Below are 72089 nucleotides of genomic sequence, written 5' to 3' on the forward strand. Positions count from 1 at the left end.
ACTGATCCGTTTTGTATATGTATAAATAATGTGTTAGCTAATGAATAAAATCAATCAGTGTTTTCTCTCGTTCAATGTGGAGTTACCCTGGCCTGACATGGTATCAGAGAACAGGTCCCAAAATAGCTGTAACTCCTCTGCCAGGTTTCTGCTGCCTCATGAAACCCCTGGCCTGAGAGACTGCCTTTGCCTGAATTCGCTGCCCCTCTCTGCGCTGCCTCTGACCTGACTGCGCATCCGTTTTCTCTGAGAGACTGTGCATTTTTTGCCAGAATTCGCTGCTCCATATTCCAACGCATCTGCGCATCCGTTTTTTCTTGAGTACGCTGCTCTCCCATATACACTCTGTGTCCCCTCATGGTCCGGTTGGATGTTTTCTGAGTCGCCACGGCCTCCGTCGAAACTTTCATCACTGTGGAAGAGGCGCGGGGTCATTACCAGTCTATAGGTACTGTTTTCTGCCGTGTCTATACCTGCACACATTCACATTCACGCACTCTCTCACATTGACATTTATATCACTAGTCTGCTCTCTGTTGAAGATCGATTCAAGACATGCATGGGCCATTTTGACGTCTTGGATCTGCGGATTAAACACTACCTATAGTATCAAAGCCTTTGTGCGTAGGTATCAAAGCCTTTATGCGTGGTATATTTTGGATCTGCGGATTAAAGTCTGTTTGGTATATTTTGGATCTGCGGATTAAACACTGCCTATAGTATCAAAGCTAGTATCAAAGCTGGTATAGTATCACTGCCTTTGTGCGTAGGTATCAAAGCCTTTATGCGTGGTATATTTTGGATCGCTTTTCAAAAGCCGGTTGTGAGAATCAAAAACCTTGAAGCATAAATACGTTGTCCATACATTTTGAATATGCTGTCCAGTAGTGCTCTTTATCTATTTTCAAGCCATTTTTTTTGTTTCACCGTGGAACTGCTTTCGTAATATAAAGAGAACCTGGATCTCGTTCAATCTCGAGAATCTGTGGAGGTTGAAGGAACGGCAGAAGCTTAAGCTTGTAATGGTGACTGCATTTTTTTTCATATTGAAGACTGAAGACTGCGTTCTATTGTAAAAAAATTGCTACTACATTTTTATTGTAATGAAGACTGCGTTCTTGTATTGAAGACTGAGTTTTTATGGTATTGAAAGACTGCGTTCTATTAATGAACTGCTCCTATTCAAGCCATTTTTTCCATTGAAGGCTGACATCAAAGATTGTGTATGGTGGTTCGATGAGCGTGGATTATTTCTGCATTAAAAAAAAAAAATGAGATCATGTTAGTTATTGTTAATGCTATTGTGTTTTCAAGGAAGCAGTTTTCGAAAGTCATATCAGTCAGAACATTTGCACAGTTTGTTTTATGTTGTATTTGTAGCAGAAGTCTTGTTGTGGCATAAGATTTATTTTCCAGCAGAAGTCTTGCTGTGGCATAAGAATTTTTTTTCCAGCAGAAGTCTTTTATCAACAGAAGTTTTTTTTTAGCAGAGATATTTTTACAGAATGCATTCAATCATTTCTATGGTCGGAATAGTTCTCACTGGCAAGGAGAACTATTCTGAATGGTCTCGGATGGTAAAACACACCCTCATCTACAATGAGCTGTGGAAAGGTGTGTGTGTCGGAGAAGAAGACAGAGACCCTGTGTAGCCCACATCAGACAAAGAACTCGCCATTTGGGAAAACAAGAACAACAAAGCCTATGCATTGATCGCAGCATCTGTAAATGAGGAAGTAAGTCGCCATATTTCATCCTATTCCACTGCCTTTGAAGCTTTACAAAAGCTGAAAGAACTCTATGATACACATTCTTCACTTGAAGTTGTTCAGCTCATGATTAAACTCTTCACTCTTGAACTGAAAAATAATGATCCTCTTGCTCTTGCATCTGAAATAAAGTCTATAATGCATGATATTAAATCCACTAAGGTTGAGTTGGATATCTCTCTTATTGCCTTTCTCAAATCACTCTATCCTACCTACTCCAATTATCTTGAGTCTTTACAAGCAAATGGAAACCTTAAAGATATAACCTTTGACTCTCTTGTGAAAAAGTTTGTTGAAAGAGAGAAAGCCTTTGGAAAGAAAACAGTCCCTGAATCTTCTGAAGAGACTGTTTGCCTTGCTCACAAAGAAAAGCATCCTGCTCAAGATTCTGCAAGAGGAAGAGGTGGACGAAGAGGAAGAGGAAGATACTTCAGAGGTAGGGGGGGCAGACATTCTCAAGCAGAAAAGGCAGATCTGCATTGCATTCGCTGCAAACGAAATGGATCACATGATGCTTCTACATGCAAGCTACCATGGGACAAGGTTGAGGAGAGAAGAAACCAGCAGAAAGGTAAAACTGATGACTCAGACAAAGGTAAAGCACCTGAATCCGCTCACTATATTGAGGCACAATGTAACATTGGAGTAAATGAAGACTTGTTTAATGCTTCACTTGCTTCTTCGAAAAATGACTGGTTGCTTGATTCAGGAGCAACCTGTCATATGACTCATAGGAAAGAATTTTTTGAAGATTTCACTGACAATGTTGATGGAGCAGTATACTTTGCAGATCAGTCAAAAATCAAGCCATCAGGGCTTGGCACAATCAGGCTTAAACTGCCTGGTCTTCCAGATTTTCTTCTGGATCATGTTCTATATCTCCCTCAGCGCAAGAGAAACTTGTTGTCCCTGGTCCACATCCGCCAGCAAGGTCACTCCATTCATATGTTTGATGGAAAGCTTGAGGTAAGAAAGGCATCTGACCATTCACTTGTCATGAGAGGTATAGAAGAAGAAAGACTTCTTAAACTGCAAGGAACCTCTGCTCATGCACAACAGTTTTCATATATTTCTCATCATGATGAAGGTACACTTCCATCAAGTTTATTATGGCATGCTAGATTTGGACATTTAAACTATGATAGTCTCCGCTTGTTGAAGAAAAATGGTGTTGCTGGTTTGCCTACAATTCCTAGAAAACATAAACAATGTGATGCTTGCATTCTAGGAAAGCATAGCAAACAGTCTTTTCATGATTCACATTCAAGAGCACATAGGAAGCTTGAACTTATTCATTCAGATTTATGTGGTCCAATGCCTGTTCCTTCTGCAAATGGAAATAAATATATCATGACATTTATTGATGATTACACCAGAATGTGTTGGGTTTACTTATTGAAGAACAAATCTGATGCTTTTCAATCATTCAAGAATTTTCATAAATGGATTGAAAATGATGCACAATCTCATATTGGGTCTATTCGCACTCATAATGGAAAAGAATATACATCAAATGAATTTGAACACTATTTTCGCCAACATGGGATTAAACATCAAACAACTGTGCCTTATAATCCTCAACAGAATGGTGTAGCTGAAAGAATGAACAGAACAATTTTGAATATGGTACGATCCATGTTTTTTTTCAAAAATGTAAAGACAATGTTTTGGGCTGATGCTGTTCTATGTGCTGCATATATAAAGAATAGATGTCCATCTAGTGCTATAAGAAACAAGACTCCTTATGAATTATGGTATGGACATGTTCCTTCGGTAAAACATCTCAGGATATTTGGTTCCACCTGTTATGCTTTAATACCGAAGGTACATAGAAACAAACTTGGTGCTAGAAGTCATAAGTGTATCTTCCTCGGGTATTCAAACACATCTAAAGCATACCGCCTTTATGATGAAGTAAATAAAAAGTTTGTTTTATCTAGAGATGTCATTTTTCTTGAATCATCCAAATCTGACAGTGTTGTTGAGCGACAACTTGATCGCTTGGATAGATTCACAAAACCGAAATCATTCCAAGAGTTTGATAATCAGATTCCACATCTTGAAGGGGGGATTCCTATACTAGATCAACATGTGGAATCTCCTTCTGAAGAACAATCTCCCCTGCATGACACTCCAACAACGGATGATGCTTTAAGTGATGTAATTGATAGAATTGGGAGACTCAATCTTGATTCAGACCCAACTCAATCAACAGAACAGCCTGGACCATCTCAGAAAGGTCCCCCAAAGTGGCTGACAAAGACACTTGAAAGTGTTCATCCTGATGAAATTGGAAAAACAGGAACCAGAAATACAAACCGACAAGATGGAGGTGATGTAGATAACTCTAATTCACCTGTTGATATGGATGTTACTTATGATTGTGAATTGAATTTGTCTACAGATTTTGAACCAACTTCCTTCAAAGAAGCTGCTTCTCATAATGAATGGAAAGAAGCGATGCAGAAGGAGTATGATGCCCTCATAAAGAATGGCACTTGGAAGCTGGTTGATCCTCCATTTGGAACCAAACCAATTGGCTGCAAGTGGGTCTACAAGAACAAGTACAAAGCTAATGGCTCACTTGACAAGCACAAAGCTAGGCTTGTGGCAAAAGGTTTTGCACAGAAGGAAGGGGTCGATTATGAGGAAACTTTTGCTCCCACAGCAAAATGGGCCACCATCCGGACACTCTTTGCACTAGCTGCTCAGAACGGTTGGAAAGTCCATCAAATGGATGTAAAAATTGCATTCTTGAATGGAGATCTAAAAGAGAATGTTTTTATGTCCCAGCCTGAAGGATTTGCTGTGAAAGGACATGAACACAAAGTATGCAAACTTGTGAAGTCCTTGTATGGCCTCAAACAAGCACCACGAGCCTGGTATGAAAAACTAACTGAGCATCTTCTGAAACTCAACTTCAAACATTTTGATCTTGATGATGCAACTTTATTTGTCAAGAAAGTTGGCAAAACAGTTGTATATCTTGTGGTATATGTAGATGATCTTTTAATGATAGGGAACAATGAAAGCTATATTGCATCCATAAAGAAAGAATTAGGAAAAATTTTTGAAATGACTGATTTGGGCTATGTTCATTACTATCTTGGCATTGAAGTAACCCAACATCCAAAGTCCATATTTCTTTTTCAAAAGAAATACATTGGAGATTTGTTAAACAGATTTGGCATGACAGAGTGCAATCCCTTTTCTACTCCAATGGAACAAAACTTGAAGCTCACATCTATTGAAGGAAAAGAATTTGAGGATGCAACAAAGTATAGACAGCTTGTAGGAAGTCTCATCTACCTCACTACTACCAGACCAGACATTTCATTTGTTGTTGGAATCCTCTCCAGGTTTATGCAAAAGCCTTGTGAGGGACATTGGTCTGCTGCAAAAAGAGTTCTAAGGTACTTGAAGGGAACTCAAGACCTTGGAATCAAGTATACACAGGTGGACGACTTCAACTTGATTGGATACTCTGATTCAGACTTCGATGGAGACAAAGAAACTGGGGTATCTACTTCAGGATATGCTATGAGTCTTGGATCAGGAGCTGTCTCCTAGAGATCACGCAAACAATCAGTACCAGCAGATTCCACAACAGAAGCAGAATATGTGGCAGCAGCTGAAGCAACGAAAGAAATTGTGTGGCTCAGGAAAATTCTTGAAGATTTGCAGGTAAAACAAATACAATCAACTCCACTCATGATTGATAACACATCTGCAATAAAGTTGGCCAAGAACCCAAAGTTCCATGATCGTACTAAGCACATCAATACTAAATATCATCTGATCCGACATCATGTTGAGGCCAAAACAATCCATCTTCGTCATTGTTCCACAAACGAGCAAATTGCAGACATCTTCACCAAAGCGCTTGGAAGAGAAAAGCTTGACAGATTCAGAATGATGCTTGGACTCACCAACATCCCTTCAGATTAAGGGGGGGAATGTTGACACCTAATCCGAAACGGATGAGGTGAAGCTGGACAGTCATCTAGAAGATGAACTGATCCGTTTTGTATATGTATAAATAATGTGTTAGCTAATGAATAAAATCAATCAGTGTTTTCTCTCGTTCAATGTGGAGTTACCCTGGCCTGACAGAAACCAGTGTAAAGCCCACCAACCTCAACTTGTGTCACAAATTTCAAATCAATTTTGACAATTTTTGCAACTTTAATGTCTGTTTTGATTATTTTAACATGAAGAAGGATAATTAGGAAGAATTGTCCAAAACCTTAAAAGTGGTCCGGCAATTTCTTTTTTTAAATCTTGCACTAGTAGTGTTTGAATCATTTTTTATGTGAAAATAAATTCAGCACCAACAAAAACCTGGAAGGCACACAAAATCTTGAAATTTCATGGCTATAACTTGGATTTACAAAAATCCTTACCAGATTTTATCAAAATCTTATTAGAATTTCTATGATTTTCCAAAAAAAAAAAAAAAAATTGTTTAAACCACTCCTTTTAAAGCCGAATAAAGAGAAAAAAATAACTTTTTAGCTATATTTGACGGGCCAATCACACTTGTGCAGCCCACTCAAATTCCATCGCTGCCGCAGGCCTCAACTCACCTTAACATTGAATACTCAGTAGACAGGTGGATCGGGCCTTTCGACGCATCCTGGCACAGATAGTGGTCTGTTCGATGATGGTAATGGAAACAAGTTCGAAAACGCTGTCATTTGTGCAATCCGGCACATCGCGGGTTTGTTTGTCTGTTCGATGATGGTAATGGAGACAATTTGGAAAACGCTGTCAGGACAGGTGCCTTCGCTTTTGACTTCGAGTTTAACTCGTAAATTAAACAGAAATTATGCATGAACCTGGATATTAGTATCAATTTATTTAAGTATAGAGTGGTTAAATAAGTGGGCAGAGCTGGAATTTAATGAACAAATTGCTGGTTTCTATCAAAATTTGCATATTAAATACTCTTAAACAGGTTTGGGTGTGAAAATAATAGAAATTCCAAAATGATTTTGAAAAAGTCTAATCTAATTTTGAAAATTTCAAATACAGCTAAATGATTTTGAAAAAGTCTAATCTAATTTTGAAAATTTCGAATACAGCTAATTTGATTATTTTAGATGCACTAACATTTTGAAAAATGCTGAATTCATTTACGATTTAATAAAAAATTCACAGTCAACACAAAATTGCAACGTTTTTAAACGACCCATAAAATAGTGACCTCTTTAGACAACGCTTAAAGGACCCATAAAATAGTGACCTCTTTAGACAACGCTTATTAAATAGGATTAAAAATTTAGATCATCATAACAAAAATATAATATTATATTTTGCTAATAATTCTCCCCATTCTCAACTTTTTTTTAACACTAAAATTTCAAATGACAATGAAAATTTTAATAAATATTAATATATTTTTTCAAATAACTATTAATAAAAAAATGAAAATTCAAATAACTTGTCGCATGAGGGGGTTGATTTTGCCCCTATCCAAAGCATAATCTCTGGTGTATAATGACGAAATCTGAGGGGTAGTATGCAAGCGGATTAGTGAGCAAGGAAATTGTTAAAAATATCAAATAAAAAAATAAAAATTTAAATAGATGGTTAAAACTATCAAATTCAAAAAAATAAAAATTCAAATAACTATTAATAAAGGAATGAAAATTCAAATGACGATTCGTAAAGAACCATTAGGCAGTTCTGTTTCTAAATTCAGACCTAACTATCAGGCGGTTTTGTTTTTAAATTCAGACCCTATTCACTGTCAGATGGAATTTCACTTTCACACAATTTTATGATAATTAAATTTTTGAATTACAGTTTAAACATTTTGATTTTTATAATTAAACATTTTGATAACATTCATTTTGTATGATTAAATAAAAAAAGCAACTTCATCAGCTAGATGTTTATCAGGTATCCAAAATTGAAACTATTGAATCTTGATACTCATCAGGTGATCAACTCATTAAAAACCTAAAACTAAAACATTCAAAACTCTTAAAAACTCATCAACTAGCTGCTTATCCGGTGATCAACTCATTAAAAACCCAAAATTCAAAAATTCAAAATTCATCATATTTAAGTGAAGAAGTTGTTAAAAGTTCTTCTGTGATCAGAAATATTTTAACCCTGACCCCTACTTCAGTCAAGGAGAAATAATAATCTTTCTAAATGCCATTTTACTTATGTCCCATGCTATGCTCTTCATTTTGGATTGAGCGAAGCGAGATGCCATTTTACTTCTTTCCCACGCTATGCTCTTCATTTTGGATTGAACGAAGAGATGAGGATCGAGCTCAGAGATCCTGAAACCAATATGTTTCAAAATTCAAACCCACTTACCAATTGATATTGTTGATTTATAGTTTCAGTCTTCAAGTTGTGTTTTTCACTGCAAAATAAAAGTAAAATCAGTGCACAGTTTCATTCAATAAGAAACATCCAATGCAAAATAACTAATGGAAAGAGATATTGCAAAATAACTAATGGAAAGAGATATTGCAGTAGTTTGCACTTGCAATTGATTTCTTGTATTGTATTTTTGTTAGGAGTCAAACACTTAATAGTTATATTACAACAGAGAGGGTTGCAGAAAAGACAAACAATGTTCTATTGTTATACTACTGTTTGCTATATATATATATATATATAGTTTGCAGCCATATGCATAATGCAAACAGGTTGTAACATTGCATTCTATTAGTTGCAAGCCAAGATCACGATCATGAGAACCAGACTCTCGAATGCCTTCAAAATATGCGAGAAATATCAGATAGAGTCAGGATCACAATGATGAGAACTAGACTCTGGAATGCCTTCAAAATATGTGAGAAATATCAGATAGATTGTAGTTGTACTACAGATGAATACAAGCTGAGAAATGCTCCATATTGTGACATTAAGGTATAGATGGTGGACATTGTACATTTCATCCTCTCTCCATAAAGAGCCACTTGGGACTATGCTAGTGATAACTCACCAGAGCATTGGATCTGTACTCATTGTATTATCAAAAGACGCGACAAGAAACAATAAACATAAGCCTTTGACACTCCCAAATGTAATAACAGGTTCCAAGCATGTGCAACATTGCCTCTAGGTTCTCTAATATAAGCCTAATTAAGAGAATAGTAGAGTGTTATTGCCCCCTTGCTTTTGTTGATAAAACTCTTCTGTAAGTATTGATATAAATGATGATAATATCATTTTTTCCATATACAACTTCCTTGGGAAACCCTCCAATAGTTTCTTCACATTCTGTGAATGGTGCTCTGTTGTTGGTAGACATGTGCCAACCCTCAAGGGACCCAAGTGGATTATACCTTGTGATCTTTGTGGTCATTATGGCTTTGGCATGGCATGCCAAATCACTTGAACTAACCATTGGGGCTACAAAACAATGTTATCTATCTACCTACTTAGCTATCTAGATATATATACACATATTTGTTTTCTTTAAACCTCATGAGTATTTTTTTCTTAGGAGAACACCTTGTGGAAAACCCTTCAAGTACTTTTCCACGATCCATGGATGGTAAATTTGGTAAAGCAGTGGCCCTAATTAGGGTACTTAACTGCTAGGGGATCAAGAGAGTTGAATCTGTAACCTCCCTAACTTTGGGTGAGAGGTCTCACATTTGGCTCATGACAGATTTGCATACATGGCTTACATATCAGTGAGCTAATTAAAAAAATAAAAAGTTGTTTCTTGAATTAAAAGGACATATATTAGACCTTTCAAAAGAAGGCTCTGAAAGTTGTTGACTATCACAGAACCTGTGAGCTATATCAACAACAGAAAACAAACTTTTCATGGCTTTAAAAACAAAAAATACATCATTGTAGAAGTCAGAGTATCTATATGTAGAGAATTTTATAGCTAATGTTCATGAATGAAATCATTTGTATGCCCATGTTGAGAAACTGAAATGGTTCAAACACCCTACTCCAGCCCCAATGCCTTTTTGAAAGGCCATCAACTACCTTGTTCCTATCCCTGTATATGTGAGACAAAGAAGTGTGTGGGAAGGTTGTCATTTAGTGTTGTATATCATCATGGAGTGGCTATAAAGTGAAATTTCTGAGTGTTGATTCCTTTTTTCTTGAAAGGGATGCCCCATTTGCATTACCTTTTTGCTTGAAAGGGATGCCCCATTTTGATCTTTACAACATTTTGAATCCTAGGGGAAATAGAGAAGGCACTTCTATTTGCACAGAATGTTTGCTCGAGATGTTGTTTCATGGAATGAAATAAGAGTGGGATGCATGTTGAATGGTCATGGAAAGGAGGACCTGAAACTATTTGGTCAGATGCAGCTTGTGGGTATAAAGTTTGGATGTTGTGGAGTGTGAATAGGTGTTCCATTTGGGGATTTCTGTAGTATGTAGTTTCTTCATTTTCTATCCTCTTTACACTTCTTTTTAATCAATCTCTTCACTCCTAGAAGATGTTTGTCATATTTTCCTTAAAACTAGTTTATGTTAAGGCTTTTGGGAATAGTTAGGATTTATAAAAATTGCCATAATGTGACTTTTTGACATGTATTATTGAAGTATATTGTGGCATGTTTCCTTCTGGGTTTCGGGTTTGAGATAATTCTGAAGTTGGGTTCCAGAAATATTCCCAAACTTGAAGTAGGTGGTTATTTTGTAGGCTCTTGCTACTGTTGATTGATTATTAGTTGCATATTGTTATGTTGGGATGTGCATTGTGATGCATGCATACAATTTTCTTTTTTTAAGTAGGACTTGCCACACTTAATTTCATGGTTCATAGTATCTATATTTGATTTATTAAAGCCATTCCTTCAAGTTATCTGCATTTGGATCATTGTTGACATTTCTTTAAGATTTTTTAACTAAATACTAACGTACGAAGGAATGGAAAAATAATAGAATTTAGCTCTGTCTCTTTGGGAGGGGTGGGGAGGTTTATTCTAATTGTTGGGACTAGATTCTTTTGTTGCTTATATCTTGTCGAAACTTGTCTGCAATATATTGTTTTCATATACATCAAAGAGGATATATTTTGTTTTACATTTCATTTACTTTCCATCATCTATGTTTTATTGTTCTTGTTTGTAGCATCTATATATCATTGTTGAACTGATAAATTACAAACTTTCTTAGGTATTTACTTGGGGTTTTGTAAATTTCAACGCCAATAATTTTTTCTACATCTTGCATGCAATAATAGCTTTTTGACACATACCATGTATCTGGATGATAATCAGGAAATGCAACAACAACCCGACCCTATGAAAACAAAACCAAAGCATAATTTAAAAGGGTATCCTACTGAAGCTGAAGGTATGTTTTATGGGGAAAAAATAACATCAACCTTGGTAATGGTAAAATTAATAAATTTCTTCTGCTATATGATAATTAACAAGTTGTCCTGGATTTTGGTGAGAGTGGCAAAGGAACCATATCCACTAGGTGATCATATGCAGAGTCTATATTTATGAATATAGGTATATTTAGTGAAGCTTTTGCTGCGTTTAAGATGTTCCAGCTAGAATTGACAAATTTTTTATTGAAAAGCACAATAATTGAAAGCATGATTCCTTCAAAGTACAGGCTATGAAGGTGTCTCACCATATGGAGCTTGTGCAATCAGGGAACACTGAAATGGATTGCACTGACATTTATTTGAAGGGATTCTTAACTGGGGAAGATTTGGATGGATTAATGGAAATATATATTGTTGGTTCAAATTTAGTAGGAGATCAAGCAGAACATTGTAACAAGGATGATGTACCAATAGAGACTAGTATGAAGTAAGAAAGCACTCATGCTTAAATTATAATTGAGTTTGTTGGAGATTTTGTAGCTTCCTATTACATCATCATCAATTATTATTGTTCTATATTTTAATGTAAATGTAAGTCTTTGGTATTTTTTCCCACTAATTCATGGATAACAAGAGATTTCTTTAGAGACACTAAAATTTCTATCACCAAAATGCAGATGTGGCAAGGAGGCACCTGAGTGCCTTGTGCATCCCTACATACAGAGGATATATTGAAACTTCAAAAGGGTTTGGTCCTTTCAAAAGGAGACCAAAGAACGTACTGCACTGGTAGAGTCTACATTTCTTTCTCCTTCTATTTCATTTATTTTGAACAATATCATGTTTTACATGTTTTCTTACTGAATTTTGCTATCTCAACTTTTTTGGAGTAGAAAAACCAGAAGAAGGAGTAAAAAAATAAAATTACATTTGTGGAATACCATATGCCAAGCAATAAATTGTTTCTTCTACATTGTACAATACTAAAAAGATCTCAAAATATTCTCAATGGAAGCAACTTTTTGAGGCGGGGAATACATAAGTTTTAGATATGGCACTAGAAGATTAATTAGAAGGAGAAATTTTATTCTTGAAAAACAACCTGCTTTAAAATAAAAGGGAAAATCACTCTCGTTCTAGTTGGATGATCCAGGTCCGGGTGTGACAAAGGACCCTTCCAAGACCTTTTACTTTGGTGAGGTGTTAAGTTGCATTTTTAAAAGAACATAAATGAATACATGTGCATGCTTTAAAGAAGAGGAACATGACATTCATCAACACATGAAAACATAAGTCGTTGATAACGGAGTTCGTCCAAGAGGGACTACATCTTCAGGCCCCGGTGTCAAGATGGTGTAGGCCATTGAATTAAGTGTTGTTAATAGTGATGAGGTACATAAGTGGTGATGTCGCTATCATACAAGGAAAATTTCCTCACGTAGGAGTGGCTCCAAGGGACGTTCCGTTGTAGGAACTCTCATTCAAAAAGGACTCCTATCAATATGACCTAAACTAATGCATGGTGATAATTAGCATCCCTCCAACATGGCATAAAAGGGATCTCAATGCAAACATACATGGCGACGACATGAGTATCCCATCAACATGACGACAAAGGGATCTCAAATAAAACATGACGAATCATGACAACAAGTACATCACATAGATGATTACACGTCACATCAAGTAGGAATCATGAACAAGTAGAAAACAAGATCCCACATCAAACATGAAGCAGGGATCCATGCAGCACAATGTATCTCATAGCAAGAAAGAACTACATGAACATAATGTATATACCTCACATCCTGGGGCCATCTAAAGAAAATGATGCCAAACTGCTGAAGTTGTTCGTACCATTGATCTCACAACATCAAATTGCATGGAAATGATTGCTCACACATGAATGTTGACACCTGCACTCCACTTTGAAAAGTGGTTGAAAAATGAAATTAGAAAATCGAAAATCTGAATGCACCATCAGATTTGTGTCATCGAATAGTGCAAAATCGACTGTCAAATTTCTGAATTTTGAGAAAGTGAAAATCTGGGGCTTAAGGAATCTTTTAGATTCCCCCTAGATTCCTCAAAGATTCCTCCTCTGGGTCCTCTGAAAATTTGCTGCTCAGATCAAGAAATTGATTGTGTCATCAAGTTCGTGTCGCTAAGAGGTGTAATATGGACATAAAATTTGTCAAATTTGGACATTGCAAAAATTTCACCCTCCTAGAAATTTCGCTCAATCATGGTTCCACCTGCAATAAATTAATTAAAAAAATTACAGTCTCGGTTTTCGTGCCTACTCCTAGTTCCTCCATGCTTGGGCACACTAGCAAAATGAAGGTTTATATAAATTTTGGTGGGCGAAATTATCAAAAATTTCATTTTGCATATTGGTATAAAGTCAGAGTAGCAAGGAGGAGGTCGGGTGGTCAAACCTCGACCCCTCCATATTAATACATTGATTGTTTTTCTAAACAACAAAATTATTTTTTTGGGGGTCGGTTCCACATTGGGCGGCACATCCCATAACCTTTGCAGCGGTTTGAATTTACATTAGGGCACATTAATGGTATAAGGGGTGTTGTTTTAATATGGTGGTGCATTTGTTGTATGTTGGTTTATGTGTGAGGGTGCCTGGGAGGCAGACCGGCCGCACCGGCTGGGTAGGTACGAGCCCCACCACCCTCGATTTATCACATGGTAAAGTGTGGTGGGGCATGGGCTGGGTCCACTGGAGGTGGCCCACCCACCGCCCTTATATATGTTTATATATAACATGCGGTTGAGGGTTGGGGACCGACAGGGGTCATGGCCCGTCCCAATTTTAATTCAATTTGTTATGTGTTGGTTTTTGGGGGTGGTGTGGTGGGGTTCGTGCCCTGCCACCCCAAAGAGATATATATATATATATATATATATATATATATATATATATATATATATATATATATATATATATATATATATATATCTATATATATATTTTATTTTTTCTTAAAATAGGGATAGTTTTTTTTTTTGTCTTACACAAGGGTTATTAGACAAATTAAAGAGGTAACAATTTCACTTGCTTTTGGGAGCTAGGTTTCATGCCCTCGGGTCGGTCAAATTATAGGACACTTAAACCTGCCCACAGTGCAACTTTGACCAAAAAGTTGACTAGCTCGTTCTCCCTCATACGAGCTCGGATTGATGAACCGTTTACATTATTGCGATCAGGACAACGAGATCTACGATCTGATTCTAGTTTGAAAGTATTCTGATCACTTTGATTTTCAAGCTTCCAAAAACCCTCTTTATCCTTTGTGTGTCTTTGGAGCCACCTTGATCTTTGGACCCTTCAAATCCATTATTTTCTATATCAATGAATATCTTAATTTAATATCTCTTTTCCTATCTGTTTTGATAGTAATATTACATGAATATTTTTGCTGAGAGTTTTATTCTTAGGGTGATAATGAATTTGTTTGAATAGCAACAGACATTGTGGAAGCAAAGATGTGATGCATTGCTGGTGAACAAATACCTCAATCAAGAAAGAGAAGCTAAGAAGCAGGGTAGGAAAGAGAGGAGGCATAAGGAGGCATAGGTTATCTTGGTTGTAGCCATGGAAGTAGCTGCAACTTCTCCTAGGATTAGTTCATCCAAGAAGGATGGAATTGGAGATGCAATTGAAGAGCATAATCTACATCAAGTTAGCTTTCCTAGAAAGTGTTCACACTTGGATGATTGGAATAATGTGAAACCTTCTTTTTCTGGCATATTTTCTACATCACAACCAATGAAAGTATCACTGCAGAAACATATGAAAGGAAACATTACTGTTGGACGCCCAAACACTTTTTATTAGACAATTTTGCGAGCTAAAGAGACAATTTCCCAACCCCTTGTTGCAAAAGTTCCATCGAAAAGCTATTTTGATTGTTACCAAGTGTCATCTAGCTCACCAAGAGAAGAATCTCTTTTGTGCGATATTTTTTGATTGCAAGAATCTACTCGCTCAAACAAGATTTTTGTTTGCAATTGTTGCAGGGTAATATAGTTATTCCTTTCTCTATTTTATTTATATCTCTCTATTTACTGTAGTATTGTTATAGTGGATTATACTGGGTATCTTAAAATTTTCATGTCAACATTATATTGCAGGTAGCAGTTCACCAAGATTGCTATGGTATTTTAAGGAATTCTTTTGGAGGATGATATTTTCATCCATGTGAAGCTTTAAACTGGAAATACCAACTCCAAGGCATGAGGCATCCAACTATAGCTAGCCATGGTATGCCTGGTTGTGGTATGAACTGTGCTCTATGTGGTGGTTTGAGTGGTGCTTTTAAGAGGACTATTGATGGCCAGTGGGTTCATGTATTTTGTGTTGAGGTAAAAATATTTGATTGAATGGTGTTCACTTCAGAAGAATGCAAGAAGTTAATTATGCAAAATCTTATTGTTGATTTTATCTTGTGTTAATGATTTGGTGAGGAGAAATATATTTTCTCCCTTACGATATCTTCATTTCCTTTGTGAACCTGTAGTGGCTGTTGGAGAATATGTTTAGGAGGGGTCAAATGGAGCTTGTTGAAGGGCTGGTATGTTTAAATTGATATGTTTCTTCACTACCAATAATGCATATAAGTTTGAGCATGTTGAACTGTTTTGTTTTACTTGTTCTATGCATGATTGTTGCATCTGGATTCTGTCTAGTGGGATGTTGTTAGAGACCTCTATTAGCATCTCACTGAATGGTTTGGTCATTAACATATTGATGAAGGTGGATCTGTGCAATGTTAAAATTAATGATTGGTATGTTATGAAATTTAGGAAATACTTTTTAGAGAACGATATATGTTTCCATGCAATATTTGTCATTGGCAAGGTGCCTGTTTGAAGGTTAGGATTCAGTGTATATGAAAGTTTGAAACTTATAATAACACTTTTTGGGTTAGTAGATTGTTTTATCCTTGGTAATTCTCACAGAATCTATATTTTTTTCTACACTAAGTGATAGAAATATTTTGTGGTTTCACAGTGCAATTTTGGCCACTGCCAAAGTACTTTTCATCCCTTATGTTTAAGAGACTTTGGGTTTTACTTGAGTGTGAGTACTCATGGTGGAAGGGTTCAACATAAAGCATATTGTGAAAAACATAGCACAGAGAAAAAGCTAAAGGTACATGTAACATCATATATATTCCAGTGAATTTCCATAGTGTTAATTCGATATAATAATTTTCTTGCTTAACTTGTCTCTATTGAATGAAAGATGCAAAAGTTTAAGCACAACAATGAGGAGGAACTGAGGAGTTGAATAAAATAAAACAAATGCGGGCGAGCATATGTAGCAATCTTCTTCAAGATTTTTTGCATTCTAAAATTGTTCGTATAAATCCAGGGCATTTTCTTGCATACAATGTCGGAAGCTTTATGTAGTCACATGTTAGCTCCTTCATTTAAAGAATGCAATCCAAAATTCTAGTTTTCACATGGATTCATTTATAACCTTCTTGTTTATCCTCGTCATCATTCATTTTCAAATGGATTCATTCATGAGCTTCTTAATTATCCTTGTTATTGCTTGCATTGTGCTTATGCCTAGACCCACTCTCATGGTTCTCTCATTCCACGCCATTAGTACAAGTGACTTGCATTCTAGGCCCCCCTCCAGGTTGACTTGTTGTGTGTGGGTTCTATTTTGTCAATCTTTTGATGATTTTGAACATTATAGGGTGTTGTCTGTTACTAGCATTAATTCACTACTCCATCACATCATCAGACATTTGATATTGTTCCATCTATTTCTCTCGAGTCTCAACATCACAACACACACAACTGAAGTTTTCTTCAGTCAGATTATCTAGTGCACAATCTGAGGTCATTGTGACCATACCTTATAGCCATGTAGCAGACAACATGCGACATTAGAAAGATGATGAAATTGAATGAGGCTGAATATTTAATAAATAAAATGTTGTTTGAACCAAATGCTTTGGTATGGAAGACCTTATTGTCTTCCTGTAGAATCCATGGAAATATGGATTTAGGGAAACAAGAAACAAAACATATTCTCAAGTTGGAACCACAAGATTCTCCAACATTTGTGCTTTTGTCCAATATATATGTTGCAGCTAGCAGGTGGGATTGTCTCACAAATGTGAGGAAAAAGATGAAAGAGAAAGGATTGAAAAAAGTAACCAAGAGTCAGCTAGATTGAGGTCAAAGGTAGGGTGCATAGTTTCACTGTCAAAGATAGAAGGAATCCACAAATAAAAGTTATCTATGAGAAGTTGGAGGAATTAACCAAGTTGATGAAGGAGGCAAGGTATGTGCCCAATACAAACTTTGTTTTTCACGATGTAGAGGATGAGTAGAAAGAACAATTTTTATCCTATTAGAGTGAGAATTGGCGATTGAATTTGGGCTTAGTAGTATTCTTAGGAGAATTCCTATTCGAATCATCAAGAATATTTGCATTTGTGGTGATTGTCATACTACTTCCAAACTCATTTCTAAAATTACAGGGCGAGAACTTATTGTGAGGGATGCCAGTTGGTATCATCATTTCAAGGATGGAATGTATTGTTGTGGGGATTTTTGGCAATACTAAAACAAGAGAAAATTATATGTATGTGATTCCCTCTTACAAGGAAAATTGATTGATTCCTAATCTCTAGCCTCTTGCATCGATAATGTATACTCCAAGCATTGGAAGATGATCAACACTAAATTAAAAAAAGGTTGATCCTTGACCTTGCTAGATTTAGGATCAAATCCCAACCACTCTTTCTGAGAAGACACAGGTAATGTAAAATTGGATTTGCTTAGTAGTGTCAGCCTTACTATTGGCAAGCACTATTGTGATCCAGTTTCATGCCCCATTGTTCTCTTTTATTTCTAGTATCTTGTTACATGGAGCCGGAGGACACAATTACCATTACAGAAGATATTTTTTCCCAAATTTTGTTTCTTTGCTTCTGTTTGTTGAACACAAGAGCAAAGAGCAACAAGATTTGTTGTATCAATCTTAGGGAAGGTATTTAGCTTTTGCAAGATTTGATACCTGCTTGAAGAAAGATCACAAAATGGTGCTAGATGTTGATGGGATGCAGGGAATGGATTGGGTGTTAGGTGAAGCCTTTCACACCCTTGTAAGATCACTGGGCTAGTCCAATAATTTTTCCACCAGAAAGAGCTCCTGAAAGCTGGCCACTTTTACTATGTACAAAACATGCATTGATATATAGACCATTTCAATGGCTGGAATGAGTGATGAATGCCAGTTTAAAGGTAACTTGCAATCTCCACCTCATTATTTGAATATTATATATTCTTTGGAAAATATATCAAAGTATTATTACCTCTAATCAAGGTGTTGGAGAATTGACATTCAGCCACGAAAACTTCACTTGTAAAATATTTTCATTATTTCTCTTATGTAAGTTATCCATATGATATCAAATTTCAGGATATGTACTGTAATATACCCAAATTTCCACTTTGCAGATGGCTCAAATTTAACACATTCATTGATTCAACAGTTTATGGAGGGTACTAATTTTTGCTCAGATGTTTTTGCAAAAGGAGCAAGAGTAGTTGTTAGAAAGGAAAAAACAGGGTTTCATTTTGGCCAAGATGAATCCCCTACTTGGTTGAATCATAAATGAAAGCTTATGAATCTTGGGGAGACTGTTTCTTGATTGGGTAGGTCCTTCGGTAAATAGTTTTTCAACTGTTTTGTTGTAGATGGATAATAGCCAAGTTTAAAAAAAAAAAGTTCAAGCTTGGAGTAATATTGACCTACTCCCTTCCAAGAAGATTGCAATTGTTGATAAATTTCTAGCAGCGGGTCACATTGGTTTTTGTATCTTTTTTTCTTCTCGAGTAGCCTATAAAATGTTGGAACATGTACTCCAAAAATTTTTTTGGGCAAGCAAGGTGGGGTAAAAAGGATTGACATGGTGTCTTTGAGTTTTTTGTAATTTCATTTTCCATATATTTCACTTGCTTATTGGTTTCCACATTCCCACTTCTATCGACATTCCTTTGCACCTCTCGGTGCAATTTCTAGTTTTAAAATCACTACATATATATGCAATTTCAAGGACTACCATAATTCTCACATAATTCTTTAAGGGTTCCTAGTTCAATCGTAGAGAACTTGCTTTATAAACAGGAGGTTGGTGGTTCGATTCCACTGTGTCCTATATTGTCTCTAAAGAGACAAAAGTGATGATATATTATCTTTGAATGTAATTTTTACAATGTCTTTGATCCTAGCTATTGTCTCGAGAGAGACAAAAATGAAATTGTCTCTGGAGAGGAAAAAATGAAATTCTCTAGAGAGACAAAAATGCTTGTGTTATATATTGTCTTTATAGAGACAATATTTTAAGGCAATTTAATTTTAAGACAATTTAATTTGAGACACCCGCTTAAAGACCATATTTAAGACAATACACAAGTTTTCTTTTGTCTCAAGTTAAGACAATTTACCCAAAAATTGTCTTAAATATTGTCTTAAACCCCCCCTTTGCATTGTATTGGTGCTAATATGGATGTAGTCGAATGGTAATTGGCGTGTAACAAGTTAATTGTAACTAGTTAATGACAAAACTATAACTATCAGGTTAATAACATCTGGGTGATGATTTCGCACTTGAAGAAAATTGTATATGTATGAACTTTTATAAATTTGTTTAATTAAATTAGAAGATCCAAACACATCCTGTGAAAACTGGTTAGGGTGTGAGGTGAGAAAATTTCATGGATGACATGGAGATGTCAGATGTGAGAACCCTAAAATAAGACATATAAATTTCTTAGCGAACTAACATATTATCTTTTTAAATTAAAATAAAAATGATTTAATTATTTATAAATTTAAACATTAGAATTTCTATTGGTCAATGTTGAACTAATACTGGTGAACATGCAAATCTATTACTGAGTCCTAATGATCATAATATAAGGTGACCATAACTAGCTATGGTCATCACATTTTACTATGGTTGACCATAGTCAATCTTACATAACGATAGTCAACCCATGCTCAACATAGAAAGCCATGGTTAGTATGGTCAAACATGTTCAACCTCAGTCAACAATGATTAACATTAATGTAACATTATTAAATTGATGTAATATTAATATGTTGTTTTATTAATGCTTAATCATGGTTAAACTCATTCAACCTTGGTGAACCTAGTCAACCATGATCCTCTTCAACCATTGTCAACTATGATCAACAAATCCACCCCACACATTTGTTGTCAACTAGCACAACCACATTATTAACATTGTTTTCCACTTTTTTTATATTAATTGGCAAATAAAAATGACATCTATATGTGTATATCAACAACATTACTAATATTTACAATATAAATCTATTTAGTTAACAAAAATATCAAAAACATTATCAAATAGCAAATAATTTAGTCATGGTTTTTTTAAATATTTATATTTTAATGAAAAAGCCAGTAATGGCTTTTTTTATATATATTTATATTTTAATAAAAAAGCAATTCTATGAAAGTAAACATGCCACATCTTTATCGTTATTTTAATAAAAGATGATGATTTATATGCATTACACACCACAATTATAGATTCATAGTTATTTTATGGAAGCCCCTAATGATACCCTGATTTATTGGGTTTGATGTGACCAAATATCATCACACTAACGAAATAGTGAATCGAAATTGATTTGTATTGATTTATTTTATCAATATAGTCCAAATTTAATAACTATGCAGAAATATCTTTAGAAAAAGGAAAAATTTATAAATGGTTTAGATTTCGAATATTTTTATTATATACAAATTTAATAGATAAAATTTAATATTTTTAAATTATTTTCTATATATATAAATAATTTAATTTACATAACTATACTATACTAATTAATAGTGAAATAAATACTAACCTTCTACATAAAAGTTAAATTTAAAAATAATTTTCAATAAACGTCAACCTGTATGCCACTAATCTGAACCTTGAATACTCAATAGCCAGGTGGATCGGGCATTTCGACGCATCCTTTACAAGGGAGGGACAACGGAGGGACGGTAGCACCACAGCCACTACCATTAGGGGACTAAATAATTTTATTATTATATTAATATTAATAAATTAACATTGGAAATGTATATTAATATTAAATACATTAATTGTAAAATTTTGAAAGTCTATACACATAATTAAGATATCTTTGGTGAGGTGTATATTGTTTTTATCAAATTTCACTATATATACTTAAATATTGAGCAGTTGTTTCTGGTTTATTTTCGGATTTAGAATCTTGAAGTGATTCATTTAAATCATAACTCTTCAAAATCAAAGTGCCTTAGGGTTTTTGTAATCCATTTATGCAGTAAAAAAACCAGTTTAAACAACACAAATCAAGATTTGACCATAAATTTTTTCTTAGGATTTTAATAAAAAATCTACCAAAAACATCAAAAAAATCCCACTTAAAAACTACTCCATTAAATATTTAAATAATCTTCAATTTTTTGGAAAATGAATTAAAAGCATTTAAAATTTTATTTAAAAACTGCAATCACAAAATGATTTACTAATTAAATATGATTAAATATTTATAATGAATATAAAATGATTCAATAATTAAATATGATTAAATGTTCATAATGAATATCAATTTTTTTTAATAAAGAAAAATAACTTTACTATTTTGGCCTCAATTTTATGAAATAATTTTAAGTACGATTAAATGTTAATAATGGATATCAATTTTTTTTAATAACCAAAAAAAACTTTACTATTTTGGTTGCAATTCTATGAAATAGTTTTTTTGTTAGATTCTTTTTGTTATTTAAAATTTATTTTCAATTACATAAATAAATAAATTAATTAAATATCTTATAAAAAACCCTTAAGACACTCATATTATATAAATTTGAGTTCACATATCAAATTTGTTATTTTAATAAAATCTTCTAAACTTAAAACAAGTAAACAAACACAAAAATAAATTTTACAAACCATGAAATTTAATGGTAATTTCATTTTAAAATTCCTATATACAAATTTCAATTTGGCAAAAAAACCGTCTTTATTTCTATATTCACTTGTAATTAGTTATTATATCAAAATTCTAGTATTCACCTGTAATTCGTGCTTTCCTAAACTTGTAACCTTTCCTATATCTATCTTCTTATTATATATATTTCATTTCTATCTTATTGTTACATATATATGTGTAATATATGTATTTTATATTTTGGTAATAGAGGCATTATAAAATGAAATATCAAGTCAGTAACGGTTATTTAAAATAATGGAAAATCAATTTATAAAGTTAGAAGGACAACCATCTCTATAAAGGTAAAAGGACAACCATTTTTATATGGAAGATTAAATTCATGTTTAATATTTTTTTTATAAAATATTTTTTTATTAAAATTATAAAAGAAAAATATTTACAGTTTTACTGATATTGTTGAAAAGCAAGATATGTATCTTCGTTCATCACATGAAAATAATAATAAATACCTATGTGGAGTAGTTATGGAGGGTGGAAAATAGGTGTGAGGAGACTTGGATTTGTAAGTATAATATCCTGATTGTGTTTGATGTGACCATAAAAAAACCACCACGCTAATTAAATTTAAATTTGATCAGAAATTAGAAATTGGACTAAATGGGACATATGGATGTATTTTCTAATTTATTTTATTAATATTGGCTAAAGCTATGCTAGCAATTATATAATTGACTATATATAAAAATGCATGGTTTTGAAATAAATTATCAGAATTTTCATTTTTTTTTAAATATAAAAAGAATTGATGATATAGATTTAATAATTAGAAAATGTTTGTAGTAGTGTATATATAATCATATAAATAAAGTTAAAGTTTTCTAAATCATTTTTCTATTTCAAAACTTATATTATATGTTTGCTAAGGTGACTTTGCTATTGTGACTATGTTGCTGTTACAAATTCTTGGCATTACCTAAATTAAATGGCACATAAGGTATTTTCATGACTATATATATTAAATCATTTTTCCATTTCAATACTCATACTATATGTTTCTTAACATCAATCTGCTATTGTTACTATGTTACTGTTACAAATTCTTAACATTATATAAATTAAGTGGCACATAAGTGTTTTCATAACTATATATATTTATCAGCTAGCTGTTGTTACTATGTTATGTTACAAATTCTTAATATTACATGAATTAAATGATATATAACTATTTTGAAAATTATCTACATTTATCAGTCATATAACTTATGCTACTGTGTTAGTTATAGTTAAGTGGATCACATCCTTCCACAACAAGGTTGAATTTGAAACGAGTGTGAACAAATTTCAAATCAATTTTGACGATTTTTGCAACTCTAATGTCTGTTTTGATTATTTTAACACTACGAACATTAACTCGGAGTAGGAATTGCCCTGGTCAAAAGTGGCCGAAATCTGGGCAATTTTTTTTTTAAATCTTATAGTAGCAGTGTTTGAATCATGTTTTTGATAGTGAAAATAGATTCAGCACCATCAAAAACCTGTGGGGCAGCCAAAATTTTGAAGTTTAACTGCTATAACTTGGATTTATACCAAATTTTATCAAAATCTTACCATAATTTCTATGATTTTCAAGGAAACAAAGCCTCTTGACGCGCCAATCACACTCGTGCAACGCACTCAAATTCCATCCCTGCCGCAGGACTCAACTCACCTTAAACATTGAATACTCAGCAGACAGGTGGATCGGGCCTTTCGACGCCTCCTGGCACAGATAGCGGTCTGTTCGATGATGGTAATGAAACAATTTCGAAAACGCTGTCATTTGTGCAATCCGGCACATCGCTGGTCTGTTTCTCTGTTCGATGATGGTAATAATGTAAACAATTTCGAAAACGCTGTCATTTGTGCAATCAGGATTTTTAGCTGATAGATTTATAGCAATCAAGATTTCCAACTGACACTCTCATGGCAACGACGGCAATCCAGTTGTAGAATTTTTGATTATAGATTGTACGGTTTGCGGTACCATGCTGCTGTATCTGTCCACACGCTCGAGAATATTGTTCAATCATTGGGCGGCTGCCAAATCGATTAGACGGCTGAGAATGTTACTAAATCAAACCCCGCAGGACGAGATCGTCTCGAACCCGAGGAACGTTATAATGAGTTCGTATAAAAATGTCAGTTGATTTATATGAATATACTATTACTATTTTTCACAGTTGGGTTGATGAGAACAAAATCGCATTTATTTTTTCATATTAAAATAATATATTCAAACGCGTTTATTAAAAAAATAAAAAAATAAATAAAATACTATTTCAAGACTTATAAATCGAAGTCCTAAAATAACATGAAATTTAATTGGCAAAAAATCATTTCACTTATGATTTTACACCACACAGCAACCAAGCTAATTTACCAAATATCAACAAAGACAATATTATATGAGGTACACATGGGCGAAGGACAGGTGCCTTCGCTGTTGAATTTGAATTTAACGCGAAAATTAAACAGAAATTATACATGAACATGGACATTAATATTAAACAATAATAATAAAATCACGAGGTAAAAATAGTTTGTTTATTATGGTTAAAACAGTACATATATACGATGGACATATCATTCTCATTAATCCAATGGAATCCACAATATGACTACAGGGAGTTGTAAATACTCCGCATACAAACATCTAAAGCTTTATGCTAATATATAACAGAGACTTTGAATTTATATTTGCTCTGCATCTTCCACAATATTTCTCAGATTCACACAATGGGTATCTAGAAGACTAAAATGCATCTCTGATCATTAACATGTTCTACATATCGTTGTATTGACGCAATCTTTCTTCTGTCTTTTCTATACAAGACCATATACAAAATTTGTACAAAACTTTTACAAAAAAGATACAAAGATTTTCAAGGTACTTATCTATGTTGATGTTCTTCTTTTTTGTGTTGATCTTCAGTACTCTATCCCAACAGCTTGATGTTATCTACTTTTGTCACATTTGATCCTGTTTTTATCAGGGTATGCATACCTTCTTATGTGGCTAGTAATCCTTTCTTTGGCATTTCATCCGCGATCTTGTTGTGTGCCCTGCTAATGTGCTGAATGGAAGGTTGATGAAAAGTGTTCCATAGGCTTTCTATACGTCTCAGCCAGCCTTGTAGTGAAATTTGTTGGATGTTATTCTTCCCCATAACATGATCAATCATACATCTGTAATCCCCATAAATTTTCATTTGTGGGATATCCAGAAATTTGATAAACCATAGTAATCCACATAAAGCTATTACTTCTGCTTTCATACTTGTTCCCTCACCTACATTCCAGTAAATCCAGAACTCTTGTTCTTCTGATAGCCTTATCCAAATTCCACACCCACATCTCCCTCCTTGTGCTGCCCCATAAGAAAACCTCGCCGGGTAATTGGTGATCTGTACCCTCCCCTTTTCTGCCTTCCTTTTTTGCTTGGTGCCGTCTTTCTGATCTGATATAACCCACTGCTCTATGAATTCACATGTTACATTTTCTCCCCATCTATTGGATCCAAAAATCAATTGATTTTGACCTTTCCAGATCTCCCAAAAGACGACCAAAGTAAGCAATCACCTACTTTTGCTTTCTGTACTCCACCATTTTAAAAATTCCTCAATTGTATTAAACTGTATGAATGGAATCTGCAACTTGGTGGTGAAGTGTTTCCAAATGCTTATAGATCTAGGACAATGTAAGAATAAGTGCCCATTATCCTCATCATTTTTCCTACACAGATAGCAAATCCCAGGACCATGATGATTCTTCTTTTGTAAGTTTGCCCATGTAAGATTCTTGTTCTGCCAAGTTAACCAAAGGAAAATGATAATTTTTATAGGAATATTAATTTGCCAGAACTTGTAAAACCAACAATATTCCACATTCTGTAGCTCCTTCAAGCATAATTTGAGATAGCAGTCTGCCACCTCGATCTCTCTTGATTTCTTCTTTTTACCAGCCCATGTGATGCAGTCCCCTTTGCTGTCATAACATATCCCTGCATCTTTTAGTGATTTTACAAACTGTAGCCAATCCAATTTGTATTGTCTTGTAAGGTTCAGTTGGCTGGAGTCAAGCCAAATTGGAATGTTACCATTCCAGTCACTAATCAACTGGCTCAGTATGAAAATGCCTTTTCTGTTTAGATGGTTTATTAGTTCCACTGTACCAAGAGGAAACTCACCTGATCCTACAATGTTGTCTTTTCCCAACATAATACTGTTACCAGATCCAAAAATCCACGAGATGTTCTGGAGGAGGATGTTCTTGACCTTGTTAAAACTGTTCCATATCTGTGAACCACTTTTTTTCCCTATTGCTCCTTGTCTCATCCAGAAGGAAAAATCCTTATTCTTCATGTACTTAAATCAGATCACCTTTCCCCATATGCCTCTACTATTGATGCCCCGCCATAAAGATTTTAAAATTAATGCCCATCCAAAAATTTTAAAATTTTAAACACCCCATCCACCCAATATTTTTGGTCTAGTAATCTTCTCCAGCTTAACCAAGTGATATTTATAGCTCCTTCTAGCCCCTGACCAAATATAGTTTGCCATTATGCAGTTCAGTAGATTTATAATCATCTGTGGAATGTGGAACAAGTGTGCCCAATAAATCCCCAGCTGTGTAAGAACTGACTGTGTGAGGATGATACGACCTCCCATTGATAAACATCTATATTCCCATCCCTTAATCTTGGAGTAGAATCTTTCCACCAACCACATCCAATCAACATTTTTATAGTTTCCTGGTTTTAGGCGATACCCCAGATATTTCATTCCATTATCTAAATTTACTGCATTTACCCCAAAGCACCTCTGGATATAGTTGATATCATCATGGTTACATGATCCATATAAGATGATGGATTTTTGTTCATTTTGAACAAGACCCGTGGCTTTTCCAAACTTTTTTAGAATTAATGAAAGTGAATACCATTTAAGTCTGTTTAACATACCCATCAGCAAGATATCATCAACAAAGAAGCTATGAGAGATAGAGACATGACTGTTGATTTTAAGCGCTTCAAATTCACCAGTGGTCACAACCTTTTTAATTTTCAAACTTAGTCCATCCATCGCCAGTATAAAAAGTAGGGGGGATAAGGCACATCCTTGCCTAAGTCCCCTTCCCGCAGCAAAAAACTTGGATGGGTATCCGTTAATTATCACAACATAACGTACTGTAGTTACACATCCCATGATCCATTCAGCCATATTTGTGTTTATTCCTACTTTGTACAAGACCAGTCTCAGATAACCCCAATCTAAGCAGTCATAAGTTTTTTTTAGATCTACCTTCATTACTGTTGCATTCATCTTTTTTGACTTAATACTGTGCATACATTCTTGTGCAACAACCACTGCATCATGGATTATTCTGTTATTTAGAAAACCATATTGTCCTGGAGAGATGAATTTTGATAAGGATGCTTTTAATCTGTTGGCAATTATCTTAGAGATAATCTTGTATGTTAGATTGCACAGTGATATTGGACGAAAATCAGCAAAGGTTTCCACCTCTAATTTCTTTGGAATAAGGGAAATATAGGTTGAGTTTAGATGAGGATGTATGAATCCTTTCGTCCTCGAATCCTCAATAATCTGTAGAAGGTCGTCCTGAAAGATGTCTATGAAGTGAACAAAAAATTCTACAGTCCATCCATCTGGACTCGGGCTTTTGTCTCCTCTCAGTGATTTAATAACCTGGTTCAGTTCTTCCACCTTAACCTCCTTATACAATTCCACATTTTCCTCCTCATTAAACATTATAGGGTATTCGTCAACTGCCCACATCTGTGATTCTGCATCCTCCACTTCCAGTGTATTATATGCTTTTTTGAAATATGAAACCGCCAAGGCTGTAATTTTCGACTGCTTGTTCTAACAGTTTCCTTCACCATCACTCATCTGCCAAATTGTATTTTGTTTTTTTCTGCAATTGGAAAAGCGATGAAAGGACTTGGTATTTTTATCTCCTTCTCTAATCTAGATGGCTCTGCTTTTCAATCTCCATGTCGTCTCTCTAACTTGAAGGATATTCTTTTTTTCCAATTCGAGAGCATGGATCCTCTCCCTTACTTTGACAGGAAGGGAATGGGTGGCCATTTGACTATGTAGTGTCTTTAATTCCTCCTCAATATCTGACAACTCCCTTCTCAGGCTTTCCTTCTTCTTCTATTCCCATGTTTTTACCTCTACTTTAAGAATTCGAAGCCTATTCATAAAGCTTTCAGTATACGAGAGGCCTTCCTATGTATTTCTTCTTTCCTGCCAGAATGATCGAATAAGAGAATCGAAATCTATATCTTCAAGCCAAACTCTATTAAACTTGAAAGGCATTCCAACTCTTGTATCAGTGTTGCACCAGAAAAGAGTGATTGGGCGATGATCTGATACATAGTTTTCAATAATGAGAGATCTTACATCCCCCATCTTCTCCACCATATTTTCTTGTACGAGGAATCTATCTAGTCTCTTTGCTATATAACTGTTTCCACTTCTTCCATTATCCCAAGTGGGAGCATTTTTAGGCGGGCAAACATCTATTAAGTTGTGGGAGAAAATAATGTCCCTTAGCTTCTGTGCCATCTTGTCTACCACCCTAGATTGTCCCCACAACTCCTCAATGCCTAGGGTACAGTTAAGATCCCCAGCCAAAATCAGAGAGGGTGAATGAAGGATCCTAGTTGCCTCCATTGTTTCCCAAAAACCTTCCCACTCTTTGTCTGGAGCATAACATTAAGAATGTGTGATCTTTTCGAGATACCTCTGACGTTACCAGCGAGAAAAATATCCATCGAGCATGAAAATGCCTTCAATTTTTCCCACCTTGGGTCCCAGAAAATAGCAAGACCCCCAGATCTACCTGTGGCATCAGTTGCCACAATATACCACATCGGAAACATCCTCCTAAAATAATCGACAATTTGAGATGCAGAGTGCATTGATTCTTGGATGAGAATAATGTTGGACTTAGATGAAATAAATAGGTCTCTTAGTGCGAGGAATTTTGGAAGGGCCCCCAAACCCCTTATATTCAGTGAAAGAATGGAGTTCATTTGAGCCTATTAGAGGGCATACATGCTCTAAGTGCCTTGGGAGAGATGGGAGAGGAAATGGGTATATCAATGAGAGATGGCGAATTTGTCAGGGTAGTATAAGTTTGGTACAAGCGACCTCTAAAGTGTCTATTGCCTCTGTGTTTGTATGCCTCACAGTAATGTTCCCTATAGAGGATGGACTTATTATAGGAGAACCAGATCCCTTTGGCTTATGAATAGTGAGTGACTTTAGATCAAGGGTTTTCCTTTGTAGGAGGAAGTCGAGATCACTGTCCACAGAGTTATTTGGTGATGAGACCGGAGATAATTGAGCGGGTGATTTAGCTTTGGGAGAATTTGGTTGAGTAGCTGGAGAATGGAGCCTTTGGGCTTGAGTATACATGGCATATGAGGTAGATGGGATATCTGCCATAGTGTGCTATGACAATACCAATGGAGGAGGCAAGACTGGAGAGGAAAAAAGCTGGTGATGTTCTCAATATGGAGAGTCAACAGCGATATGGGAGCCGGACTGTTCTGATGTCGGGGATGAGGAGTGAACATGAATAGGAATAGGAGCAGAGATCTTTTTTATAAAATGAGGAGATGGCTCAGAAAAAACCTGATTAGTGTGAATAGAGTTACCTGAGCCTGAAGTGTTTCCATTGTGTTTGGTGACATATCCATGACGTGGAGAGAGGCACTCTGACTTGTTCTCCTTTTGTATCCTTTGATGAATCCCTTTATGTTCCCACAAAGGATGCCACCCTCCTCTTGCTTTGGGACAATTAGCAATTAAATGTCCAGTTTGGTGGCAATTGAGGCACCAGAATGGAATTCCCTAGAAATCCAAGCGTTGTGTGAGATTTATGTTTTCCCACCTTAATTCTATGTGATCTGGAAAGGCCTCGCCAAAATATTTTTCTATAAGGACCCAAGCTATCCTTTTATCCCTAGCTCCCAGGCATCGAGGATCTATGTAAATGAATTTTCCAATGGTGTTGTCGATATCAATAAATACTTCCTTCGCCCAAAATTCTAAGGGTAATCTGGGAAATTTAACCCATATAAGCTTGTTTTTGGGCATTTGTTTCAAAGGATTAAAGCCAACATACCATGCATACATTGCTAGAAAACCTCAGTCCTTGACCCATGGCATTGCAACAATTTTTCTGAGATCCTCTTCACTTAGAAAATGAAAATTGTACCAGCCCCCCATAAGCCTCACTACTGTGGGGACATAACCCAGCAAGATTTTCCATTTTTTTTCCAACCACTACCGCATCTTGGCTTCTTCAATCTCTGTAAAATACCACCTTCCTACTAATGCCCGCTTCTGGATACTAATGCCCGCTTCTGGAGACTCGTAAATCGATCAAGGAGCACGTCGTGGCCAAAAGAAAGGATAGGTGTGGGATCTGTAATCTTAATAGGACGTTGTTTTTTACCACCTCGCCTTTTGCCACCTTTTTTATCCCCCAAATTATTATGAGGCTGGTAACCAACATCTACCCATATGTCACGTCCATCACCCAAATGTCACGTCCATCACCCAAGGTTGTTAGCCGAGGGGAGCGTGCCACATTCCACTTCATGTTCAAGTTGGTGTGGCATTGTGACTCAGTCGCCAATATGGCTTGGATGAAGGCTTCATGTGAAGACGTGTTAGACTCGAAGGGGTCCATCGAATTAAATGGAAATATATGCCCTCCCTTCAGGACTTTATGACGTCCCACCTACCAAGATAACCTATTTCAATCAAGACAGTTCCCACATCCCAACTCACCTAGATACCATCTCCCGAGAGAATGTCAACGCTAGACAGGCAACGATAGAAAATAAATATCGCCTGACCACTTGCAGACTTGGAAGCTCCCATGCCTCAACCCGCTAGGAACTCACCACCCAAGGGAATGTCAACGCTGCCGGATCGAATGCCTGATTTGGAAAGATATCACCTTGGTAATGCAGACTGTCCTAAAACAGTAAAGTTACATGTATGAGGGACACGGTTAGATGTCAGGAAGAGAGTGCTAGGTGTATGGACATGGAAACCCGTCACCTCCAACGGGTGCCAGCAATTGGAATCAGTTTGATTTTAAAATAATAGGATTTGAAAACCCCCCGGAATTTCGCAGAGTCGGATTCTGGTAATAGCCCTTCTCGGAAAAACCAGTAAGCACTAAAACCACCTTCGAGCCTGTTCAAGACTCAGGACCCTCACAATAGCAGATGCAATACCACCCCTGGAAAAACCACCATCTGTAACATATTCTAATGGCTACGCTTTTACAGGGGCATGATACAGAGAAGATATTACTCCATTTATACCATAATGTTTCCAAGGTGCGAGACTGTAGGCATGAGGAATCTATTTGTACAAAAGAGGGGCAAGATGGAACTAATGGATAATTGCATGCTATCATTCGAACATCCAGAAGAGTTGAAGTAATATAACTAGTAATTCAAAAAACCATTGACCGAGAGAGATAGTAGGGATATGCCTTATATAACCATTCGAACCAGAGACAGGCAAACAATAACTGGAAAGGGGGGAACCTCTGAATGGATTCTACAGGATTTTACTTCACTTAAACGAATACCACCCTAAGGAACCACATTCAAAATGGAGCTACACTTTGTCCTATATTTCTCTACGGAACAAGTTTTAATCCTAATTAACAGGAAAAAACCCCCAATTCAAATATTTCAACCCAGACCCTTTACTACCACAAAAAATAATTCTTTAATTGCTTGGAGACATACCTTATTCCTTACTATGCAGCGTTTATGTTGTTCTCTGCCTGTTCCAGGTACATGCTAGCAACAGTCTCATGTGGTTTTCAAGGCAAAGCAGTATTTCGTTCCACCACGACCTTTAAAATTTTTTTCCCACCACTGTGTTATCTTAACTTTGAAAACAAATACCAGCTTTTGAATTCACCATCATGTGAGAAGATGTAGTGGGTAGGTTACTATCAATCCTCACCGAGGACATTGATAAGATTAGTGGCATGATTTGAGAAGGGTGTATGAATCATCCATAAGACTACATTAAAAGGACATTGATAAGATTAGTGGCATGATTTGAGAAGGGTGTATGAATCATCCATAAGACTACATTAAAAGTTTCAAATTCTCTCAGCAAAGAGAGGGTCGAATGTTGCAGTAGTTAGGGTTGGCCTTCAATTACATTCGATCCATGTAGGCAGCCCGACCTGGAGTTAATAGGCCATCAATCATAAAATTTCTATTCTACCATCTATGAAATGCTCACCGAGAGATATTTTGATTTCAGTTACGTGGGTCATCTGGGTTCTCCCTGTTCATGGATCTGCCCTGGTTGCAATACTGTAAACGGAGTAGGGGAAGATGGATCTGTAGGAGAGCTGCAGGATAGAGACCTCTATAGTTAAGTATACAATGGTTAAATAAGTGGGTAGAGCTGGAATTTAATGAACAAATTGTTGGTTTCTATCAAAATTTGCATATTAAATATGCTTAACAGGTTTGGGTGGGAAAACAATAGAAATTCTGGAATGATTTTGAAAAAATCTAGCTCAAATTTTTGAAAATTTGGAATACAGCTAATTTAAATATTTTGGATAACCAAAAATAGAAATTCTCAATGAAGACAAAATTGTAACCTTTTTAAACAACCCATAAAATAGTAACCTCTTTAAACAATGCTTATTAAATATGATTAAAATTTTAAATCATCATAACAAAAAAAATATTATATTTTACTAATATTTCTCCCCATCTCAACTCAATTTTTTTTTTTAACAATAAAATTGCAAATGACAATCAAAATTCCAATAAATATTAATATGTTTTTTTCAAATAACTATTAATAAAAGAATGAAAAGCATCCGATTAAAAAACAATAAAAATTTAAATAAATTGTTAAAACTATCGAATTCAAAATAATAAAATTTCCAAGAATTGGGGCAAGATTTCCGAAACAAGACAGTTGATAGCCATACGTTTGGATCCACAATGTTAACCGGTTCGGCATGATGGTGAATCAACAGTATATCAGCTTGGAGGATGTGAGAGACTTCTTAGAGATCAAGATTTTCAAAGAGTCGGGGAGAGGTAGTCTTTGTGTATACAAGAATCCCAGGCCAAATTTGTGCTGACGACCCAAAAAAATAGTTGTCACCAATCTACTTGTATTCTTGCAGCGATAGTGATGTATAATATTGTGTCCTTTTTTTAGTTGGTTACATTGAGTGGCCAGGGTGGTGTAGGGGATAGGAGTGGTGGTGTTGGAGGAGGTGGCGAGAGGAATGGGAGTGATGAGGCTCATCATTGGGTAAATATATGGACCTTAATACACCTCCAAGTTTACTAAAATCAACTCTTCTCATAATTCCTTACATGTTTTAATTATATTTTTCTTAATGAGATGAGTAAAAGTAAGATGTTATGTCTAGTCGTTTAATGTGCATTGATTGTAGGTTTTTGGGAGAAAATTATGGCTAATTAAGGTGCAGGAACTCGAATGAGACAAGGAGAGATTATAGGAGATTGATCTTCCTCATTAAATCCTCACTCATTCGAAGAACCCTCAATCATATCACACTAGCTCAGAGTTGCAGGGAGTCGACCCAGTGATAGTTAAGAATGAGTTTATCTTAAGATTGAGAATTAAGCCTCCCTAGATTTAAGGAAGTTGTTGGCAACTTCAGTTGTATAAATAAGAAGGCCTAGAGCCTCATTAGGATTCAAACTTTTATGCAAGATAACTAAGCACTTTCGAGTTGAAGGATTGTGACAAAATATTGTTATGTATTTTTTTTTAAATGTTAATGAAAATGAGCATTCCCTTGATCCAGCACTGAGTTGACTCAAAGGGCTGAAGCTTGTTGAAATGTGGCAACAAGAATATTCCAATTTAATTTGTCCTTGAATTAAATTGTGAATTAAAATCGAATTTAGTCTTAACAGCTACTTAGAAATAATTAACTAAGTTATTTTGACTTAATTAGTTGGAGAAATTCAAGTTAGAAGTCTCTCTGAAGTCATGAAAGAGTTATTCCTTAAATTAAGGAGATAAGCCTTAAATTAAGGAGATAAGATTGAGTTATCTTTGAGTTGTAATTAGTTAACTCAATTTGCTGAGTTAAGTCTAGTTAAATTAGTTCCAAACTGCTTGAGGAACTAATAGAGAGTTAACAATCAGTTGATGCATGCATGCACTCAACTAGTGTACTCTAGTTAACTGAAGATTCCCTCATTAGAAACTCATGCACGTCTATTCTGAGAAAGACCCAATTGAGATTAAAGTCAAGGATAGTGTACTATCAGTTGCATGTGTTTTCTTATAAAGAAAAATCATGCATGCAGAAAGAATCATTCCTTAAGGATTGCGCAGTTCTGACAGTGTGTGAGATAAGGAGATCATCCTCTTGGTAAATCGACTTTTTCCACTTGGTTGAAGGAGATCATCCCAGAGGAACTACGCAAAGAAATAGGAGCTTGGAGGGCAGAGAGGAAGGCTTGTGAGAAGCGAAGATTTCATGTGAGCTTCTATGAGGATTGTACTGAGAGCATGAGAGCTAAGGCTTTGTATAATTCATATGTATTTCCACCTTGTATGATAATGCAGATAGTGGGGTTTTTAGCTGAGGTTTTCCCCAAAGTATTTTCATGTGTATTGTGCATTGATTCTTTTTTTTTTTCTGGTTATATTGTTCAACTCGATCTTTAAGCTTCCGCAAATTGATAGTAGAAGTAGGTTATAGTATTTTGCTTTGATATATATTGCATTATCAGGTTAACCTACATACAGATTTTCTACATGGTATCAGAGAAAATTTTATCAGAGATGTGAATAGTATACTGAGAAGAGAATCCAAAGTTTGAAGTTCAGGGTTGCAGGTGGAAATCGAATTCATATCATACTTCAAGATTGGCCAATGGCATCCTATGGCTTAAGACTCAAGTATTCCTTGGAAGGTATCTCGAATTACATAACATGGAAAGATAGAATGGAGGTTGTATTAGAAGACAATGGCTTAAAGGAATTCATTGATCAATAAATCCAAAAGCCAGCTTCAACTAATGCACAAGAGTTGGCTGAGTGGAAGAAGTGTGTGGTGAAGGCGAGATGGATCATCCTTGAGGGAGTTCGAGACCATATTGTCTCGAGTCTCCATGGGAAGGATACTCCATTTTCAATGTGGAAGATATTGAAGGACCTCTAGCAGAATAGTAGCGACCAGAGGAAATTGGTGCTCAAGGACAAGCTTCGAAGAACCAATATGGAGAATGGCGATACTATTTCCACATATCTGAACAAGCTCACCACCTGTAGAGATGAGCTTAGCAATGTGGGAATAACTATTGTCGATGATGATATGGTGAGCCTCGCTCTCCTTGGCCTTCCAAAGAGTTGGAATAGCTATCAGGACTCTATGAATCGAAGGGAGAAACTACTAGATTGGGAACAACTGTGGTCGGATCTAATGCAGGAGGAGATCAGGAGGAGCACATGAGATGGTTATTCATCCAAGGATGATGATGATGAAGAAAATTTGGCCTTAGCAAGTAAGGCAAGGAAAGGGAAGGGGAAGGCTTCCCATTCCAAATCGAATTCTTCTCATGGAGGGAAGAAGGGTGACAAGCCTAAAGTAAGATTCTTTAATTGTCACGAGATGGGGCATTATGCGACTAATTGCCCATCGAAGAAGTCCAAGAAGGGATCCTCAGAAGGATCGGAAGGTGAGGCATTAGCCTCTTAGTTCAAAATGGACTTTACCCTCATTGCATGCATGGTGTCATAAATGATGGGTTGTGTTTGGTATCTTGACAGTGGAGCCTCATTCCACATGACCGGTGATAAAAGTTTATTCAGTGCCTTGGAGGAGAAAGACCTTAAGATGCGCATAGAGATGGGTGACGAAGGAAAGTATAGTGTTTCAGGAGTGGGCACAGTTGCTTTTCAGAGGGAGCATGGACCTCCTATCACCTTGATAGATGTGATGTATGTGCCTGGATTGAAGAAGATCTTGGTATTGGTCGCGATGTTGGAGGATAAAGGCTACAATGTTGTCTTCAGTAAAGGAAAGGTGTTCCTAAGACACATAGCCACGGGACAGACCAAGAGGATAGGGATTCGGGTGAAGAATATTTATAAACTAGAGGTAGATGATTGTGCAACATTGAGTACAAAAGTTGAATTGGTGCAAAGCCAAGACATTGGCGAGTTGTGGCACAGGCGGTTGGGCCATTTGCATCATGGGGCTTTGAAGATAATGTAGCAGATATCTACAAGACTTCCCAAAGGTAAACTTGAGCAAGTTGACACATGCAAAGGTTGTACCTTGGGAAAGTACACCAAGTCTTCCTTTCATGGTCGAGACAGTCGAGCAAAGGCTCTCTTAGAGCGACTTCATACCGATGTGTGTGGACCATTCTTGACGACATCCACAGCGAAGCAAAGGTATTATGTGATTTTCATTGATGACTATTCTCGTAAATGGTAGTTTTATTTCATGCAGAAGCAGGACCAAACTTTCACAAAGTTTTGTGAGTTCAAAGCTTTGGTCGAGAAAGAGTCAAGGAAGAAGATCAAGGCCTTGAGAAGTGACAACAATGGAGAATATGTCTCTAAAGAGTTTAAGGACTTTTGTGCAGTGGAAGGAATTAAACAAGAGTTGACGACACCTCATAACCCACAGCAGAATGGAGTGGCCGATAGGAAGAACAGAACTATTGTAGGGGCAGCATGGGAAATGCTACATGACCAAGGCCTACCACTTCACTTGTGGGCTAAGGCATGAAACACAATGGTCTATTTGTAGAATAGAAGCCCACATTCCATACTTGGGATGAAGACACCAGAGGAAGCTTTCTCCAGTAAAAGACCAGATGTGGGTCACTTCAGGATCTTTGGCTCATTGGCATATTGCCATGTGACAAAGAATGCATGGAAGAAGCTTGAGCCGACAGCAGAGTTGGGAATACTTGTGGGGTACACTGATACACCTCACAACTATCGAGTGTACTTGCCTACCAGTCGGAGGACAGTGATTCACAGAGATCTTAAGTTTGATGAACAGAAGGCCATGAGAGTTTCCCTTGAGAGGGAGCTCCAACTACAGGCTGTGGAGGGACTATTGGTTCCTAAGGAGGAGGAGCCTCAAACTGATGCACAACAGCCGCATGCAAAGGTTCCAGGAGTGGAGACATCTACTCAAGCAGAGTCTTCCAGAGATGGACAGAAGCACACAAGAGAAGCTGACAGATTATTGGAGGATGCGAGAGAGAATGTGGGAGCACGATCTTCTCAGCACAGATAGAGGAGGTCACCTGAGAGGTACAGTAGATACATGGCCCTTGCTGGGGAATGTGTTGATACTGAGCCATCTTCCTTTGAGGAAGCAATGTAGCAACCGATTTGGGTTGATGCTAAGGTGGAGGAGTATGACTCCATAGTTCGTAACAGTGTTTGGGACATGGTTCTAGGATCGGAGAACAAGTTAGTTGTGAGTTCCCATTGGCTTTACAAGCTAAAGCAAGTTGCTGATGATGGGAGGATCATGTTGCTGCAGTATAATTCCTTTCTTGTTGAGAGGGAGTGTTGAAATGTGGCAACAAGAATTTTCTAATTTAATTTTTCCTTGAATTCAATTGTGAATTAAAATCGAATTTAGTATTAACAGCTACTTGGAAATAATTAATTAAGTTATTTTGACTTAATTAGTTGGAGAAATTCAAGTTAGAAGTAGTTCTGAAGTCATGCAACAGTTAGCCCTTAAATTAAGGAGATAAGATTGATTTATATTTGAGTTGTAATTAGTTAACTCAGTTTACTGAGTTAAGTCCAGTTAAATTAGTTCCAAACTACTTAAGGAACTAATAGAGAGTTAACAGTCAGTTGATGCATGCATGCACTCAACTAGTGTACTCCAGTTAACTGAAGATTCCCTCATCAGAAACTCATGCATGTCTATTCTGAGAAAGACCCAGTTGAGATTAAAGTCAAGGACAGTGTATTATCAATTGCATGTGTTTTTTTATAAATAAAACGTATGCATGCAGAAGGAATCATTCCTTAAGGATTGCACAGTTCTGACAGTGTAAATTGAGTTTTTTCCACTTGGTTGAAGGAGATCATCCCAGAGGAACTGTGCAAGGAAATAGGAGCTTGGAGGGTAGAGAGGAAGACTTGTGAGAAGCCAGGATTTCTTGTGAGCATCTGGTGAGGATTATACTGAGAGATGGCTAGCTGTGAGAGCTAAGACTTTGTATAATTCCTATGTATTTCCACCTTGTATGATAATACAGATAGTGGGGTTTTTAGCTGAGGCTTTCCACAAAGTATTTTCATGTGTATTGTGCATTATTCTTCTTCTTCTGGTTATATTATTCAGCTTGATTTTTAAGCTTCCGCAAATTGATAATAGAAGTAGGTTATAGTATTTTTCTTTGATGTATATTGCATTATCGAGTTAACCTACATACAAATTTTCTACAAAGCTCTTAGGTTAGGGCCCAACCTTAGTAGCAGAGGTCACTCTTAGTGTACTTGTATGCTTAGGTTATTTTATAGATTACTTGTTTAATTAATTTTGGCATTATTACATTACAAGTATTGGTGAATTTGATTAGTTTACTTCCATTTGTGCATAGCTTTAACAATATCTTTAAAGAAATAAAGAAATACCAAAAAGGATGATACAGGTGGATCTTGCCTCATTCCTCCCTTCAGGGACCATGGCTTGAGGGAAATCTCTCATTCAGCCCAAAAATACAGAATTATGGTTTCTTATGAAATTTAGGGTTTTTCTGTTAATTAGGTTAGCATCTTTCAGTTTTCAAAGATAGATTGCAGTGGTCATTTCTTATATCTTAAGCTTTGTATTAGATTTCATTGTGTGTTCACAATAGGCTGCAAATATTTCATGCATGAACTAGGCAAATGAATGAGGAAGTTTTGTTTTCTTATGTTGTTGGAAACCTCTCTTGTTTTGACATGATTTATGGGTAAATTTTCTTTCTTAGATGGGTTCAGTGGGTACAATCAAATCCGGATCAATCCAAAGGACGAGGATAAAACCACCTTCACCTGTCCTTGGGGTACTTTCGCTTATAGTGTCTTTCTTTTTGGTTTATGCAGTGCCCCGAGGGCAGTCCTGAGTATCATTACCAAGCTAGTCCATGATGGAGTAGAATTTAGATGGATGACTTTACACATATGGGTGTGATTTCCAGGAGGCTCTCTCTAACCTAGTTAAGGTGTTGAACAAATGCATTGAAATGAAATTATCCGTTAGTCCTGAAAAATGTTAGTTCTTGATGACTGCAGGGATTGTTCTAGGTCAATCAATATCCCAGGAAGGACTGCAGGTAGACCCAAATAAGATAGCCATCATCAAAAGGTTCTTGACTCCACAAAAATAGAGGGATGTCAGAAGTCTTTTAGGTTTAGCTGGATACTATAGGAGATTTATAAAAGATTTCAACAAGTTATTTTCTCCTTTATTTGGGTTATTGTCCAAAGACTCATAATTTCTATGGTCAGAAAGCTGTCAAGAAGCCTTGGACACCATAAAGGACAAGTTGACTACTGCACCTATTCTCCAAGGCCCAAATTGGGCTCTTCCATTTCATAGACATGTTGATGCCTCTCACAAAACTATAGGAGCAGCTCTATGCCAGATAGATGACAAGCTACCTTATGTCATTTACTTCATCAGTAAGAATATGTCAAAATCCGAGCTGAACTACACAGTGGTTGAAAACGAGCTCCTAGTTGTTGTGTATTCATTGAATAAATTTAGGCATTACATTACTGGTTACCAAACGTTTGTACATATTGACCATGCTGCAATTAAATACTTGATGAATAAACCTGATGTAAATGCCCAGATCATTAGATGGTTACTTTTATTGCAACAGTTTGATTTGACTGTTATTGATAAGCCTGACAAGGAGAATGTTGTTGCATATTTTTTATCCAGATTGACTTTACTTGTAGGGGACGAAGGAATGGTTGATGATCACTTACCAGATGAACATTTATTTACCATTTCAGTTATGTCTTCATGGTTTGCTAACATAGAAAACTACTTGGTGTCTGCATAGTTTCCACCAAACTTGTCCTCCAAAGAAAAGAACAAGATGATAAGAAAGAGTGCCCCATTCACTTGGATTGGCGAAAATCTCTTCAAGATGGGTTTGGATCAAATTCTAGAAAGATGTGTCAGGGAGGAGGAAGTCTTCGACATCCTCCTGGCCTGTCATGATGGACCTTGTGGAGGTCACTTTGCAACCAAAATAACAACATTCAAGGTATTGCAAGCTGGTTATTACTGGCCCACTCTTCACCAAGAGGTGAGGAGCTACACCAGTCAGTGTGATCAGTGCCAAAGGATGAGGAAACCTATCCCAAGGGATGAGATGCCTTTGCAACCTCAAGTGACTTTCGAGCCATTTGACAAGTGGGGCATGGATTTCATTGGGCCCATTTACCCTCCATCCAAACAGAAGAAGGACATCATTGTGTGCACTGACTACTTAACCAATGTGTTTTATAAGTTTGGGTACCCTAGAGAATTGGTCATTGATCAAGGTAGTCAATTTACATCTCACATGATCGAGAATTTATTAAGCCAGAACAAGATCAAACACAGAACATCCACTACTTACCACCCACGGGCTAATGGGCAAGTAGAGGTAACCAATAGAGCACTGGAAGGCATTCTGACCAAGGTAATTAGCAGCAGCAGAAAGGATTGGGTAGACATATTAGTTGAGGCCACCTGGGCCTACAATACCACCTAGAAGACCACCACTGGATTCACCCCTTATGAGCTTGTCTATGGGAAGAAAGCCTTGTTGTCCATTGAATTTGAATACAACACCTTAAGGATGGCAGCACAACTGGATCTGGATATCACCAGGGCACAACAAGAAATATTTCTCCAGCTGAATGGGTTAGATTAATTTAGGATGCAGGCCCTCCTGCACATAGAGGTGACTCAAGTTCAAAGAAAAATTTGGAATGACAAGAATATAAAAGTTAAACAATTTCAAGAAGGTGATTGGGATTTGTTGTATGATTCTCGGTACAAGGATTTTAAAGGTAAGTTAAGGAATAGATGGTTAGGGCTTGATGTAATAGACATTTGTCATGATAATGGTGTTGCGCAGATAAGAATCATTGATGCGAAGACTATCCCTTTGCTTGTCAATGGGTATAGATTAAAGATCTACAAGAAGCTCTTGTCAAAGCAAGAATTCATTAATAGCATCAGAAAGATAGTGGTGGTGGTGGAGCAAGTCTCAGCATCCACCCCACCAAGTCCCTGAAGAAGAAAAAGGAAGAAAAACAAAAAGAAAGAAAGGAAAATGTAATGTTTCCAATTTTTGTGAGTGCAAAATTCACTAAGGAGTTTTGCCAATTTTTGGTGATATTAAATAAAAAGGAGAAAATATTATTTTGTGGGAGAAAAGTGGAAATTATTATTTTAATGAAGAATGGTGGCAAAGTAATATTTTATTAGTGGAGCCCACGGGGCTTTGGATTGACGGTGAATGGGTGCATTGTTAAGGCACTCCTTGCGATAGGTCACCGGTTCAAATCCCCCGTGGGCACTTAGGTTAGTCTTAACTTAGAAAAAAAAAATATTTTATTAGTGGAAGGTGGGGACCACCAAGGGAGAGGACTAGCAATTATAAATAGAGCTTGGAGGCCTCCATTTGGTATCTTTGATCATTTGACAATTCAACATTAGTTCTCTTGAGCTGCTTAGCCAAGACAACTGTGCTGTTCAGCACAATGAATTTCCGAGCAGGAATTCCACCCTCATTTCGGAGAACTTAGAGTGTCTCCCTATTGAGGCAATTTGGGGAGTTCAATTTAGAGTTTCCATTGGGCATATTTGTGAGTTATTTCAGCTGGTATGTTTTTCTTCCAGGGTGCAGAAGTGGTTCAAATTGCTTGTGGGGAGATTAATTATGAAGAAGTAGAACACCGAAGGATTTGCAGGGGTTTTCCCCTAATTTAGCCAGACATTTTGTGGTGATAAGCAGGGTTGAGTTGAGAGAATTCTTGGGGTCAAAATTCTACATTTTTGGAAGTGCGCAGGGGTTGGAGGAATAGAAGTTGAGGAGAGCTAAAGGTCAGAGATTCAAGGTATTCCTCATGGGAGAATTTAGCCAAAGATGGAAGAGATTTCCAGTGGTGCATTTGGGCTTAATTCAATAGTACTAGTTTTGTGGGGCATTTTCTAGCCAAATTGGGTAATTTGCACTTATTGGGGGTCACCAGGTATTGGTGGATTCAACCAAAACCCTTTCTGGGTTTTTGGGGGTTTATAGAGAGGAGTTTATGGCTAATTTTATAGAATTTTTCGGGTGATATTCAGACCTGAAATCCTAATTCTTATAGCAGGGCGAATTGCTAGTTAACTGGGGAATTTGCACCATTTTGTGGGTTCGACTTTGGCTTGGAGATAGGCCAAACCCTTTCTGGGTTTTTCTGAGTTTTTGGTGGAGAGCTCAAGTTTAATTTGGCAGAATTTTGCTGAGAACTTTGGAGGGCTCAAACAGAGGTTTCTTTCAGCCAACATTTGTAGAATTTTTAGGGCCAACACAGAACATTGAGGAGAAGCCTTTCCTCTGCATCCAGGTAGCATCTTTCTCACCTGGGATTGTTTAGCTTGCTTTGGCAAGCCCAGGTGCACACATTTCATGCATTGTACTCTTCTCCATATATAATAGAATGGCTAAATTTTGGTGCAGTTTCGGTGTAAATTGTGGGTGTTTGATTGTTGTTTAAATATTTCGGTGTTGTATGGTATTTTACTTTGTTTATCACTATTATTTCCTTTTTGGAACTTTACAGAAAAAAGAGAAAAAATAAAGAGACTCAGGTGAAAACCTCCATGAGGCACCTAAGTCCTACTGTTGGGTTGAAAACCTCTTGAGGCAGCCCAAGGGTGTTTAAAAAAAAAGAGAGGAAAAATAAAAAGATCTCTGGGTGAAAACCTCTTTTGAGGCACATAGGGCAGGAAACTAGGATGAAAACCTCCTTGGAGGAAGACTAGTTGATTTACAAAAGAAAACATTAAAAAGAAAATTAAAAGGAAAAAAAGAGAAAATATACAAAAGATGGAAATTATGTTTTGCAGGTCAGTAAGAGGAGGATAAGCACATCATAAGAAGGATAGCAAGACCTCAAAGAGCCATCTTTTAATCCACCCATCTCACATCTTCCACTATTCACCTATTCTTCCACTTATAAACCCCTCCAACTCATCTTACACAAACTCTGTGTTTTCTACAGGATTCCCTGTAATCCTACAGGAGTTTCCTGTAGGAATTATAGTGACCTTGAAAATCACAAGAAAGGTAGTCCAAAAGCAAGGGGATGACACAATCCTATGTCTAGATGAAAAACCATTTACTCCACCACATCATAGCCATTCCTTTCATCACCATGTCACCCCTGCATCCATCAAAGAAATCAATTCAAAAAAATACAAATTACAAAAAGAAGAAAAAAAAACAAACAGAAGAAAGAGAGAGGAGGGAAAGAGGAACCATACTCAGAGGAAAAATCTCTCATCTACCATTCCCTACCACCCTTCTCCACTCATTTCAACATCCCTTATGCTTCAGAGTTGAGAAAAAGTATGAAAGTTAGGGGAGAGGCAACTACAGGACATCTTGTAGGAAATCCTGTAGCAGCCTATCCCACAAAGAAAACCACACAGTTTGCATCCATCTTCAGAACAAGGACTCCAAGGATGAAGAAGCTCCTCCAAAGCTCAACAAAAACAAGAAGATCACCAACATCACTCTCTATCACCTGCACATCAAAAGAAACAAGCATCAAAAGAGGCAAATACACAGAAAAATATGCAACAAAAACACAGCAAAGAGGCATCACTCTCCAGCATGCATCATCAACAAAGCACCTTACCCACAGGTATGTCATCTTACTCATGCTCTCTCATTAGTACGATATGATCAAAACTATAGGATTATGTGAGAGTTGATTTTATAAGTAAAGGTGGCCAGTTAACTTGCCCACCTTTGGCTAGTCGACGAGAAGAAAACAGTTAGACCACTCCACACGTGGCAAAGGTCAAATCAAGAGGAAAAGGGAATAAAGCCAAAAACGGTTAAATGATGAAGGAAAGGAGTGGGAGATGATTACAAGGTAAGGTATAATGATGGACTAATAGTGGGACCAACGGTCCAAAAGGAGGTGCTCTTACTTGGACAACCAACACACCACCCCACACGATCATCCATATATGGAAATAAAATATTGATTCCTTTACAAAGATAGCAAAAGCAACTTCGAAAATTCATCAAAAGAAGAAGTTTCTCTCGGCCTTCCTGAAGCAACACCTACAAGAAACAATTAGCATCTACAGTGCAGGATACCTACAGGAAGCCTACATGATACAGAGGAATCAACCTACAAGACTGTCAATGGGAACTAAGGGAGGTCAAATCAGATTTATCTTCATAAGAACATGGAAAATTGAGGTAAGAGCCATACCCTCCATGTTTTCCATTTGAAAAGAAAAATAAAATCCTCAATTTGGGTAAGAAATTGCAATGCATCTCAAGATAGGAGAATTGTATTGCATGTCACTAAAAGTTAACATTCAAAACTCCCTCACCTACCAAAATTATTGAATTGTATCCACACAAGCCTCTACAATTACCAGGGAGAGATGATAGGAGGTTTCAAGAAGAGAAAACCCACAAGCACAACAAAGATCAACCAGCATCCTCCTATGGTGGAAATTTTCACAAGGCATCAATGGATGGGTTTCTTTGAGAAGATGGGAGTATATGATGATGATGTGGCCAGAGAATTTTCCCTCTCACTCATACCCCTCACTAGGACCAATTCCACTGTTGTGGTGAAAGGTTTTTCAGTGGTAATTACCCCTAAAGTTATAAGCAGAATCAATACACTCCCTTTAGGGTTACCATGGAGAAATGAAGACAAGCGTAACATCACCCTTGCAAAGAAAAAATTCTTTTTATAAGGAGAAGAGCCAATGGAGGACAAAAATGGGGTTAGAAGGGAGAGCATTTATTATGAAACCAACTCAAGAAAAGATAGAAAAGATAGATCAACGCCTTAGAATTCAGCCTCTTCGAGGGGGCAATCTCCTTTACATTACATAAATGAACAATTCTTGGATGATTCAAATGAAAAAACCTCCTTTCTATATATAGGAGTCTAAGGAGTCACAATATAACCCAGCCGACCCAACAATAATAATATAAAGCCACAAAAATAACAATAGAGGGATTCTATGGGGCACAGTAATAACAATATGGGGGCAATAGGGGCACAACAATATTAATAAGAGGTATAACTACAATAGTAATGGGGTAATCACTAGTATTATAGGGACCCAACATGCCCCTCTCCTTCAAAAAAGTGTTGTCCTTAACGCTTGAGTAGTTCTGGATACTTCTGTATAAAATTCTCATCCTCCCATGTGGAATCTTCAGTGGATAAGTTCTTCCACTTGATAAGATACTCCGAAATTGATCGATTTCGTAGCTGTCGAGTTCTTGTTTCTGTGACTGCTTCCGGTTCCAATATAATTTTTCCTTCCTCGTCAAGTTCTGGCAATATTTTTTGAACTGGGAGCTTGTCGCCTATAACCTTCTTTAAACATGAAACATGGAAAACTGGGTGCAATTGAGAAGCTGCAGGAAGCTCCAATTTGTATGCCATAGTACCAATCTTTTGCAACACCTTGTACGGACCATAATACTTTGGTGATAATTTATTATCCTTCTTAGCTTGCTTGAGGGACATTTGCTTATATGGTTGTAGCCGTAGGAATACCCAATCACCTACATCAAAACTTCTTTCACTGCAAAGTTGATCTGCCTATTGTTTCATTCTATTATGTGCCACACGAGGTTATCCTTTAAGAGTTGGAGGACTTGTTGTTGATGTTCGATGTGATGTTCCACTGCCTGAACCTTAGAATTTTCTCTTAAATATGATGTGATGGATGGTGGTTGATACCCATAAAGTGCCATAAATGGGGTCATTTTTGTTGCTGTATGGAAGGAAGTGTTATACCACCATTTAGCCAGAGGCAACCATTTGACCCATTGTGTCTATTTATTAGATACAAATCAACGAAGATATCCTTCCAAACATTTGTTTACTATCTCAGTTTGCCCATCAGATTGAGGATGATAAGATGAGCTATGAGCTAATTGAGTACCAAGACAAGAAAATAATTTTGTCCAAAAATTTCCAGTGAAAATGGGATCTCTGTCACTTACAATAATCTTTGGGTTTCCATGTAGCTTTTGAATTGTTTCCATAAATGCAGTAGAAACTGTACTAGCTTTAAATGGATGTGATAATGCACAACAGTGTGCATACCTTGTAAGTCTGTCAACTACCACCATGATGACACTCTTTCCCTCAGACTTGGGTAAACCTATGATAAAATCCATTGAAACCTCCTCCCAGCGTTGGCTTGGAATGGATAAAGGTTGTAATAGACCTAGTGTCTTAATTGTTTCAACTTTATTTTGTTGGCAAACCAAACATTCCGCCACAAACTTTTGAATATCTGATTTAAGGCCATCCCAAAAAAATTCCTTCTTAACCCTGTGGTAAGTTTTTTAAAATCCTGAGTGCCCTCCTAAGGGAGAAGTGTGCAATTCCATAAGAATCTTTTGTTTTAGCTGGGAATTCTTACAGAGGTATAAGCGATCTTTGTACCATAATGAATCATTTTGCCAGCTAAATGTATCAGGCGTACTGGAATCTTGTTGTAACTTTCGAATAAGTGCCCACACTTCTTCGTCATTCTTCCATTCCTCCCTTGCTTCGCTTATCCAATCTGGTTGGATAATAGAAATGGCACACAACAATGCTTCCACATTCTCATCCTTTCTTGAGAGTGCATCTGCCACCACATTTTGCTTCCCTTTTTTTTAGATGATTTCAAAGTCATAACCCAACATCTTTGTGACCCACTTTTGTTGCTCTTCAGAGGATAATCTTTGTTCTAAAAATTATTTAAGGCTATCCTGATCCGTTTTTACCTTGAAGTGTCTTCCCATTAGGTAGGGTCGCCATTTCTTAAGTGCATGGAGTATTGCCAACATTTCCTTCTCATAAATAGCTTTGCTTAAAAACTTTCTCTTGATTGGGCGACTTCCAAAAGCAATGGGTCTTTCATCTTGCATTAGAACAACACCAATTCCATTTCCTGAAGCATCACATTCCACAATAAAGGTTTTTGTGAAGTCCGGTGTAGCTAAGACCGGTGCTTGGCACATTGCCTCTTTAAGATGTTCAAAGGCCTTTGTTGCTTCCGGAGTCCATGAAAATGCATCTTTCTTCGATAATGTTGTTAGAGGTGCTGCTATTCTCCCATAATTCTTAACAAACTTACAATAATACCCTGTCAACTTGAGAAATCCTCGTAGATGCTTTATGGATGTGGGGATTTTCCATTCCTTAATGGCTTTAATTTTGCTAGGGTCTACTGTAGGAATTTACAGTGTAAGTTCCTCAGACTGAACACCAAAAGGACACCGCTCACAACCAGATCGCAGATCAATACACCAGTATTTTGACGTGGTTAAAACCCTCAAAGAGGGAAACAGTCCATGGCCTGAGCCAACGCGGCCACTTCAGGCAATTTATTAATAAAAGAATGAAAATTTACATATGTTTCTCTCATGCACGGATTACCCTACAAATGACCCTCCATGCGCTTTAAATAGAATTCATGGACCAATCGGGTGTCATGCCACGGATCAAGTGTCGGTAATACCGAGGAGAGAATGAACCGTCGGATCACTACATATCGTGACCATCGGATTGTAAGTTACAAAATGTACAACAGTAAAGAAACACACTTTACCTAACTCTATACCTAACTCTACACTAGACCAAGTTGTACTTAACTATTTCCTATGTGTCGGAATATCCTAACATCCCCCTTAAGAACAACTTGGGACAGGATTGAAGGATTTACAAATATGACACAATAGGAGAAGGAAGGAGGCACTAGAGCCTATCCCCCCTTAGTGACAACTTCCTGAACTCCACCCATAAATCGAAGTTTAGTGAACTTCGCCTCTGTGAGAGCCTTTGTGAAGATGTCTGCAACTTGATCATCTGTTGAACAATATTACACTTCAAGAACATGGTCGTGAATGAGCTTTCTGATGAAGTGCATGTGCAGTTCAATGTGTTTGCTGCGCTGATGTTGGACTGGATCTTTGCATAGCTGAATGGCACTTTGATTATCACACCAAAGTGTAGTCGGATGCTCCTGCTGAAAGCCAAACTCTGACAGGATCTGACGAAGCCACAAGGCTTCCTTACTAGCTTCTACGGCACCACGATACTCTTCTTCTGCTGATGAAAGAGAAATGGCAGCTTGTTTCTTACAAGACCATGTAATAGGTCCTGAACCAAGAGTGAACACATAACCGGCAGTAGACTTCTGATCATCAGGGTCACCAGCCCAATCGGAATCAGTGAAACCAACCAATAGAGGAGATGCTTCGGCACTGTAATGAATCCCAAACTTAACTGTACCTTGAACATAACGAAGTATTCTTTTAGCTGCTTTCCAATGACTTTCACGGGGGTTTTGCATGAACCGAGCAACAAGGCCAACAACAAAGGAAAGGTCAGGACGAGTATGAGTTAGATATAAGAGTTTTCCTACAAGTTGACGGTATAATGTAGCATCAACTTTAGGAGAAGTACAAGTGACTGAAAGTTTGACTCCAGAATGAAAGGGAGAAGGGGATGGCTTACAGTCTTCCATGTGAAAATGACGTAGAATATCACAAGCATACTTGGACTGGGAAAGGGAAATACCCTCCTTGGATTGCAAGACTTGAAGACCGAGAAAATAGTGTAAGTGTCCTAAGTCTGTCATTTCAAATTTCCTTTTAAGGATAGACTTCACATGGTTTATAAGGTTGGGATCATTACCAATAAGGATAAGATCATCAACATAAAGAACAAGGATGATAAGAGAGTTGCCCACTTTCTTGGTGTAGACAGTATTGTCAGAATGACACCTAGAAAAGCCAGATTCTAAGAGAAAGCTATCCATTTTGGCATACCAAGCCCGAGGAGCTTGCTTGAGACCATAAAGGGATTTCTTAAGTCGACACACAAGGCTGGAGTCTGTTTGTATGAAGCCAATGGGTTGTTCCATATAGATTTCTTCATGCAAGTCCCCATGCAAGAAGGCAGATTTAACATCCATCTGATGGACTTCCCGTTTGAAAGAGGCAGCAAGGGAAAGAACAAGGTGGATAGAGTTCATTTTGGCAACAGGGGAGAAGGTTTCGGTGTAGTCAATGCCTTCAACCTGTGAAAAACCTTTAGCAACAAGACGAGCTTGTAACTTACAAAATGTACAACGGTAAAGAAACACACTTTACCTAACTCTATACCTAACTCTACACTAGACCAAGTTGTACTTAACTATTTCCTATGTGTCGGAATATCCTAACATCTACCTTAACTCCTTCATGAGATACAATATGACCCAGATATTCCACCTCCTGGACTCCAAGGAAACATTTGGATCTTTTTGCATATAATTGTTTCTCCTGCAATAGTTATAGCACCCTATCAACATGTTCAACATGATCCTTCCAAGACTTGCTGTAGATTAGTATATCATCAAAAAATACTAACACAAATTTTCTAAGGAATGGTTTGAAAATTGAATTCATCAAACCTTGAAATGTTGAAGGTGCATTGGTAAGGCCAAAAGGCATGACAAAAATTTCATAATGATCCTCATGAGTTCTAAATTCTATTTTCGAAATGTCTTCAGTCTTCATTCTGATTTGATGATATCCTGAACGAAGATCCAACTTGGTGAAGTAAATTGATCCATGCAATTCATCCAGTAATTCATCAATGACAGGAATGGGGAACTTATCTTTAATAGTGAGCTTGTTGAGCTCCCTATAATCCGGACACATGCAACATGATCCATCCTTCTTGTGCACCAATACTACTGGAGCAGAGAAAGAACTTTGACTCGGTTGAATTATACCAGCCTCTAGAATTTCTGCAACCATATGTTCAATTTCACTCTTTTGGACATAGGGATATCTGTACGGCTTGATGTTTGGAGGAACACTTCCTGGAATCAGATGAATAGCATGATCATGATCACGCATAGGTGGGAGACCTTTGGGAGTCTCAAATACCTTGGAATGATTGTCCAGGACTTTTTGGAGATCTGGAGAAATAGATGATTCTAATGTGGAAACATCTAGCGAACATAATTGTGCAATTACACCCCTTTGTTCCTTTTTTAGAAGCTTTGTCATACTATTAGAGTTGATTATCTTTCCTGGTTTCCCTGCAATACCCCTTAATTCAACTTCCTTTCCTTCCATAGAAAATTTGATGAAAAGTTCTTGAAAATTAAAAGCTATTATACCCAAGGATTGTAGCCATTGGACTCCTAATACAACATCAGCACCTCCCATTGGAATGGAAAGCATTGGGCTAGTCAATACATATTCTCCCATGGATAGCTTGATATTATGGCACTTTCCAGAGAAATTTGTTGTTCCTCCATTTGCAATCATCACTTGACACTTTGGTGTTGGATATAGGAAGCAATTCAATTCTTTTGCTACCTTACAATGAATAAAATTGTGGGTGATTCCTGAATCAATCAACACTATTACCTTTTTCTTCTTGATTTGTCCTTCTATCTTGATGGTTTGAGGAGTGGTAATTCCTACCAATGCATTACAAGATATGGTCGGATTTATTTGTTCTTCATCTCGGCTTTGTTCCTAGAGTATATCCTCTTCTTTTGACCTTTCTTGCTCCTTTTCTTCTTCCTCTTCACAATCTATGTAGAATAATTTCTTCTCAGCACACTTATGACCTTTAGTGTATTTGCTATCACAACTATAACAAAGCCCTTTTTCTCTTTTTTCTTCCAATTGTTGTGGCGTCAACCTTATAGGTTGTGGAAGACTAGGGGCAACAACACTTCCATCTTTACAGTTGTGAGTGGTATGCTTCCTCGTTGCCATAATTTTGCTTTCCATTTTTCTTGCTAACCTGAATGCCTTCTCTAATGAATCAGGTTCGCAAAGGCGAACATCATGTTGGATATTATCCTTTAAAGACCCTATGAACGCATCAATCCTATGCTCCTCTGGAATATCTTTTACACTTATATTCAATTTTTGGAACTCCTCAATGTGCTCCATTATTGAACCCTTTTGTTTGAGACTTATCAATTGGCTAAAAAAAGTGTTGCTTTTTGTATCCTCATAATGTGCTATCAATTCTTCCGTAAACATTGCCCAGGTGATAAATTGTTTACGAGAGCAAAGCCATTGATACCATACAAATTGATTTGGTTCCAAATATAAAGTTGCCATACGTACCTTTTGTGTGTTTTGCACATTATTGAGATTGAAGAATTGCTCCATCTGTAATATCCATGTGGCGGGATCCTTGCCATCAAACTTCCTCATATCGATTTTTGGAATATGGTGAGTCTTCAATCCAACATTAGAGTCTATGGAATCATGACTAACATTTCTTTTGTTCTCATCATGAGTTTCCTTTGGTACCCTTTCACCATTAGTGACCATTTCTTGTAGCAACTTATTCATATTTATCTTCAATTCTTCCATCTTATCATCCATGCCATCAATTTTAGCATCCATGCCATTCACCTTAGCTTCCATGCCATCCATCTTAGCTTCTACGCCTTTCTTTAAACAATCCATCTTAGCTTCTACACCTTTCTTTAAACCATCCATCTTAACTTCTACATCTTTCCTTAAACCATGCATCTTAGATTCTGTTGCTTTTTGTGCAAGTGACATTTGTTGCACTTGTTCTTGTAATTTTGATATATCATATAGCATTTCTTCTTCTTCTTCATGAGTCATGCTAGAGCTTTCAGGTTCCTTACTAGGTGTTTGCATTTTCTTTCCTCAGGGCATCAGTTACCGATAATAATGCTCTACTAGCCCTTTGAATTCCTTCAAAATAAATTTTCAAACCACTCTTAAGCAAAATTTAAAAGAATCTACACACCTTTTTTTTCACTTTATAGGAGCTCAATATTGCCTCTGATGTATCTCTGTACTTTTAGATCATCTAGTTCTGAAATTGCAACCTGTGGTAGCCCTCTGTGTCCTCTTTCCAATGCGACCAATCTAATCCAATTTGGATTCTCCAAGGAAGAGTTATGCAAAATCTCCCACAGTGACCTGATTATAGACTAGTTCAGTAGCGCGAACTTGTACGACGTGCCACGAGTCACTGTTTCGTCCTTTGGCTCTGAAAAATATATACAATAAACTACAGTCCGTCCTCTTTCTACACCTTCTTACGAAATTTCAATCCAATGCTCAGGGAAAAATTTATGATGATTTTCCCTAGGTCACCTGTTTGGAATGTAATTCAGGAGTCTACAAAAAGACCACCTTCCTCATATCATATCTCCGCAAATATAGCGCAAAATCTCTAAAATTCAGACCCGAGATTCAGCGCAATGTCTTCTTAAATGGGGTTTTTTTTAGCTCTTGAAACGTCGCAGAAAAAAAGTTATAGCGAAAATGCCACGATGACCTGTTTGGAGCAGCGAAACCCTAGAATCCAAAGCTCTGATACCAAATGTTAAAAACCAGCTCAAGAAAAGATAGAAAAGATAGATCAACGCCTTAGAATTCAGCCTCTTCGAGGGGGCAACCTCCTTTACATTACATAAATGAACAATTCTTGGATGATTCAAATGACAAAACCTCCTTTCTATATATAGGAGTCTAAGGAGTCACAATATAACCTAGCCGACCCAAAAATAATAATATAAAGCCACAAAAATAACAATAGATGGATTCTATGGGGCACAGTAATAACAATATGGGGGAAATAGGGGCACAATAATATTAATAAGGGGTATAACTACAATAGTAATGGGGTAATCACTAGTATTATAGGGACCCAACAACATTCCATACCCTTGGAATGAAGTCAGTTACCACCTCATTAAATACATTTCATGTGAAGCGAGATACAGTGTAGTGTATGGATACCACTTCAGACTCCTCCAAGAACTAATATTAGGAGAGAACACACCTCCTAAAAATAGATTGAGTATACCCTATTTTCTTCTAGAATCAATGATAGACATGAGCATCAAAGTGTAGGAGGGAAAACATCAACAACTAGCCCATCATGGGTTGATCAAACTCATCCTTGAATACGCTCTACAAAACTTAATACTCCCTATCACATGGACAACCTTTATAGACATGCAGGCAGAAGGAGAAATTCAAGCTATTGAATATTAAAGAAGCCCTATTGCTAGTGAGGGAGAAGAAGAAACATAAGAGGAAAAAGGAGAAGAAACAGAGGAGGATATTGAACAAGAAATAGATGAGGAAAATGAGGAAGAGATGGAGGAGGAAACAAAAGAAGAAACAGATGAACAGAGTGAAGAAATAGAAGAAGAAGAAGAAGAGGAAGGTGGAGACAAAGAAGAGGATGAGAAAGAAAATGGAAAAGAGGAAACAGGACAGAGGTCTACAACTCAAGACAGAGAGGAAGAAGGATCACCAAGGGTATCCCCAGAGCCTATAGAGAAAGAGGCAACAACTGCTCTTACATCCCTAACTACACCTATCAAATAAAAGGGAAAGAGGCAAAGACAAACCCCAATGTACTTCAAGACAAGAAAGAGCACTAGGATTAGACAAGGAAGACCTCAAACCCCCACCAAAACTCCAATTGTCATTGAGGATTCACCAAAGCAACAAGAGAAGGTAACCCCTCTAAACAAAAATGAAGGAGAAGGATCATAAAAACAAGCTTCTCCCAAGTCTCCAGTTACCTATGTTAGGAGGCCTGTCACAAGGTTAGCCTCATCAAAGGGAAAAGGTCTCCTCCAGGAGACACAGACAGACCTATAGGAAGCAGAGGTCATCCTACAAGAAACTCTGTCAAACCTACAGGAAACACATAAAAGAGACTAGGAAGGAATGTTTGAACAAGAAACAAAAGGAGAAGGCCAAGAACTGGAAGAACCTAGCCCACAGCCAAACCTCAGCTCCTACTACAGGTTCATTGAAGGAGGAAGGGTGATGCTAGAGAAGTTTTCCATTCCCCTATTCTTGGAACTTGAAAAATAAAGGGCAAGGACACACAGGTGGATACAAATTGCAAAATCAAAAGGGGTAGAGGATATAGGCCACATGGAGGAGAAATTGCAAGAGATGGGTAGAGAACTGAGCATCGTAAGGGACAGAGAAGAAATGATGAAATCTCAGCTAGAGGCTGAAAACACATGGCTAAGGAGACAACTACAAGAAAGGGAAAGCCAATTGGCAACTATGGCCAGTTTTTCCATGGAGGCAATCCAGTGCAGGATGCTAGCAAAGTCTTATGCCTTGTGTCTCAAGGAACAATGGCTACAATTCCAAATAAAGACACTAGCACAAACAAGAAATTTTCCCTTCCAAGACTATATAAAATTCATTGATCTTTGTGATCAAAGCACCTTGGAAGATAGAGAAAAAATATCTGAGTTTTACCTACAAAATTTGGCCTTGATAGATTTAAATGTGTGGGACACAAATCCCAAGCTAGGGGACTTGCAATTGATGTCCTTAGCATCATGGATGAATCATGAGAAGAAAAGAGCTATAGAGATGAAAAAGGTAATGGCAAAAGAAGATACAAAACCCCTTATGATCAGAGCAGAACAATCTAACCCAATGGTTGTCATCAACACCCACAACCTCATTGCAAATGATCCCAAGCTTGCACCAAGGTACCTTGATGTACAAGAGCAGGCATTCACACACTTTGAAGACATGTTCAGATTGCTAGGAGATGACAGCATGCAAGCTTACCAAAGGAGATGGAACACCTTACCTTACAACCTAAAAATCAGAGAATATCATTCTCCTAATAGAATGAGAGAGGCACTAAATAGAACCCCCATGTATAAGCATGCTCTACAAAGGCTCACAGTCAATTGGATTATCTTCAGCCTTAGTCCACCATTGCTTTTGGGAATGTTGTAAGGAAGGAAAGAAGAAGAAGAAGAAGAAAGAAAGCAGTGGGAAGAGATAGAGAGGAAGGCAGGATTTTATTAACAAGAAGAAGAGACTACAACAGTAGCATGGAATGTCAGGGAAGCCACTAGAGCAATGAAGGACATGGACATAGATTAAGTTGCTCAGAGGATGAGCAACACTTTGAGTAGGGGGGTGATGATGAGGCTCATCATTGGGTAAATATATGGACCTTAATACACCTCCAAGCTTACTAAAATCAACTCTTCTCATAATTCCTTACATGTTTTAATTATATTTTGCTTAATGAGATGAGTAAAAGTAAGATGTTATGTCTAGTGGTCTAATGTGCATTGATTGTAGGTTTTTGGGAGAAAATTATGGGAAATTATGGCTAATTAAGGTGCAGGAACGTGAATGAGACAAGAAGGTGAGATTATAGGAGATGGATCTCCCTCATTAAATCCTCACCCATTCGAAGATCCCTCAATCAAATCACACTAGCTCAGAGTTGCAAGCAGCCAAGTCATGAGGATCATTGACAGTCGAGTGAGTGATAGTTAAGAACCATTTTATCATAAGATTGGAAGCCAAGTCTCCCTAGATTTAAGAAATTTGTTGGCAACTTCAGTTGTATAAATAAGAAGGCCTAGAGCCTCATTAGGATTTAGAATTTTATGCAAGATAACTAAGCACTTTCGAGTTGAAGGATTGTGACAAAACACTGTTATGTATTTTTTTTGAGATGTTAATGAAAATGAGCATTCGCTTGATCCAACACTAAGTTGACTCAGAGGGCTAAAGGTTTTGGGTTAGGGCCCAACCCTAGCAGTAGAGTTTCGTCTTACTGTACTTGTATGCTCAGGGGATTTTAATAGATTACTTGTTGAATTGATTTTGGCATTATTGTATTACAAGTATTGGTGAATTTGATTAGTTTTCTTGCATTTGTGCATAGCTTTAACAATAGATTTAGAGAGATAAAGAAATACCAAAAAGGCTGATACAGGTGGATCTTGCCTCATTCCTCCCTTCAAGGACCATGGTTTGAGGGAAAACTCTCATTCAGCCCAAAAAGACGGAATTTTGGTTTCCTATGAAATTTAGGGTTTTTCTGTTAATTGGGTCAACATCTTTTAGTTTTTAAAGATAGATTGCAGTTGTCATTTCTTATACCTTAAGATTTGTATTAGATTTCATGGTGTTTTCACAATAGGCTGCAAGTATTTCCAAGCATGAACTAGGCAAATGAATGATGAAATTTTGTTTTCTTATGTTGTTAGAAACCTATCTTGTTTTGACATGATTTATGGGTAAATGTCAACAATGATGTGTATATTGCAGGAGTTTCAATAGTGTAGGAAGGCCTCATATCAACAGCCTCAGCCTAACCTCACCCATCCATGATCACCAAAAGCCACTAAGTCCATAATCTGAGTTATCATTTCATAAGGACAACTTGCCATGCTTATTGAGAAAATCCAACCATCATACAACTTTGGTTTGAGTTCTGAGGGAGTACTAACCACTTCCTTGCCTTCTTCCTTCCATCGCTCACCTTCCCTAAGCCTTATACCACTGCCCAAATCACTCATCATGCTTTCACCCTATTCATGTAGGAATACAGGGGATCCTGTAGGTGAATTAGGACATCCTGTAGACATATTGTAGGACGACCTGTAGTGGCTTGTTTTGAGGCCGATTTGTGAGAAACACATCACGAAAGATAGGAGAAGACCAATGCTTGCCTCTCAAGCCATCTGACCCATCACAACCATATCTCTCCACACCTAACCCACCTACCATACAATCAAGAAGAATTAGCATTCAGGTTTAAACAAAAAGACCAAAAGAAAGAGGTTGTTATGCTTATTCATATGCATGTAGTTAAGTGTTTGATTAGATCAGATTGCATGCTTAGGTTAGTTAGGGTTTCACATGTGTTAGCTTATAATTATTCTGAAGAAAGGTATCTTAACAAATAGCTAGATGAGTGGTGTGTTTTAAGCATCTATTTCACTCTTTCTTTACTGCAGTAGGTAGCATTTCAATTCTCTCAATTAGGGTAAAATTTTCCTTTCTCAATTGGTAATCAAACTTCTTGTAAATCAATAGAAGGTTGGTTTTTTAAACCCTAGTGGTATATCACCCAGCTCAGCAGTGACAAAAGAGTGGACCCATTGCATCTATTTTTGTATACAACATTGTCACCTCCAAGTTTGTACGAACCCCGGGTTGATGAAGTAAAGTTGGTAGCCCCAGGAGCTGCAACATTCTTGTTGCAATACTAGCACTCATCAGGGAGTGATAATGAGAAGAAAAAAGAGGAAGTGATGTTGCCTTTGGCGGCACTGGAGAAGATGTTGGAGACCATTCCAAGTGATTTGGCGGTGGCACTGACAGGGGCATATTCCCGGTGCCATTATCAATCGCTATGCAGAATTGGAGAAATCGGTCCTACTTCAATGGCTTCTTCACTTTGGAGGATTCAAGGAATGCTTACTCGCTGATGACCTCTTCGTCGCCAAGGTTGCCATGGAATGCGGTGTCGACATTTTCACCAAGGTATTTATAATTTTTATCATAAGGATTCTTCATTTCTACTTCAACATCTATGTTTTTCAAGTGAAATTTAAGTAGAATTCATCAACAGATGAAAAATAATCCAAATAACTAAAATATTGTGCTTTTTCTTCTTCTACAAAATGCATAAAAAATGTTAGGCATTGCATATTGGTACTAATTCGCAAGAATGAAATTCATATTGGTGCATCACATCAATGGTCTGGGAATGTCAGAGTGGTCTGGATGGGGTGCACCTCACAATGTATGTTGTTGCATATTAGCACATCACAAGGTTGTATATCATAAGGCCAAAATTATCTACCCCTCAGAAATCTTTCCCCAATCCTTGGAAATTCTATAACTTCAATGTTCCAGGCAGTGTTTGCAAGATTTTGTGTAGAGAACCTGTTACTTAAATATTTTATGTTATAGGAAGGATTTGCAAGGTTCTAGCCAGGGAATCTATAGCTTCAATATTCCAGGCAAGATTTCTGAGACTACACCTCTCACTCCAATGTTCCATGAAGGATTTATGAGGAGTGCATAATGTTCACCATCCATATTGAGGTTTTACATGTTGATATAGTTTTTCAGCGTAAACATTTCCATTAATAAGAATGGAAAATTTACATCAATCTCCATAAGCAATATAAAATGAAAGACAGAACAATTGTCCTAGTATACCAGCATATATCAACATTGATCGATTTATACCAATGGATCTTGAAGGGAGGATCTTCTCATCCCTGTCATGAGAAACTCTCATTGTCAATGAACCCAGTTCTTTGCTGCATGTTTATTTGGATAGTCTTTCCATCTCATATTTGTGCTCACAAAATATGTGATTCAATACTATCTTTTGGAAAACTGTCCTTATTCTCTCCAGCTAATAGAAGTATATTTTATGAGATATTTTAAGGCTTTACTCATGGCTTTATGATTTTTTTCGACACTTTTATATTTAACTTTTTTTCGCTAATTCTACCAACTTTTAATTCATAATTGTTTAGCGCAAACTCATCAGCTCACCATTTTAATGTCTTGCGTACTCCACAAGCAAATGGTACTCTTCATCTACAAATGCCTAATGAAATTCTTTCCATGAACAACAATAAAACTGTAAATGGATTCGGCAGTTATGTGTCCTGTAATAGACATAAGCATGTGGTTGTTGGTAGAGAAAGTACAATTTTGTTTCCCATATAGTGTGAATGTTACTTCTAATTTTTTTTCTCTGGTTTAGGAACTTATTAGGTTTGTCAGAAATTCTAGTGATTTTGATTGAATATGGCAGATTCTTCATTATATTTGCTGCAGGAAAGAAAATGACCTAAAAATTCCCTTGTAGAGCTTTCTTTAAAGAAAAAAATAACTCCTTCGACTTATCATCTTACAAGGACTTTTACAACAACTGTGAAGATCAATGGAGCTTCCTACCATGGAGGTCATGCAAGCAATCTAATGGATGTTGCAAACAAGGGTTCATTTTAAGCAAGTATGGAAATTGGCCCTCAATGTTGTGATTTATCCATAGGTATCGTTACATTACTCGTAATATGGGACTGTCATTCACAATGCGAGGCAATACTTTTTCAGGGCTTCTAGAGCATGTATGTGTCAATCCATAGGTCACCTCTCATATAGAGATAGGAAAATACAACAATAACTTTCAGATTTATACAATAACCTTCCTTTGTGTAGGATTGCATTGCTTGATTAATTTCCAGCAATTAAGAAGTAGATGGCCTTAGTGCATTGAAGAATTATTTTCTTTTTAGAATTTTCACTAATGGTTGTTAGGGATTACAACTCAAGGCCTGCTGGGAGTGATGTGATTGGTATTTATTTGGGTACCACCAACTCATGTGTGGCCATCATGGTATTTGGTTTTTATTTTTCTACTAACGTTTTGACAATCTAAAATACATTGACAAAGCTAATTATTTTGGATTGTCATTCACAATGCAAGGCAACGATTCCTTCAAAGTGGAAATATGTTTCTCTAGATCAAATAGTAGCTCAGTTCCAATCTATGTTATATGGACCTTTTCATTGAGCAAAAAGTCCCTCAACAAAAAGGTCCTTCTCCAGTTCCACTAGCATTACTCACTTTGCTTCTTTTCTTTCTTTGACTTATTAGCTTTATGCTTTTGCTTTTATCTTGGCCTGCCATTTTGCTTGCTTCAACTCTTTTCTTCTTTCATATTTTGTAAGATTCTATTTGGTGTGTCCATCATAAATGTCTTCACTTACATTGTTTTCAAAAATAGTTTCTTCGACATTATGATGAACCGACCATGTTGACTAGCCTCACCAACCATATCGACAGACCATATAGATGAACTGACCTTGCAAGCCATCAATGCTATCTCTTAACACCAGCGCTGAGTACTTAAGGACGTGGCATCTTGGGAGAATGAGATCCCAAAACATTTCCCAAAACAGAAGAATTAATGCTCTAGACACTACCAATGCCTAAATTAATTCCTCTAAGACCACCTCTCTGATTGTAACTACAACAAATGATAACATATCTACTATCAGGCTAACTACATCTACTAGATTACACATTTTTACAGATAAATTTAGCCTTCATAACCATTGATCAGAATATTGTTCTCCTCTCCATTTTTACCCTTTTATTCCTATGCTTCTTCTACAATTGTTTCTATCAGAAATATAAGAATATCAATCCGAAAAAAGAGATTTATAAAAACATAAGAATATCAATATGAACAAAGAGATATCCATTGTATATATGTTCCAAGCATTTTATGTGTTGTTTTGGAACTAACAAAACTCATTTTGTATTCAAGTTCAGCAGTGCATATGGGAAATAACTGGAATCTCCATCCTACCAATCCATATGGGTGGCACTGCCTACAACTACCACCTTGCGTGGAACCTTGTCAATGATGTGGAGTCCACATGTGGATGATGCAACAATCATAAATATAAAAATGATTACCCATTACTTAATGATGTAGCATGGTTGTACCATAAATTTTTTGGGCTTGAAAATATCAATGTTGAGACGTATTATTATATAAAAGACAATTTTTAACATAAATTCACATTTCAATCTGTTGATAATCCCTTGAGTTGTGAATGCTTTCCCCAGTCCAAAAAAATGATCTTATGGCAACACAACTCTACTAATTCCTTCAAAGTTGAAATATGTTTCTCTAGATAAAAAAGTAGCCCAATTCCAATCTCTGCTATCTGGACCTTTTCATTGACCAAGCAATTCGTCAACAGAAAGCTCCTTCTCCAGTTCCTCTAGGATTGCTCACTTTGGTTCTTTCCTTTCTTTGGCATATTGGCATTCTTTGATGTTAAGCTATTTTACTTTGATCATTTATTTCTTCTCATTCTCTGCTTTGTCACACAAATTATTGTAACCTTGTTAGCTTTATATTGTAGGTCAAGGTCACAAATGGTGATACTTTTTTGGGTGGTGAGGATTTTTATAATGCTCTGCTCTAGTATTTAGTTGGTGAGTTCAAAAAGACAAAAATTGACTTATCCTAGGATAAGCTAGCCTTATAAAGGTTTCATGAGGCTGCAGAAAAAGCGAAGGTGGAGTTGTCATCTTCTTCTTCTAGAGCACATACATGTCAATCCCTGTGTCACCTCTCATACAGAGATGGGAAGTACAACAAGAACTTTCAGGTTTATACAATAACCTTCATTTATGGTAGGATTTCATTGCTTGATTAATTTCCAGCAATTAAGAAGTAGATGGCCTTACTACATTGAAAATTTCATTTTTCTTTTTAGAATTTTCATTAATAGTTGTTAAAGCTTACAACTCAAGCCTTGCTAGGAGTGATGTGATTGGTATTTGATTTCAATACCACCAACTCATGTGTGGCCTTCATGGAAGGGAAGGTTAGTTGTTTATGCTTTAATGCTAAAGTCCTTATTGTTTTCTCTAGGCTGAGTTGACAAAATAATTAGTATTTTGATTTTCATGTATTGTTCTTATTAGAGTAGTTTTTGAAAACCTATAGAATCCAAAAGTAATTGAGAACTCAGAAGGGGCCAAGACAAAACTATCTATTGTAGTTGTGAATCAAAAGGGAGAGATACTTGTAGGTATTCCTACCAAACATCAATTTGTGACAAATCCCACAAATATTGTGTTTGACAGTAAGCGTTTTATAGGAAGGCATTTGATTTAATGTTGTTAAAGCAACAAATGGTGATCCCTGGGTAGAAATAAATGGGAAACAATACTCTCCTAGTCAGATGGATGCATATGTGCTAAGCAAGATGAAAGAAATTGTTGAGGGTTACCTCGGAAAGATTGTCGTGAATGCAATCATTATTATGCCTCCCTATTTTAATGATGCTTAGTGGCAAGTAACAAAATATGTTGGTAAAATTGCAGGATTTGATGTCAAAGGTATCATCAATAAGCATAAAAAAACAACCCTTTTTAATGGCATGGATGAGAAAGAGGGCCTAGTTGTTGTGTTTGATCTTAGTGGGTGTACTTTTGATGTATCAATGCTTGAAATATCCAATGGTGTATTCAAGACATGTTCCTTCCCTTGAGATATTAGGTTATTTTACTTTGATTATTTATTTCTTCTCATTCTCTCCTTTGTCACACAAATTATTGTAATTTTCTTAGCTTTTTATTACAGGTCAAGGCCACAAATGGTGATACTTTTTTTGGCGGTGAGGATATTTATAATGCTCTACTCCAGTATTTAGTTAGTGAGTTCAAAAAGACTTATATTGACTTATCCTAGGATAAGCTAGCCTTACAAAGGTTTCAAGAGGTTGTAGAAAAAACAAAGGTGGAGTTGTCATCTTCTTCAAGAGAGAACATATGTGTGAATCCCTGGGTCAGCTCTCATACAGAGATGGGAAAATACAACAAGAACTTTTAGCTTTATACAATAACCCCCATTTGTAGTAGGATTGCATTACTTGATTAATTTACACCAATTAAGAAGTAGTTGGCCATACTGCATTGAAAATTTCATTTTTCTTTATAGAATTTTCACTAATTGTTGTTAGGAATTATAGCTCAAGGGTTGTTGGGAGTGATGTGATTGGTATTGATTTGGGTACTGCCAACTCATGTGTGGCCATCATGGAAGGGAAGGTTAGTTGTTTATGCTTGAATGCTAAAGTCCTTATTGTTTTCTCTAGGCTGAGTTGACAAAATAATTAGTATTTTGATTTTCATGCATTCTTCTCATTAGATTATTTTTTGAAAATATGTAGAACCCAAAAGTAATTGATAACTTAGAAGGGGTCAGGACAACACCATCTATTGTAGCTGTGAATCAAAGGGGAAAGATGCTTGTATGTATTCCTACCAAACATCAAGCTGTGACAAATCCCACAAATATTGTGCTTGGCAATAAGTGTTTTATAGGAAGGAGTTTGATTTAATGTTGTGAAAGCAACAAATGGTGACGCCTAGGTAGAAATAAATGGGAAAAAATAATCTCCCAGTCAGATGGGTGCATTTTTGCTGACCAAGATGATAGAAATTGTCGAGGGTTACCATCGAAAGACTGTCGTGAATGCAGTAATTACTATGCTTGCCTATTTTAATAATGCTTAATGCTAAGAAACAAAAGATGTTGGTAAAATTATAGGATTGGATTTCAAAAGAATCATCGATAAGCCTACGACATCAGACCTTTCTTATGTAATCAATGAGGAGGAGGGCCTATTTGTTGTGTTTGATCTCCCAATACAGATTTCTTTGAGGGAATATTAGATGAGAGCAAGGAAGGACAAACCTAAAAATTAATATATTTCAAGACTATAACAACTTCTTAAAGGTTTGATTCTTTCCACATAGTGGGCATTTAATGTGTAGAATTAGTAGGTGTTCAAGCTCATGTTATTTTTCTCAAATTTATGCCTTATGACATTTCCTTTGCAACATCTAGTGCAACTGCTAGTTTATTTATTTTAAAGCTATATTAAAAAGGCTGGATTATATAACTATAAAACTATATTTTTATTTGTATTTAGACTTTGAATATTATATATAATTTGAATAATTTTGTATCTATGTATTTGATGTACAATTTCTTAATATATTATTTGCTATGGTAAACCATAATTTATGTTTTTATATAAATATGAATTAGAATTTTGTAGAAAATTTATATTTCATATCAAAATATGTAATCAAAAGCATATTTTTAAATATTATGTAAAAAGTACTAAAAAGTTTTAAATATGAGACCAAATTGATATTAAAATTTTGGCTTTAATATCAAGGCATTTAGTGTGGCAACATAAAAGCCTTGAATTCAGTGTTTACAAAGGTATAAAGTATTTGATGCAACAAATTTCAATTGAATTTAGATGTAACAAATTTGACTTCAATTTCAATGCAACAAATTTGAATTGACTTTCTTTCTTTCAATGCAACAAAAGGTGGATAGGTTAGACCAACTAAGTTCATGATGCAACAAAATCAAAATCAACGGTAAGAAAAGTGGTAGGTGGATAGGTTAGACCAACTAAGTTCATGATGCAGCAAAAGAAAAATCAAAATCAACAGTGATAAAAGTGGTAGGTGGATAGGTTAGACCAACTAAGTTCATGATGCAGAAAAATCAAAATCAATGGTGAGAAAAGTGGTAAAGAAATAAGCAATTGTTTTTACTAAATTTATTAGGTAATAGAAAAGAATTTGGCATAACTCTCTACTAAGTCTCCACCATCCCCTAATAATAACTCATAATCAAAATCAATGGTGAGAAAAGTGGTAAAGAAATAAGCAATTGTTTTTACTAAATTTGTTAGGTAATATAAAAGAATTTGGCATAACTCTCTATTAAGTCTCCACCATCCCCTAATAATAACTCATAATTAGATTATAATTTTGGAAATTCCATGCACAACTATCAAGATATAAGTGCATGTGCATCCAATGGGAGTTGCAACCCGCTATTTTCCCTCTATTTACATGAAATGGAATCGTTCCAACTATAAATCCACATCAAGTGCTTCATATTTTAGTGTGTGCATTCACTCATCTCTCTATTGTGTTTTGTTGTTGCTTCTTTGGTTTTTCTATTTTCCATATATTTGTCATCTTCCTTATTTTCCATCCACCACTTTTGCCATCCATCACTTTTGAGATGGAAAATCGGGGGAGTTTTGGAGGAAGCGAATGGTGGCTCTATGTCCTCTTTAGAAATAGTTGCAGTGATTTATTGTTGGACTCTTAGGATATTTTTGACCTCTCTATTTTTCACTACTCATCGTTGTTGTCACTGTTGTTTTGGCTTCCTAGTCAATGTCGTGAGGCTATGCCTGGGCCAAAAGACACAGCAGGTCTGGCCACGTGCCAATTCCTCGTATCAAAGGATGGCATATTATCAGAATTCTAATGGACATGAGCATCAGTCTTGCTCACTGCAAGCTTGAATATCTGACTCGTCTTCATGGTGCCTGGAAGCTTATGGACTTTAACTTAGGCTCCACGCCGGCGGTAGAATGGTTTTAATGGAATGCTAATATGGAAATTTGTTAAACTTGGAATAGTTTTAAAAAAAAATTAGAATTTTGAAATTCTAAACAATTTTAATTTTCTAGATGTTATTGAAAAATAATTGAAATTATAATATATATTAAATTTTTACATTTTTACTATAAAAATTGTTTTTCTTTTATTATATTTAAATTATAAATTCCAAAATATAATATTACAATTTTATTGTTTTAAAAAGTATATAATTGAATCTTAAACAAAAGTATTTAAAATAAATTAAAAAAACAAATCAAAACATGTGTAAACTATAGCTTATGTCAACTTGCAAAATTAAATTCCTAATAACAAGAATAAATGTTTAAAATGACTATATATGTTGTGCTACTATGTAAGTCAAGAATAACTTATAGTCTTTGAAAAATAAAGTTTTTGTGGTAAATGACTATAACTAAATTTTAATATTTACATTATTATTATTATAAATAGTAGGTTATCAAGTCAAAATTTTAAGTTAAAATTAGAAATTTTATTCGTGCAATTTATTTCTCCAACAATATAAATTAAATGGCTCATAAAAATCTATAGGCATCAATTTATGAAGACCCTTACCTCCAAATATATGTCACACTTCATAAATATTAACTAAATTATAACCTTATTTTGATTTTGATTTTTAGTTTTAGTTGAAGTATATAACACATCTTTTCTTGTTGGTTCTTATTTGAAACATACAACATTTTCTGTCTCCTTAATTTCTGTCTCAATTTTTATTTTTGGTTGTTGAAGTATACTAGTAAATTACATTGTATTACAAAATACATGGAGGGACATCAATATTCTTTTTAATCCGTTGAATGGTTTTCAAAAGAATTCTGCACAACAACATATTAATATTTATATAGCAATTTATTTAGTTTAATATTAATATTTATTTGATATTAAGTTCATGCAAATACATTTAAATTATAAGGCTATATAAGTGAATGTTCATTTTTTACTTTATTAGTGATGTAAATGATCAGAAACTGAATAATCAAACAACAAGATGGAACAAATGAATAATTAAACAACAAGATGGAAAAAAATGAATAATCAAACAACAAGATGGAACAACCTACATGGTGCTTAATATTTGTCAATATTTTCCCAAATACATCATGTAAGTACATTAAAAATTGACATTTTTCTTTATCTCAATTTAATGTGGTTACTCGAAAAAATGGAATGGTTGTAATGGAATGTAAATATTGAGACTTCTTAAACTTGGAATAGTTTTAGAAAATTTTGGAAGTTTGGAATTCCAAACAATCTGACTTCTTCATGTAATATGGTTATTGAAAAATGATTGAGATTGTAATCTTTTTTATTATCGAATTTTACAAATTTTATTTTTTATTATATTCAAATTATAAATTAAAAAAAATAGTATTAGAATTTTATTATTTAAAAAAATATAGTTTTATCATTTAAAATAAATTAGAAAACAAATTAGAACACTTTTAAACTATAGTTGATGTCAAATTACAAAAAAAAATCCCTAATAACAAGTACAAATGTTAAAAATGACTATCTATAATATGATATTCCCTATGTGAAAAATAATTTATAATCTTTGATAAATAAAGGCATTACTATAAATGATTATAGTTAAACCTTAACTTTTATATTATAATTATTATAAATAGTAAATTACAAAGTCAATTTTCCAAGTTAAAATTAGAAATATCATTCACCCCATTTACTACCTGAACATCGTAAAATAAGTAGCTGATAAAGGTCTATAGTCATCAATTTATGATAAGAATCAAGACATTTACCTCATAATATATATCACATTATCAATGATTAAAACAATCATAAAAATTAACTAAATTACATCTTTATTTTAAATTATTATTATTAGTTATGAAGGAATTAATATGTAAGTTAATCGTATGTAGATTTATAAAAAAACATATAAAAATAGCCATTAATTTATAATAAAAATCAAAACATTTACCTCACAACATATATCACATTATCAATGATTAATACTTCCAGTAGTGAATCCAATTGCCTGAAGATTCGTAGCCACTCTTTCAAATTTAAGAAAATGACAACACATCTACCACAATAATATATACAGAAAGAGAGAGTGGGCAATGTTGCATCAACACCGAGATGCTTTGAAAAAATTGACCACTTTCCCATTAACCAAAGGAGCCATCTAGGGAGACTCATCACACAATGTTGTCCATTGGATAAATTTTGCATCAAAATCCATCTTTTTCATCACCTTAAAGAAAAAAACATGATTTACTTAGTAAAATGCATTAGTCATATCTAATTTTATGATCATACCTTGGCCCCCTTTCCTCAAACTAGAGCACTTTCCCATTAACCAAAGGAGCCATCTAGGGAGACTCAACACACAATGTTGTCCATTCGATAAATTTTGCATCAAAATCCATCTTTTTCATCATCTTAAAGAGGAAAACATGATTTACTTAGTAAAATGCATTAGTCATATCCAATTTTATGATCATACCTTGGCCCCCTCTCCTCCAGCTAGAGTCCAACGCTTCCTGAATCAAGATTATATTGTCCAAAATTTCCTTCCCCAATTTTCCTTCTCGGGACAAAACTCCCTTGATTTAAAATTATATAAAAAAAATTATTTGAATGTGAAACTACTCAATTATATTAAATATAAAATTAAAAATACAATGAATATCAAAACATATAAATGGAAATATTTAAACTTTTGTTGATGAATTCTTTTTGGGTTAATTTTAAATTATATAAAAAATATATATTTTGATTTGAAAATATTAATATATTTAAATTACAATTTAAGTTATATTTTTAGTTATATAAAATTATAGTTTTATTGTATTTTATATTTGAAAAAAATATAGTTTAAAATTTTATTTAAGAAATATATATATGGGAATTTGAAGTTCAAAATTATATATATGTGTAATGATATTTATTTTGAAATTATTATATATATGTGTAATGATATTTATTTTGAAATTATATTAATGTTATATTATTTTTTCTATTGATATTAATTTTTTTATATAAAATTATTTTAAACTACGGTAAAAAAATATATGAAATTATTAATAAATTTATAATTTTTTTATTTTTATGGTTACATATATAGAAAAATGATAGTTTTTTATTTATATTCAAATATTTTTATCAAATATATCAAGTAGTATATAGTTGTATCTTCAAACAAAAATTGTGAGCTTTCTTATTCAGCAAAAGTATAATTTTTTCTAGATATCTTTTACAAAAGTGACCCATCAAAAAACCAAAAAATAGAATTTACATGTCCGACTATAACTAATTGATAATGCAATCCTTCATAATTGTGCAATGCCAATCCATTTAAAGGAATAGGAGAGGACCTCATTTGACCATTGATTTTTAAATTTCCTAATCTTGATTTACACCCTTCATTAGCACATAAGCCCACACCTTTAATGAGATCATAGAGAACATGGAAATATGCTATTGAAGAGAACCCTTTCACTACTTTCTTAATTCTTTTCATAATACTTTATAATGTTTTCTCCCTGGGATATGAGCCCTTCACATGCTAAATAAGGAGAAGAGGGAAGCTACCTGATTTTCTTTGGCTAACTAAATCCCCTAGTAGAGGGCATAAGCTTCATTGTGGTTGCTTTTTCATGAATCCTAAGCCCCATGAAAGCCATACAACACCTATCTCCCTTCTTGTCCCCTTACCTACTTTATTTTATATTTAAATATTAGTAATTTATCTATATATATGAATGTTTTTTTTTTACAACTATAATACACAAAATTTTTAAATATGAGACCAAATTGATCTTAAAATTTTAGCTTCGATATGAAGGGATTTAGTGTGGCAACATAAAAGCTTTGAAATCATTGTTTACAAAGTACAAAGTATTTGATGCAATTGATTTGAATTGAATTTAGATGTAACAAATTTGACTTCAATTTCAATGCGACAAATTCCAATTGACTTTCTTTCTTTCGATGTAGCAAAAGGTGGAGCAGTTAACCAACTAAGTTCTTGATGTAGCAAAATGTGGAGCGGTTAACCAACTAAGTTCTTGATGTAGCAAAATCAAAATCAATAGTGAGAAAAGTGATAAAGAAATAGGCAATTTATGAGAAAAATCAAGCACATAATAAAATTTGTTTTTATTAAATTTAGTAATTAAGGGAAAAGAAGTTGGCGTAACTCTCTATTAATCTCAACCATCCACCTAATAATAATTCATAATTAAATTAGAATTATGGAAACTCCATGCACAACTATCAAGATATAAGTGCATGCATCGAGTGGAAGTTGCAACCCGCTATATTCCCTCTATTTCCATGGAATGGAATCAAACATGTGACATCGGTATGGTACACAAATATATCCAATGTCGCAATGTGGCAAACATTGTCACAGTGTTACATTACATTGCAATTTATCCAATGTCGCAATGTGGCAAACATTGTCGCAGTGTTACATGACATTGCAATTTATCGAATGTCACAATGCAACATTACAAAATTAATCAACCTGATTTAGTAATGTGGTTGACAATGTTTGACTATGTTTAACTATGTTTGACAATCAACACTCTTCAACTTTATTCAAACATAATTGCCTTTTAATATTATTGATTAATATTAATAATCAAACATAGTAAACCACATTTGACAAACAAATTCAACATTTATAGTCAATGTTTAAATAGTTGACCATGATCAAACTTGGTAAATCCTATGTTAACCATTTCTAACAATTGTCATGACAATGTTTAACTATGTTTGACAATCAACACTCTTCAACTTTATTCAAACATAATTTCCTTTTAATATTATTGATTAATATTAATAATCAAACATAGTAAACCACATTTGACAAACAAAGTCAACATTTATAGTCAATGTTTAAATAGTTGACCATGATCAAACTTGGTAAATCCTATCTTAACCATTTCTAACAATCGTCATCCTTGTTCACTCATAGCTATCCTCAGTTAACCTAACTTGACCATATTCAGTTATAACCAATCATGGTTGACCAAAGTCAAGCATTGTCAACCTTAGTCAACTAGGGTCATCCTTTGTTAGTCAAAATTAAGATTTAAAAATATTTAATATTAATAAGGTTGAGTATATTATTATTATTATTACATGAATGAATATAATATTAAAAGTTGAGCAAGAACAAACTTGGTCAACCTTATAACATTATTATTAATATTAATAAATTTAATGTTTAATAAATAATAATTTTAATAAAATTTAATTTAATAACAACATTGACTATATTATTATTATTATTATTATTGAATATATATTACTTGTGAAAGTTGATACCAATAGGAACATTAGAATTTATTAAGTTGTGTTGTTTCCATCCCCAGACAACCCAATCTTCAAAATTATTGTACATAAGCCCTATTTAAAGAAATCATATGACTATAAAACAAATAATAAAACACATAAATTTGCACCTAATACAAGTAGATATTAACAATATATTTGGTTATATAAATTAAATTAAATGGCTGAAAAAAGTAAATAATCATCAAAACACTTATTTATTTACCATTTGTAAATCTGAAAATATTTAGTATTTATAATATTCTGAGTTTTTCAAAAATAATTTAAAGATATATGATTCTACTTTTCGTATACTCTATATATAATCATAAAAATTACCGTACAAATAAAATAGAGATAAACATAAAAATTCTTAAAATAATTATGAAATAAAAGAGCTATCATACTTTTTAACCTTACAATTATATTAAATTTCTCCTTCCATTATATATCACATTGTATATCATATAACATGGTTTATAAAAAAAGAAAAAGAAAAAAAGGAAACATGGAGAAAAAAAAGTGTAACATATGTGTGATACTAACACCATAAACTTAATCTGCAAAGGAGTTGTGATACAGTTCCCATAACCAGATTCTTGTAAAGCTTTGCATTAAACTCTCTTAACTTCTGTTCTTATCAGACGAATGGGGGGGGCGCGCGTCGGAGAGGGAGCTGCCAATCACGGAAGCCATGGCTGCCTGCGCCCAATAGCTTCCGACCAGGCGGCCACTGAATGTTTATCCTACTGGAGCTGTTCCGCCCAATAGCCATTCTACGGACGTTACTCTCGCCATCCCAGCCGGCCGTCTGTACACGGCTTTGCTCCGAACGTGGCACCTTAACATGCAAAACCTCTGCATGTTGAATGTTTATCCTACTGGAGCTGTTTCGCCCAATAGCCATTCTACGGACGTTACTCTCGCCATCCCAGCCGGCCGTCTGTACACGGCTTTGCTCCGAACGTGGCACCTTAACATGCAAAACCTCTGCATGTTATCGACTCCCCATGCAATCCTCTAGACCCTTCGGCCCTTGCTCACCCTCTATTTAAACTCCCTCACAAGGCATAACTGTCTTTTTCTCCCAGCCCCGCGGGCTGGCGGGCCGTCTCTCTCTCGTTTTTACTCTTCTCCCTTCATGGCGTCTCTGTCCGCAACATGGCTTCGGCTCTCCGTCTCCGGCGTATGCGCGGCTCCTCTCACAGGTCAGCTACAGTATTTCTCATTATATCTCTTTCTTTCATAAATTTAGGGATATGCTAGTTCACATTATCGTTTATATGCTATATTTTTAGCTTGTCCTACAAATTATAGCTGGTTTAACTCTCAAGTAGTATCCTTTTTCATCTTCCGGGGTTTTTTAACTGTCTGTTCTGATATCCTCCCTGCGATAAGGGTTCAATATGTTAAAAGCACTTCTAAACAGAATCAGAGCTACCATTTATATTGACAGC

This window comes from Pinus tabuliformis, chromosome 4_1 (assembly GCF_031772625.1).
Source record: "Pinus tabuliformis cultivar Carrire ecotype Pingquan chromosome 4_1, CPIR1, whole genome shotgun sequence".
NCBI classification, from domain to species: Eukaryota; Viridiplantae; Streptophyta; class Pinopsida; order Pinales; family Pinaceae; genus Pinus; species Pinus tabuliformis.